The sequence below is a fragment of the Medicago sativa genome, chromosome 2 (assembly GCF_051527215.1).
Source record: "Medicago sativa cultivar Bolivia chromosome 2, Bolivia_mono, whole genome shotgun sequence".
NCBI classification, from domain to species: domain Eukaryota; kingdom Viridiplantae; phylum Streptophyta; class Magnoliopsida; order Fabales; family Fabaceae; genus Medicago; species Medicago sativa.
Genome location: NC_140750.1, coordinates 31,269,673 through 31,341,761, shown reverse-complemented (window position 1 = coordinate 31,341,761; position 72,089 = coordinate 31,269,673). Strand labels below are relative to the sequence as shown.

Sequence of the window (72,089 nt, the reverse complement as noted above, 5' to 3'; positions counted from 1 at the left end):
CCTAACGGGATATTATTGGGATTGAAATTGAGGATCATAACATCGTCGTCTTCTTCTTCGGAAAGGTCAATGACAGCAGAAATTTTTCGCTTACCAGAGAAGTGAAAAGTTTCAAGGTCGATCACCTCTGTCGTCAAAGGGGAAACGCCATTGATGCTTCTTCTTCCCGTTGCTTCAGGATCCATTGTAATTCAAGTTTCTGAAACTTTGGTTGTGATTTCGTCGACTGAGTGGAAAACTAGGTTAAATAGTTCCATCAAGATAGGTTTTGCCATCTCCCCCAATAAGGGTTTGGGCTTAAACCTTCAACCCAATTTTATTTGGAGCTTTTTAACCCAGCCCTAAAAATTCTGCTAAAACAAAAAATTAAAAAATAAAGTAAAAAATATAGTGAATTGATCCTGCCATGTTGTGGCCGACAACTTGAACCTTTGCATAGCGAGTAAAATTCTGATTAACAAGAGTTGCTTACAGCATTGAACTCTATCTCAGACATAGAACCCACACACAAACCTTTTCATAAGGTGTATTCTAAAAGCCCGTGCGTTTATGGCCTTGCACGTGTATCCCGGTTTAACGAACGCTCTAGGTATTCTGCCCCGAATCCCATAGGAACCGGCCCTTAGTTCCACATTCGTATAGGTGAGTCTATCAAGAGTACTCCTGTAGCTATGTACTCCACTCCAAATAGAGTATAGATCTCATTAAGAGTTTCTATTATCTCATCCTTCTATCACTGCAGGAATCATGCTTTCTTACTTTTATCATAGCATGTTCTATCACTTGTGACTTGTTATTACCCATTGAACCTATTTCTTGGGATCTCCAGTCATGTAGGTCGGGTTACCATCACTTGTGACCTTTGGGCATTAGTCCCATCCTATTGGATGTGTTTAGGACTTTCTTTTTAGTAATTCCTTTCGTCAAAGGATTAACTAATTCTTTATCAGTACATACATGATCTACTTTAACCGTTCCTTTTGAGAGTAGCTAGCTCTCTATTTCTCTATGTGTTCGTGCCTTAATAATCGCCTCTTACCATTGTGGTAACGATTCTCAATTTTGTAATAGCTGCAGACTATCACAATGAATTAACACTTATGGAAACGGTTTTATCCACTAAGGGATCTCAATTAGCAAGCATCTTGTCAACTTGCTTCTCCACTAGTTTTCTCTAGTGTTCTCATCTCAGATTCATTCCATAGTGGACTGAGTCAATATCATTTGTTTCAACAAACAACTCTTCTAGTGATGCTCAATATACAAACACTAGTTGCTAAATATTCATCTGAAAGATGTTCTATTTTATATCTTGTACCATTTAAGTACAATAGGTTACTCCTAGTGAAGTAATCTTAGAGTCATATTTTTCTTAAGGCACCTCATGACTCTTTCTATAGCATGGAAATGCTTCTCATCCGTTTACTAGTAAACTTGCACAAGAGTTTCATGACATCGGCAATGTCGGATCTAATACATTCAGTGGCATACCTAAGTACAGCCAATGATGCTCGCATATTCTGTTTTTATAACTCCATCTCAAGTGTTCTTACACTTTGATCATAATATATGATTGCAAGTTTATGGTGAAATAATAATATTTCCTTAAGAACTTCTCAACTTTGTGAGATTTATCAAAAAAGTTCTCTTTTCTGATCTAGTAATCTTGAAACCAAGAATTACTTCAACTTTGTCTAGGTCTTTCTTATCAATGTTGTTGATAAACAATGATTTCACATAATTCATAACATGAATCTTTAAATCAAATATGAGCAAGTCGTCTTCATAGAGACATATGATCATGCAAATATTATTTGTCACTTTCATTCACTTTATACTCATTCGATAACATTAGAATGTCAAATTTTTCATGCCATTCCTCAGGAGTTTATTTTAGACCATACAAAGAATTATCTAACTTACAAACTTTGTTTTCTTGTCCATGAATCGCAAAACGTTTAGGTTGTTTCATATAGATTTCTTCTTCTAATTCACCATAAAAAAGGCAACTTTCACATCCATTTGGAGTACTATCGAGTTATGAACGGCGGCTAAAGGGACTAGTACTCTTATGGATATGATTTTCGTGACTGGTGAATGAATGTCGAAGAAGTCTATCTTTTTCTCTAAAACCTTTGATTACAAGGAGGGCCTTGTATTCATAAACCGTACCATCAGGTTTTAGTTCTTTTTCCCAAAATCCAAATACAACCGATTAGTTTGCAACTATGAGGCAAGTCAACAAAGTGTCATGTTTTGTTAGACTCTAGAAAATCCATTTCATCGTTTATTGCTTCTTGCCAAAATTCAACATCCAATGAGGATATGTCTTATTTAAGGCTTAATGGATCTTCTTCCAATGTATAAACCAAGTTCATACTCTTTAGCAATTCTAGCTTTCTTACCTCCTTGAGGTTCTATAACATCTCATATGATGTTTTCATAACTATTTCTAATTACATGAATGTGGTTAGATATAGTGCCCCCACTAGTTCTTAATTTTTTTAGAAGGGAATTTATTTTTCCCCCACTAATATCGTGCTCCCACTAGCGCCCTCACTAGTGCCCCCACTATTCTTTAGTTAAGGGGTAAATATTTTCATAGAAATTGGCATCTTTTAATTCTATGATCACTTTAACATTTAGGTCCTAAAACCTATATGCTTCGTTATTTATAACATACCTAATGAATACATATTCATAGGCTCTACTAGTGAGTTTAACTCTCTTGGGGTCCTGAAGCCAAATATAGTCCGGACAATCCCAAGTTCAAAAATAAGACGAGTTAGGTTGTCTTTTCTTCAAAAATTTCTTAATTAGAATTTTTGTTCTTAGACTTGGGTACTCTATAAATTTCAATTTTCATTATAAAAATTGAACATTCAAGCATATCAATTTTATTTTCCAAAAATCACAGTCATCAATAAATATGATAAAATATCATTTTATCATTTCTAGTTTATGTGTCATCGAGTTCACACATATCATAATTTATTTAAGTTTTAGAGATTCATATTCTCTAAATTCATTTATATGAACTTTTGGTTCATATATCTTGACTGCAATAAATAAAATTGTTCAATCATATAACTTTAGAATTAATTCCAAGTTACTCAAGTTTAAAATTAAACACTTGTTCGTGATCAATTTTGATATGTCAAATATTAAAATCATACAACTAATAAAATAGAAGGAGAATTTTAATTTTGAACATCCCATCTTTTTCCAACAAGAGTGCATAGCACACAAGTCTCTCTTTAAGTCTGAATCAACTCAGTCTTATTCAATAGAAATCTGAGATTCAGATTCTTTCTTATTTTTAGAGTAACTAACTTCCGAATTTTAGCACTCTCTTAGAACTAAAATCATGTTAGTTCCTTCAACCAATTAACCAAGGACACAAATTTAAGAATATTAAATCTGCGCATTTTTTCAAATGGTTATTCCAGGATGGTATAGAACAATTCACTAATGTTATGGTCAAATCCATCCCAACAAATTATTAGCACAGAAGATGTTCGCTGCATATATTGGTTTTTCAATAGCAGGAATGAATTCATATCCAATATAGGTTCATCATGCTTTTATGTAATTGCATAAAAGTTCTTTAACATCGTCAAAAGTCATATTCTTAATCAATATGAAAGGTAAACAAGCCAGGCAAAATTAAATGGAGCTACCGTGGCTTTTAATATCAAATAAGATCAACATTGATATCTCATGAATTTTAGTGTTATTGTTTGAAACAACAAGCACTTCATCGTTTCAGTCAAAATATATGTAATTCTATAACTTGATTTATCCTTGTTTTATTTAGGGACAACTGAACCTTAATAAGTAACTTCTTCGGTAGGCATGACAGTTCGAAACGTCTTAAAATTGTTGTTTTTGGATTTCCAAACTGTTGTATTTGGATTTCCAAATTCTATTATCTACCGAAGTTGTTACTAGGTTAAGTCACGACCAGGTCGCTCTCTTTAAGACGTTTCGTGGCACTACCCAAAATTGTGCAAGGTAGACTATCAACCACGCCGCCTCCAGGATAAAACAAGCCCAGCTACAACTGTGCGGTTAACTACTGCACCGTAGAAAACCGTTCGAGAATTACACCTTCAAATATGGTACTAAGACCACTCATTAATACTGAAACCAATTTAATATGGTATTATTACCATTCTATATGGTGCTAAGACCACTCAAATATGGTGTTTCCACCATTCTAACTTTTAAGTTCTCCAAACTTTCAATATGGTACTACGACCACTCAAATATGGTGATACCACCATTTCTCCTCAATTAGAAAAATATTTAAATAATTTATATACTGTTAAGATCATTCATAATTCCGACGGGACATTAGTATTACGAAAAGGGACTATGATCTTAATAGTACTCTATATTCCGAAGGGACTATGAACTTAAGACCACTCTTAATTCCGAAGGGACATTAAATCGAAAAAGGGACTATGGTCTTAAGAACATTCTTAAAATATGGTTCAATCGACTGATCGAAGCCACTCGATACGGTACGTAACCGCTCTATTTGAAACCGAAAGGGACAGAAAGGAGTAGAAGCAGAAGAAACTTGTTAACACAAGTCGGAGGGAGAAGAGAAGAAAAGAATTCCCGACAACTCAATGAAATTCTTTTCGGTGTGTCGAATGCACTATGTGAGTTCTCTATTTATAGGGAAAATTCACAACTAATAAGTGAGAAACTTTGGGAACAAGTAATATGAGAAACTTTGGGAACAAGTAACATATTACTTTGCGATTAAGTAATTCACATATTAGATCTAGTACAAAAATATCTTAATTGAATACTAAAATATATTAAATTTAGTACAAAAATATATCATATTATGTACCAAAATATTTTAGCAAAACTTGGGGACTAAGAAAGCACTTTCTAATAATGATTAAATTAATTATTTAATTTATCATTTCCAAATAATAAAATATATATCAATATATATTTTTTCTCTAGTGCTTATGTACCCCCATTAATTAGAGATACACCCCCACTATATAAACACTACTAATGTGTGTGTTCCATCCGATATGGGACTTCCACTTTTTTTTAATTCACACAACACTAGTTCTACCCAACATGGGAATTTGTGTTTAGTCTTTTAACTCAATTTCCACACATGTTCCAACAGCAACCACCGATGTAGAAGGCGTCCTTCATTGTTTTAGTGTCCGTGCAGATTTCACAAACAAATGGCGTGTTGTTTGGATTTGAAGACTCTCCCTTTTCAATCTTGAAACTTCTCTTTCCTTTTCCTAACGGGATATTATTGGGATTGAAATTGAGGATCATAACATCGTCGTCTTCTTCTTCGGAAAGGTCAATGACAGCAGAAATTTTTCGCTTACCAGAGAAGTGAAAAGTTTCAAGGTCGATCACCTCTGTCGTCAAAGGGGAAACGCCATTGATGCTTCTTCTTCCCGTTGCTTCAGGATCCATTGTAATTCAAGTTTCTGAAACTTTGGTTGTGATTTCGTCGACTGAGTGGAAAACTAGGTAAAATAGTTCCATCAAGATAGGTTTTGCCATCTCCCCCAATAAGGGTTTGGGCTTAAACCTTCAACCCAATTTTATTTGGAGCTTTTTAACCCAGCCCTAAAAATTCTGCTAAAACAAAAAATTAAAAAATAAAGTAAAAAATATAGTGAATTGATCCTGCCATGTTGTGGCCGAATTATATGAGTGAGGAAACGAGGGGCATCGTATCTTCATTTTTTATCGTCATGGAAATACCATAATATATTAACAAGATTACAAGAGCTACTGTTTCTTTCTTATCATCATGAAAAATTTATCTATTGTTTTGTTGCCACAATTTTATGTTGATCCACTTTTAATATTTGGAAAAAATGATCCATCGGGCTACAAGTTAAATTGAAAAATGTTTACCCATATTTTGGAACAAATTATAATACACATTTTTTTAATTGATTTTTTTTTCTTTTCAAATTACGCAATAGGGGTAGTCCATTGAAACAACTCTAAGTTTTGCAATATATGACGGCATAATGGGTTTGTTTCTTTATGATTTTTCCAAGAAAAAAATTATTTTTTTCATTTTCGAAGTGTTTGTTTATTTAGGATTATATAATTTTTTTTTTTGATTATATAGTAAAAGCTATTAGGATTAGTTTTTCCTAAATTTATTTTTTTGAATAAATCAAAATGATAAATCAAAAAAAAAATTTATTAAGAAAAAAGTTAACAACAATTAGTTTTTTCCTAAATTTATTAAGAAAAAAGTTAACAGCAATTAGTTTTTTCTTAAAGAAACAAATGAACTAGTTAAAATTCATTTCTTTGAAAAAACTAATTTTTTTTTGGGTATTAAGAAAAAGAAATAGCTCCAAATTTGTTTTAAGTTTTTACAAAAAAAATATATTTAAAAACTTTTTTTATTGTTTTTATAATAATATGAGCACCAATGTCCATATTACAATTGTCATAGGTGGAATTCAAACTTTGTCCTTGAAGGTGAGAAAAACACACAGGGGGGGGGGGGGGGGGGGTTGAATTGTGTTTTGAAAAATTCTTCGTTTCTCCTAAAAACTGAACACACTGATCAGAAGCTAAGTGAGACAGCTTCTGAAGTGATAATCAGAATCTAAATGCAGCGGAATAAAACAGAGAGAGAGAAGAAGAACGACACAAAGCAATTATACTGGTTCCTTCCACAATCCGGAAGTAGTCCAGTCCCCCTTGCACTTCCAAGGAGATTTCACTAAGAGTAATATCTGATTACAATTGCTCAAGCACACAAGCAAGAGACTTCCTTTGCTCAAGCACACAAGCTAGAGACTTCCTTTGCTCAAGAACACAATCAAGAGACTTCCTGCTCAAGCACAACTGCAAGAGACTTCCTAACTAAACAAAATTACACAGAAAATTATTTAAGGTTGAACACTTGATATACAATCAGAGGTGCTCACAATACAAATAAGATACAGACTCAATGGACTTAAGAATTTCTAAGATATGACTTTGAGACACAGAAATTCTAAGTGAATGCAGAACAATTTCAGCAGAGGTTTGGCACTTGTAAAAGTATTGAGAGTCTGTTGTTCAGCATTACCAAAATCTCTAGGTCTTCACTCCTTTATATAGAGGTGTGAAAGAGACGTTGTGAAATTGCCATCACCCAAAGAGTCGTTGCTGAAGCTTGATCTTTCACCTTTGATCTTTTGCCTGATTTGGTTGTTGTCCTATGAAGAACTAATTTGAAATCCATTCCTTATCCAATGGAACATCTATGCAGGCGAAGCCGTATTTTGGAGCTGTTTTCTTGTCTTGTAGCGTGGACACAAAACAGGGTAGTGGAGAACGTGGTTGTACAATTCGTACAAATGTCAACGCTTTCGTCCAAATTGCAAGCACATGCCTTCAAACACCTTTGAAATGACCGTTGGAAAATTCCACTAATCCTCTGTAGCATTTTCGAATCCAATAGACAGCTTTTGCAGTGATAATTCTTCAATTCTTGAATCTTTGCAAATCCAGTTGATATTCAGCTTCGGGTGAAATAGCTTCTGATGAGGCAGCTTCTGATGATGCAGCTTCTGATGATATGACTTCTGCAGCTTCTGATGATGCAGCTTCTGATGATATGACTTCTGGACCTCTTGTCTTCAGGAGCACTATTCTTACTTCAGAAGCGACTTAACTTCAGGAGCACGTTGCCTTCAGGAGCGTCCAAGCTTCAATTATGTTGTTTCCTTTGCTCTTTATTTGCTCATTCAGAACCAATGATGATGTAACTTTTTAATTATGGTCCTGTACACTTGAACAAATATTAGCTAGTCCAATTTACAATTTTTAATACCTTGTTATCATCAAAACTCTTTAAGGTTCATTGTTAAACACATTTTGTTCCAACAATCTCCCCCTTTTTGATGATGACAAACAAAAGTATTTAAAAATTGATCAATTGTTGTTAATCTAATTAACAAGTTGACTTTGGGGTTCTGAGGTTTGTAAGCTCAGAATCTGAGGTTTGTAAGCTCAAACTCCCCCTGAGTCTGATAGTCTTTAAGGTGAGGTTTGTAAGCTCCCCCTAAGTTCTATCCAGGTTAATTAAATTCATTTTTCGCACAATAAAATTATCAGAGCTTTAAAAAATGAATCATTGAATGAATTAATTTAGAGATAAGAAGAATGGTTCAATTAATTTTACTTGAATTTTGATACTCCTTCTTTCGTTCATAGCTTATACCAATAAGGTAAAAAATTATAGAAGTTTTTCAAAAAATTCAAATACCCTTAATGGGGCTCAGAGCCTTTAAATACTTGTCACATATACTCCCCCTTTTGTCATTATCAAAAAGATTAAAAAAATAAGCATAAAAGACAAAAAGATTTGAGAAAAACTCAAACAAGAAGAGAGTATAATAGGAAAATAACTAAGTCAATCAGAGCAATGTAAATGAACAAGAATATCTAGGCATTATACATAAATCAGAAGTAACTAAGCAGTCAGAACCATTAAGCATTCAGAAGCATAGAGAAATAAAACAAGATGGTTTCAGAAGCAAGGACTAAGAATTTAAAACAAACAACAAACAAAGGAAAACACTAAGGTGTGCAACTAAGGGTTGGTTTGTTGTTGTTTCTTCATCTTCTCCATTTCTTCAATTTTCTTCTGCAACTGTTCTTCAAGAAATTGTTGCCTTTGGAGAAGAGCCTGTTCCCTTTCTCTAGCCTCTTGCTGCTGCTGTGCCATCTGTTTCTTCAGAAGCTTACACAACCTTGCTTCTCTGGTCAAGTAGTCCATTTCTAAGAAGAAAGGCTGGTTTGCCAGAAGCAGTGTAGGATTTCTAACTCTGAGACTCTGATTCAGATTTTCCATAAGCCTTCTGACTGAAGCTTGCTTGACTCTGATGCACTTAGCCTTTATGTTTTCAATAAGCTCAGTTGCCCGGTTCTGAAGTGATGCCCAGGAGTCTTCATATGCGTTGGTGAGATCAATTGTCCTCCTTTGATTCACCAGATCATGCATTTGAGAGAGAATAAAGAGTAGTTCAGTATCCATATATCCAGATTCCAGGGTGTTTGTGGGTGGTTGTTCAAGAATTTCAGGATCAGAATCACTAAGTTCAAGGTCTTGAACAGGGCTAGAAATTGGAATGGTGATGTGTTGAGTTGGGGTTGAGGTTGATGGCTGGTCAGAAGCAATGTGTGCGGTAGAGGTTAGGTCTTGGACATTGACTTGAGAGTTGTCAATATCCATGGGAGTTGGTTGGGGTTCAATGTGCTCTGGTTGGGTTTCAGTTTCAGTTGGTGGTTGTTGTGGTGAAGTTGATGTTTGAGTGTTGAGTTGGGGGTCAATGGTAGCTGTTGGTGATTGTGGGGGTGTTGTGGGTTTATGTGGTTCATGTGTTTGTTGATGGGGTTTTTCTGAAACAACATTTTCAGAAGCAGCTGCTTCTGGAGTTGTTTCAGAGGCTTTTTCTGAGGTAGACTCAACATTTTCTGGAGGAATCATGTTGAGAGGTTGAATGTTAAGGGGTTGAGGGTTAAGGCGAAAGATAGTATCAATGACTCTTTCTCTCTGCTCATCCATTTCAGCCAACTTCTCATTAATTATGTGACCAACTGGTTCATAAGTAGTTGACTGAGAGGGCTTTTTGTTGGTTTTGGTTGATGTTGACTGGCTTTTTACTGGTTTTTGAAAAAGTTGAGCTAAGGGTATATCATCATCAGAATCATCAGAATCTGATAATGATGAGGATGCGGAATCTGATGATATATTAATTACCTTCTCTGGTTCAGGATCAGAATCCTCTTTAGCAGACTCACTGGTCATCAGCATCAGTTGCTTGGCTTCTGAAACTACAGACTCTTGTAGCTCAGCAGCAATTTCCAAGACTTTTTCAGCTGCTGCCTTCTTCCCTTGTAAGTCCTTTAACTCCAAATCAGAAGCAGCTTGAGCTGTCATGGTGATATGAGGAAAATCCTTGGTCCTCCTCAAGGCTGGCTTCCTCTTCCTCTTTGGTATAGCTGGTTGTACAGGGGCAATACCAGAACTTAGGACTACACAAGAGTTGTTGTCTTCAGCTACCTCTTCAATTGATGGCATTGCAGTACCACCAATCTTAAGCTTGACAGAAGCAGGTCTTGCCTTCTTAGCAGATTCTTCAACCTTCAGATACTCTTCTTTGGTCACTTTCCTCTTAACACTTCTGCTTTTTGCCAGAGGCACAGTACCACCATACATTTCCTCAGGTACCTCATCCAACCTGATGACTTCTTTGGTTGCCACATAGTGTTCCTTGATGTACCTCATCTGTACTTCAATAGGATCCTGTTTGCAGATGGGTGGAAAATCCCTCATAAGATCAGACACGACATGAGATTCACTTAGATCAGTTCTAAGTTTGGTGACCTTGCTGATCAGCTTCATATTCTTGAGAGTTTGAGCATTTATGAATGCTCCAGTTTTTGTATCCAGCATCTGATCTGTGTAGCCTTGAGCTCTGCTTAAACTGTCCAAGACACCTCCTTGATAGAATATCTCTGATAAGAGTCTTCCATAAGGAACCCAGGGCCTTGGTTTATCCTGCAACTGACTCTGTTTCAGACACTCTACCAAGTACTTGAACATGTATTTGGGCACATTCACCTTTTCCTTCTTGATGAGGTGATGGAGAAAGACCTTCTGAGCCAAATTTGGTTTCTCATTATCACCACATGGAAACAAATCCTCATTCTGAATCTTCAGAAGCATCTTGGTTTCCATGTTTAATTCAACATATTTCTTCTCCTTTTCAGAATTGTATATAACCAAGTTAGCTCTTTCCTTCCAAATGCGTTGTTCAGCAGCATTTGAAAGATCAATTCCAGAGTAATATCCAGACGCTTCAACCTTAAGAACAGCTTCTATCTGCCATTGAGTAATTCTTACTGGAATACCGCAGATACTTGATCTGATTTCATCCTCAACAAACGGCGCAAGACCCATTTCTTCTCTTGTTTTCCCTTCTAATTCAGGATACATTAACACCATCTGACTTTCCTCAGCTAGGGATGCCGCTCTGTTGTAAAATTTTGCTCTTACCCAGAAGTGTCTAACCAGAGCTTCGTATGTTGGTCCATTCAACATTTTGAAGTAATGCATGAGTCCTTGCTCTTCAAAGTAGCTTCTGATCCAACACTTATGAAAACCCAGAGAATCAAAATCCACTGGATTCTCTATCTGAACTTGTAAATCCCATTCTTCCAATTTCATGCTTCTTCCTCTGTAGTCATATTCAGGGACCATTCGTGAAGTAGATACTGAATCTTCTCGTTGCGAACTTGATGATGCCATTTGATGATTGACGAAGATTTGAAGAAGATGAAGATTTTAGGGTTCTAAGGTTGAGAGAATGCGCTTACTTCGCAAGAAGTTTGAGAGCAAATGTGTTTGTTGTGAGTGAGTAGTGTGTGAATTGACAAAGTGTTAAAAGTAAAACGATTGCAATTCAAAAGAGACAAACATAACATTAATGACAAAATTGGGGGCGCGTGAAAAGTACTTTCAAAGCTATTAAATCATCATTGCCCTTTTAGTTATACACCAACACATACAGGCCACGTAAGAAGTTCACAGAGTAACTACCAAGTTAGTGGGCCAGAAGTTACTTTTTTTTAAAAAAAATAACTCCCAACGTTTCCACTAATTCAACTATTCAGAAGCAATAAATCCAGCTTCTGGACTTCAGATGCTGACGTCATCATCAGAAGCGAGTTTTCCTCAGAACCTCAATAAAGAGCTTCTGATGGACTACTGCTTCTGAACTAACTTCAGAACCTAAAATCCTATTCAGGAGCAAGCAAACATCTAATCAGACACGTAGTGCATGTTCAAATTTTTCTTTATAAAATCAAATCTTTCAACAGTTAAAGACTTAGTAAATATATCAGCCCATTGATTTTCAGTATCAATGAATTGTATATCTAAAATTCCTTTTTGAACATAATCTCTGATAAAATGGTGTTTGATTTCAATGTGCTTAGCTCTTGAATGCAAAATTGGATTTTTAGACAAACAAATAGCAGCAGTATTATCACAATAAATGGGAATACTGTTAGCAATTATCTGATAATCTTCCAACTGATGTTTCATCCAAAGTAGTTGTGTACAACAACTTGCAGCTGAAATGTATTCTGCTTCTACTGTAGACATAGAAATAGTTGTTTGTCTTTTGCTAGCCCAGGATATAAGATTATCACCCAGAAATTGACAATTGCCACTGGTTGACTTTCTTTCAATCCTATCACCAGCATAATTAGCATCACAGAATCCAATTAGCTTATAATCTAAGGATTTCCTATAAAGGAGTCCAAGATTAGTTGTTCCTTTCAAATACCTGAAGATTCTCTTGACAGCAGTCATATGAGATTCTCTAGGATCTGATTGGAATCTTGCACACAAGCATACACTGAATAAAATATCTGGCCTAGATGCAGTGAGGTATAACAAAGAACCAATCATACCTCTATACAGCTTCTGATCTACTTTAGCTCCTTCATCTTCTTTGCTTAAGGTGCACGTAGGATGCATTGGAGTGTTCATCACTTTACAATCTTCAAGTTTGAACTTCTTCAGAAGCTCCTTTGTGTACTTTGATTGATGAACATAGACTCCATCTTTGCATTGATTGATTTGAATGCCAAGGAAGAACTTCAGCTCTCCCATCATGCTCATTTCAAATTCATCCTGCATTATCTCAGAAAATTCCTTGCAAAGAGATGCATTAGTAGAACCAAATATTATATCATCAACATATATTTGCACAACAAGAATATCTTTCCCAAGGGTCCTTCTGAAGAGTGTAGTATCAACCTGTCCTCTTTTAAAATCATTCTTGATTAAGAAATTACTTAGTCTATCATACCAAGCTCTGGGAGCTTGTTTCAAGCCATATAGTGATTTCTTCAGTTTAAAAACATGGTCAGGATATTTAATATCCTCAAATCCAGGAGGTTGCTTGACATACACTTCTTCTTCTATGACACCATTTAGAAATGCACTCTTGACATCCATTTGATATAATATTATGCCATGATTAACTGCATAGGAAAGAAGTAACCTGATTGCTTCCAATCTTGCAACTGGAGCAAACGTTTCAGTGTAATCAATGCCTTCTTGTTGACTATACCCTTGTGAAACAAGTCTGGCTTTGTTTCTTGTTACTTCACCTTGCTCATTCAGCTTATTTCTGAATACCCATTTTGTTCCAATAATGTTCTTGTGCTGAGGTTTGGGTACCAGATCCCACACATCATTTCTTTGAAATTGATTCAACTTTTCTTGCATAGCTAGGATCCATCCATCATCTGAAAGTGCTTCATCAACTGTTGTAGGTTCAATCATTGAGATTAGTCCAATCATTGACTCTACTTGTCTGAAATGTGATCTTGTTCTTCTTGGACTATCTTTGTTTCCAATGATTAGCTCCTCAGGATGTGAAGACTTGTGTTTGAATGTGTTTCTGGGAGGATCTTCTTGATGTGAGCCATCTTGTGCTTCATCAGAAGCAGCTTCATCTTGCGCTTCTGATGTGGGTTCAGCTTCTGGACTATCTTCAGACTCAGCTATCTGATCAGGTTCTGGAGTAACTTCAGGAACCTGTATCTCTGCAAAAAATTTATCTTGCTTTGAAGTTTTATCTTCAAGCTCCTTGTCATCAAATTTAACGTGCATAGATTCTTCAACACAGAGTGTTTCTGAATTATACACTCTGTATGCCTTTGACCTTTCAGAGTAACCTAAAAAGATTCCTCTTTGGGCCTTGGCATCAAATTTCTTTAGGTAGAGCTTGTTGTTCAGAATGTAACATGTACATCCAAATTGATGAAAGTAAGAGATATTGGGTTTTCTTCCTTTAAAGAGTTCATATGCTGTTTTCTCCAAAATAGGTCTGATATAGATCCTGTTTTGAACATAGCATGCCGTATTCACTGCTTCTGCCCAAAAATGTTTTGGTAAATTGTTTTCATGAATCATGGTTCTGGCCATTTCTTGTAAAGTTCTATTCTTTCTCTCTACAACCCCATTTTGTTGTGGTGTTTTAGGAGAAGAGAATTCATGGAAAATTCCATGTTTTTCACAAAAAGCTTCAAATGGCTCATTTTCAAATTCTCCACCATGATCACTTCTGACTTTCAAAATTTTTGATTCTTTTTCAGATTGAATTTGAGTGCAGAAGCTACTGAATACATCACACGCAACATCTTTACTCTTTATGAATTTCACCCAAGTCCATCTGCTGTAATCATCAACAATGACTAATCCATATTTACTTCCATATAAGGATGCAGTACTCACTGGTCCAAATAAATCAATATGGAGTAATTCTAAAGGTCTTGAGGTTGAAACGATGTCTTTGGTTTTAAAAGATGATTTCACAATTTTCCCTCTCTGACATGCACCACAGAGTGCATCTGAATGATAGTCAATGTCTGGTAGCCCTTTCACAAGTTGCAACTTACTAAGCTTAGAGATTAACCTCCAGTTAGCATGTCCCAACCTTCTGTGCCACATCCATTTCTTATCATTTACTGATAGTAGGCAAATTACCTTCTGATCAGCCAGTTCAGAAAAATTGATTTTATAGACATTGTCAACTCTCTTTCCTTTGAACACAATGGATTTGTCTTTCTTGTTGATTACTGTACAGTTGGGTTTTTCAAAAAGCACATCATAACCATTATCACAAAATTGACTAATGCTCAAAAGGTTATGTTCAAGACCATCTACCAACCATACATTATTAATTGAGGTAGAGGAATTACCAATAGTTCCTGTACCTATGATCTTGCCTGTCTGGTTGCCTCCAAACTTCACATTTCCTCCCTCTTTCATTGTTAGGCTGAGGAACATGGACTTGTCTCCTGTCATGTGTCTTGAGCAACCACTGTCTAGGTACCATGATCTTTGCTTTGGCACTGCTCTTAGACATACCTGCATCATTGACATTTTTAGATTTAGGTACCCATTGTTCTATGGGTCCTGGAAGGTTAGTACTTAAGGCTTTACTCTTCACTTCTTGTACCTTGTGCTGTGAGTTGGGTTGCTTCTGATTAACCATCACCTTAGGTTTTGGTACTTCAGAAGCAGTAACTGTTTTCTTCTGAAACTTAGACTCCAGAACCCCAGATTTTGGTTTCACTAGACTCTGAGGAATAGGTTCTGATCTTTTCAGGATCCTAACCTTTGAAGTCTTGGAATCAGATTTGATCATAGCCTTTGACTTAGAGTTCTTTGGCTTTGAAGTAATCTTAACCTTAGAACTAGAAGCTTCAGGTACTGATTGAACAACAGTTTCCAACTCAGCCCCTTCTGGTACAAAGAAGGTTTTCAGTCCTTCCTTGATGCATTCACAACAAGATTTTAGATTGGTTTTCTCAAGTTTCACTTCTGGAAAACCAATTCCTCTGCCATTGTTCTTGTAAATGCTATAAATCATAGAAGCTACTCTGCTTCTGTCAATGCCAGATATAATAAAATCTTCAAGAGCAATTTCATGGTTACTTAAAGGTTTTTCATTACACTTTTCTTGTAGCTTCTGACATAAGAACCTGAGCTGATCTTCATATGTTTTACACATGAAGTCAAAGCCCCTAAGTCCTTGTTCAGAAGCTTTCAGATCCAATAGAGTTGATTTTTGCTGTTGTACCAACTCAGCATATTTTTCTTTTAAATCCTTCAACTCATTGGTTCTTACTTCAAAATGTGTAAGAAGTTCTTTAAGTGACTCAACAAGTTCATCTCTGGGAATTTTGGAATATACCTCGTTTTCATCTTCTGAGTCTGAATCTGATCCAGCTTCTGAAGTTGCTGTTGCTACCAACCCAACAGCTACCTTTGCATCTTCATCAGCTTCCTCTTTATCAGATCCAGATTCACTACCCAAATCATCCCAGGTTGCCATTAAACTCTGCTTAATCTGCTTCTTGAATTTTCTTGGTTTGAATGTAGACCTCTTTGACTTGTCCTTTGACTTTTCTCTTTGAAGATCAGGGCATTCAGCAATGAAGTGTCCCGGCTTCTTACAGTTGAAGCATCCCTTCTGATCTTCTTTCTTTGAGCTTCTGGAGTTACCCCTTCTGGAGAGAAACTTTCTGTTCTTCTTGGCCAGATATTGAAGTCTGTTTGAGAGCATGGCCATTTCAGCAGCATCTGGTTCAGAATCTGAACTTGACTGTTCTTCTTCTTCAGATTCAACCACTTTGAGAGCTTTTGATGACTTGCCTTTGGATGGAAGAGCTATTGATTTACTCTTCTTAGTAGACTCATGTTCATTAAGACTTAACTCATGAACTTGCAGAGAACTAACAAGATCTTCGACACTTAAAGTGTTTAAATCTTTAGCTTCCTCAATGGCAGTCACCTTTGGTCTCCATCTGGCAGGTAAGCTTCTGAGTATCTTGCTTACATGATCAGAAGCAACATAGCTCTTCTTTAGAATCTGTAGCCCAGAAACTAAGGTTTGAAACCTTGAGTACATCTCCTCAATAGTTTCATCATCCTTCATCTTGAATAACTCATACTGATGTACAAGCAGGAGAGCCTTTGCTTCTTTGACCTTCTTGCTCCCTTCATAATTTGAACAGAGAGAAGCAAACATAGCTTTAGCAGTGGATTTGTCACTCATCTTCATGTATTCTGCTTTGGGTATGGCAGTGACAAGGGCTCCTCTGATAATATGATGCTTCTTGTAGAGTTTCCTCAGTTCTGGAGTATGTTTCTTTCTATCCACAGCAGCTCATTCTTCATCAAGGACTAAATCACCAACACCATCTTCCAGAATATCCCATAATTCTTCATCTAGGCTCATGATGTAACTGTAAAAGTTGGTCTTCCACCAAGAGAATTCTTCAGCATCTCCATTGAATTTTGGAATCTTTCCAACACTGGATTTCTTACTATCACTATAATCATGTGAGACATGTTTATAACTAGTATGACTAGAACCAGCAGGAGTAGACATGTTTTTCTCAGATCTTTGACTGTTGCAAGGTTAAGTGTTACACAACAAACCAAGGCTCTAGATACCATTTGAAGGTGAGAAAAACACAAGAAGGGGGGGGTTGAATTGTGTTTTGAAAAATTCTTCGTTTCTCCTAAAAACTGAACACACTGATCAGAAGCTAAGTGAGACAGCTTCTGAAGTGATAATCAGAATCTAAATGCAGCGGAATAAAACAGAGAGAGAGAAGAAGAACGACACAAAGCAATTATACTGGTTCCTTCCACAATCCGGAAGTAGTCCAGTCCCCCTTGCACTTCCAAGGAGATTTCACTAAGAGTAATATCTGATTACAATTGCTCAAGCACATAAGCAAGAGACTTCCTTTGCTCAAGCACACAAGCTAGAGACTTCCTTTCTCAAGAACACAATCAAGAGACTTCCTGCTCAAGCACAACTGCAAGAGACTTCCTAACTAAACAAAATTACACAGAAAATTGTTTAAGGTTGTACACTTGATATACAATCAGAGGTGCTCACAATACAAATCAGATACAGACTCAATGGACTTAAGAATTTCTAAGATATGACTTTGAGACACAGAAATTCTAAGTGAATGCAGAACAATTTCAGCAGAGGTTTGGCACTTGTAAAAGTATTGAGAGTCTGTTGTTCAGCATTACCAAAATCTCTAGGTCTTCACTCCTTTATATAGAGGTGTGAAAGAGACATTGTGAAATTGCCAGCACCCAAAGAGTCGTTGCTGAAGCTTGATCTTTCACCTTTGATCTTTTGCCTGATTTGGTTGTTGTCCTATGAAGAACTAATTTGAAATCCATTCCTTATCCAAAGGAACATCTATGCAGGCGAAGCCGTATTCTGGAGCTGTTTTCTTGTCTTGTAGCGTGGACACAAAACAGAGTAGTGGAGAACGTGGTTGTATAATTCGTACAAATGTCAACGCTTTCGTCCAAATTGCAAGCACATGCCTTCAAACACCTTTGAAATGACCGTTGCAAAATTCCACTGATCCTCTGTAGCATTTTCGAATCTAATAGACAGCTTTTGCAGTGATAATTCTTCAATTCTTGAATCTTTGCAAATCCAGTTGATATTCAGCTTCTGGTGAAATAGCTTCTGATGAGGCAGCTTCTGATGATGCAGCTTCTGATGATATGACTTCTGCAGCTTCTGATGATGCAGCTTCTGATGATATGACTTCTGGACCTCTTGTCTTTAGGAGCACTATTCTTACTTCAGAAGCGACTTAACTTCAGGAGCACGTTGCCTTCAGGAGCGTCCAAGCTTCAATTATGTTGTTTCCTTTGCTCTTTATTTGCTCATTCAGAACCAATGATGATGTAACTTTTTAATTATGGTCCTGTACACTTGAACAAATATTAGCTAGTCCAATTTACAATTTTTAATACCTTGTTATCATCAAAACTCTTTAAGGTTCATTGTTAAACACATTTTGTTCCAACAGTCCTTTATGGTTACACAGTCAAACTATAACCATTGAACTGACACCTCTTTGACCACTTTTGTCATTTTTAAGTATTTGTTTAGAATTTTTTAATTCTTTAATTAAAAAAGTCATTTTTGACTCAAAAATGAAAAGCTATTGGATCAGATTTCCTCATAATCTATTTTTATTTAATTTTTCAAAAACAAGGAGGTAATCGACAAAAATAAGTTTAGATTTTTTTTAATAATCAATAGAAATATCTATAGATTTTGTAACACAAACTCTATCTTTTTTTTTTTTTTTTTTTTTGGAAAATGAGGGCCAAAGGCCAAGAGAAAATAAAAGAAACTATAAAACCACACTAACACTTCTAGGCATCCAAGCCCCATATGTTATCAAAGTGGAGATCTGAAACTCCCTAGGTGGAACCTCAAGGGTTCTTACATCATAAGAACTCAGGTTAACACTAAAACCACCTAGCCAATTAACGCATATGTTTCCTTCACTCAAGGTGTGTTTAAGAATAACATGCCACTGTAACTTTGAGAGGTCTTGGATATGCTAAACCAAAATTGATCTATTTCCATTAAGCTTACATCTCCCAGTTACCATATCAATAAAAAACTTAGAGTCATTTTCCACTATCAGATTTATATATCCTTGTCTTCTCGCAATTTGCATTCTTGTATACATTCCCCACATTTCAGCATGAAGGGTGTCACAAGCTCCAATCTTTTGTGTATACTCTTTTAGCCATGGACCATCTGAGTCCCGAAAAAGAAATCCACTTCCCACAATGTACATTGAACTCCTGTAAGCTTCATCACAGAGAGTTTGATTCAATCCCAACGAGGATTCTTCTGACCAATGTAAATGACTTTCTTTTGTCTACGCCTTTCAGTCAACAGAGTATGCCAACAAATTTCAATCTCTCTCACCTTCCTAATAATCACCAAGAGTGGATCATTTGGGCGTTGGAATACCTTTTAAAAAATGGATCATTTATTGCTTTTCACCATGCTATAATTTTTGCTAAATTAAAGTTTAATCAGAATATGTTAAGACGATCATGGAAGTTAATCAACTTAAGAGTAACCAGGCTACAACCAAGCTCTAATAAGAACTTCTTATATAAAAATTGATTTTAATTAACCTGGATAGGACATAGGGGGAGCTTACAAACCTCATACCATGTTGTCAACTTGTTAATAAAAATAACAACAATTGTTCTAAATACTTGTGTTTGTCATCATTAAAAAGGGGGAGATTGTTAAAGAACAATTGGTTACGTGATGGACGTGTTTTATCTTGGTTTTTCGGGTGTCAAAAATTGATTAAGTTTGAACCTTTTTAACCTTTGATATCTCATTTTTTCTTGGGAAGGGAAAAATAAGAAAAAACCGTTGAGAATCGAGGTCCGGGAGTTGTTTTCGCTACGGGAAGGTGTTAGGCACCCATAACGACTATAGTATCCTATAGGAACCGTCTTTACTTTCTACGCGCGCGCTTTATTTTTAAATGCTATTTGAAAAATGATATTTACACCTAAGAGTTTACTAAGTCAAGAATTGGAGGGAGAAGAAGGTGTTTGAATTTTTGTTTTATTGGACTTGGAGAAGTTTTGACTTGTTGCCTACATACCCTTTTAAGGGATCAAACTCCATGTAGTTCTCTTCCAAAAATTGTTTTTGTTGGTTGATTTTAATTTTGAAAATGGAATTTTGAAGAATAAGAGAGAGAGGCCTCAAGGGCATAAGATTTGGAAAATGTGAGGTGGAATTAGTTATTTTGCAAAAAAGTCTAAGTATGATTAAAGTTCATTAAGATTTTTATTTAAGAAAATAAAGGGAAAATTCAATGGGATTTTGATCCCAAGGTTTCTTTGGGAAAAATATTTGAGTGAAGTTGTTCATGTTTTTTGAAAGGAGGATTTTTCTAAGTATCGTGATTCCTAAGCATACATCTAAAGCATACATTCCCTAAACATTCATCTAAAGGATCCATGTGATGTGTGTGCATGTGTCGGTGCTTGTGTCGGTGTACATCATTAGAGTCCATTGTCCTTTACATATGCCCTAGTTTACATGCTATGGTCTTGCAAGAAATTAAAAACATAAAGAAAATTACAAAATTCCTAGGTCTTTACATCCTAATTCTTTGCAAGAAATGTAAATTGCAAGAAAATTAAACCTAGATAGATGGGATGAGAATGCTATGAATGAAGTATGGATGAGAGGGTTAGTAACATAATATGGCATAATAGAATAGAAATTATAAACAACAGGAACATTAAACAAAGTAGCAAAAAACTTAACACAAAAGGTGACAAAACTCTTAGCAAAATATACCTAAAATTTATCATAATATCAAGACAAGTATATGACCTATAATTCTCATATCATGACAATTTTCAAAGGTTTTATCACAATCAATAATATGAGAATTATAAGAACACATTCAAGTCAAGAATCATGATATGTTTTAGACATATTTGGCACTTTACTTTCACAAAAAATATCCACATAACTTGCAACACAAGAAATTAACAAATTGCATTCACAAACAGTAAAAAAAGGACACAAATCAGAGACAAACATATCACAAAATTGCACATCAAGTATCAATATCAATTTGACAAAACATCATAGCAAAACATAGCAAGAATTCACAAGAATTTAACAAAACAAAAAAACAAACAAATCACAAGAGATATCATATACTTTTTATCAATTTTTTAACATGCAAAACATTCACAAAAATATCAAGAAACACATTAAAAACACATAAGAATTTTTTAGGAATTTTTATCAAAGTTTTGAGGCAATCAGCGGTGTAAAAATCAAAACACAGTATTAAAATAGCAAAAATACAGGAAAAACGAAATCCACAACAAACATAAACCCAGGCCCAATGGTTAATGCTGGATTCGGATCATCCAAATGCCTCAGAGGCGTTGGATTGATCCAATCTCCAAAACCCTAGATCTAACGGTGGAAGTGCTTGGTTCAGAGGTGAGCCAGACTGGTTTGAATGAACCGGTCCGGTTCACGCTCCTTTATAAGCACAAGAGGCCGGTCCAGCCTCATTTGCTTTCTTCGTTTCTCTCTCTACACCTAAACGCTCTTCCTTCTCTCTAAGACATCAGTTGTCTTCTCCAGCGGGTTTGACCACCACCGGTGAAGATTCTGGTGCCGGAACCCTAACCGTCACTTTTTAGCTCGAAAACAAAACGATCTAAACATCTTTCTACTCGTTTTTTCACAACGAACACAAATTTCACATTATAAACCACACAAACTCCATGAATCAGTGTAGATCGGACTTAAACCCTCACGATTTCGAAGTCGTTGTGGATCTTGAATCTTTTTGAAGAAAACAGTTTAAAGTGCTTCGATCTACACTGATTTGAACAGATTTGAACATGAAAAACACTTGTAAATTTTAGAGCATAGGATTTTTGAAGAAAGAAGAGGAAGATGAGGGTTTACCTGCTGGAAATTGGAGACTCGAACAAAGAAATGGTGAGAAAATGTTCTGATGTTTCCTTTTTGCCTCTGGTGAACGTTTTGATTCAAACTCCGAAAATAAATTGGAGTTTTCTTCGTCTTCTCACTCTTCGTCTTATGCTTATTCTCTGTGAATTTGTCGAACTAGTTCTCCTCTCTTCGATTCCTCTTCTTCTCCCCTCTTCTATGTGCTCGTATGATTCGTCACTTCGGTGGCGAATCCATGCTGGAATTACAGAGGCTAGGGTTCGATGATGATGATTCTTTGGTGAATCTCTGAGAACCCCTTCAAATTCGTTGAAACTGTTGAATTTTGTTGCGATGGAACGTGAATTGAGTTTGTATTCTGTGGAATTGGTAAATGATTGATGCGAATTCGTGAAGTTATTGATCTGGAATTGAAAGTTTGAAACGGTTAGGGTTTGAGTTCTTGATGAATGTTCTTGAAGTTCTGGGATTTTTGGGCTTTTGATCTTTGATGAGATGAAAGAGAAAATGGTTTCGTGTTTGTGGTGATTTGGCCTTGAATGATTGGGATTGTGATGATTGGGCCTTTATATAGGCTGCCATGTGTACCGTTGGACCAATGTATTGTTGACACCTGTTCTTGGACTTGTTTGGCTCGGATTTGGACTTAAAATGTCTTAAGGACCTTCCTGCAATTTTTGGAACTTAAGGGACTAATCTGCAATTTTGGTAAAAGGACTAAAAAACAAATTTTAGAACAATAAAGGACTGGACTGCAATTAAGAAAAAGGACTAACAAACAATTTTTTAACCAAAGGGACTTAAATGCAATTTTCAAAACTTTGAAGGACTAAAATGAAAATAATAATAAAATTTGAATAAAATTAGTAAAATGGAAAAAACGTAAAGTGAAACAATTAAAAAAAATACAAAAAGGACTAAAATGAACCAACAACACAAATGAGGTACTTTAAAGTAACCTCTCTCTGTCAAAATTTCATGTGAAATGACCAAAATACCCCTGGGGACTAAACTGACTCAAAATGACTCAAATGCAATTTTTGAAATGGATTTTGACATGGAATTAAACAAGAATTTATTCAAACCAATTGAAAGGTCTCAGAGACAGTTTTCAAGGACTAAAATGAGTTTGAATGCAGGAAATGACTAAAATACCCTTTTTCATGAATTTTGCAAATAATATTGAAATAAAATGCAGAGAAATATGCAACTGATCAGAAGCAAACTCAAATGACTTGAAATGCAAGAAAAATATTTTTGGATGACTTGAAATGCAAGAAAACATAGACAAATACACAGTTGAAAAGATTTTTTAGAGCTGAATTGGGAGATAAAGCAGAGTAAAATATCAGTGTAAAATAATAGCAAATTGGCAATATTTCAAGAGTAATAGACACATATCAAAGATGGAAAAACATTTTGAGCAAGTATTTTTAGGTCCAAAATTAGGGTATAACAGGACGAAATTAGCAAGTGCACCAAACCGCAACAAGTAGTAAGTTGTATCGTTCTCCACAAGGATCGTCGTTCAACTCTATAATTAGAAAAACTTATTTTAAAAGTGAAAAGTAATGAAAGAAGAATAGAATTACATGGTTGAATTGCCCTGCCCAAAGGAAGATTAGGTTTTTCTGATTCAGATGATTAACGACGGTATAGAATTACAGGGTCGAATTCCCCTGCCCTTCGTCTTTGACTGGAATTTCCTTTTAAGCAATAAAACAACTTATTTTATGTATCATTGATTTAATGTGTCACGACGGTGCTACTCGTTCTAAGTTCCCCTAGGTAACTTGTTCTAAGCGTACTGCATTATCAGAGGGAAAGTAGCGAGGGAGACAACTCAAACCTTAACTTCCTAACCTCTATTAGAAGTAGTAATTAGAAAAGCCAATGAACTGATAAAATTTTGGGTTGTAAGTGCCTACTTTAATCCTACAGATCAATATACAAGGTTACACTCGTAGTTAACCAATTGTCGAAGCATTAAGAACATGCATAATCTTATTTAAATCTCAACACGATAAAAACAATAAACTGGATGAAAACATTATTAATAAATTCCAACAAATAAGAAGGGGTTCATTGTGGAACCCTAATCAAGAGATTTAGTTACTCATGGAAACAGACATTATAACAAAACAATAGAAAAACATACCCTAGAAAGAATAAAATAACGGGCAAGGGTCTCTATTTATATCATTAGGTTACTTAGGGGTTAAGAGAAGAAAATTGGTCTTTTATCCGCCAGGCGCAGGTGCATATAGAATGGGCGCCTAAGGCAGCAAGGAAAGTTGTCCCAGGTGCAGGAGAGCATGGTGCAGGCGCACGGGTGCCTGAGGCAGCCCCTTAGGTGCGATTTCTTGTGTTTGCTTCCCATTTTCGATCGTTCTTTCATAGTGAAACTCCTGGGAACTTGAAATGAATTTTATTCACTTGTATTGTCAACCTTTCAAACCGGAAACCAAGATATATTAGTTACCGCGGCCGTTCTCCGATAAATCAGTTATTCACGTTGTATAATTTTGCTTAACGTGCCTTAACGCTCCTGATATTATAAGTCCACGATTAGAGAGAAATTTTGCACGAAGGGGACTTGAACCATAATTGGAATAGGTCTTAATTTTATAGTCGTCGTGAGCATAAATCTCAAATAGTACTTGGTGCTCTAAGAACATAATCTACCCAAGAAGCAGATAGAGGGGATACGAAAAATATGAATCAACTTCATAATTCTAATTCATAGTTACTTTTATTTTCATTGCAAAACAACAACTCTTACAAATCTACCCAATTTACTTCTTTTCGTTAGGTTTAGTTTAATTTTCGAGTCAAAAACAACAATCCATATAAAATGTTAGTTAAAAAAAACAATCCATATAATTTGGTTATCATAAATGTCCTCGTGAGCTTGGCTCAGTTGGTAGGGACAATGCATAATATATGTAAGGTCGGGGTTCAAACCCCGGCCACCACAAAAAAAAACGATGTGATGGAATGACTCATAGAGTCCGAGTGATCTAAATGTCTTTGCAAACTAGATATATTTTATAAGTCAGGAGATATATGAATGTGACAAAAAAGGAGGTTTTTAAGGGGAAAATACATTTTTTCTCTCTATTGTTTAATGAAGTATTCTGAATTTTAATTAAGTTTAATGTGCACTCTTATTATATGTTAATTTTTAAAATGTTCGAATATATGACATTTTAAATGCTTTTAGGTTTGCTAAAAAAAATGCTTTTAGGTTAGAGGGTACCACATGGTCAACCTATATTATTATTATTATTATTATTATTATTATTATTATTATTATTATTATTATTATTATTATTATTATTATTATTATTATTATTATTATTATTATTATTATTATTACTCTTTTGTGACTTCCTTTTTTTATCACAAAAGGTTAAAATAAAAAAAAAATTCTTATACTTGATTTTTTTATGTGACCTCCATACTAAGTGTGTTAAAGTTATTACTCTTTTGTGACTTCCCTTTTTTATCACAAAAGGTTAAAATATGAAAATTATTTCTTTGACTTGATTTTTTTTATGTGAAGACCTCCTTATTAAGTGTGTTAAAGAGACACACACAACACTTCAATATAATTAAGAGACATTTTAATAAGTATGCTAAAAAGTATTTAAATGGTCGGATCCTTTCTTAATTTCTACATTCAAAGTGGGGAAATATGGTCAAACTTATGAAGTTCTTTTATGTTATGATCCACTTTATTTCTCTATTACTTATTACAACAAACGTTCACGGTAAACCATTTTTCATTCATTTAAAATTTTATTCTTTACTACTAACATAATATTTTATCCATGTTAAGTAGTAACATGCTTATATTCTCTTTTTCTATTACAGCATATGATGATTGTTATAATCATGCTGAATGTACGAACAAAATTAAGTGTGTTCTTCCTCGGATTGCACAGTGTGTCCAATTCAAATGTGATTGTATTCGTTTGAATAAGGGTCCAAAAACTCCTTGGAGTGCAAGACCAAAGAGAGTGCACATAAGCCCTACAAGGAAGAATGATTTTTAGCACTAGCAAAAATTATTTATGATAATATATTCCGATATGTGATTGAATAAATGTGTTAACAACCAATAATTGTTTTTAATCTTTCCTAATTTCAAATACCATGGTGTTATGGTTTTATAACCTTATATGGTTTTAATGGAAATATATAAAGTATTAAATAATATTATTTAGATTGTCTTTTATCCTATTTATTTCACTATAACACCCTAACTCTTATCTGGATAATACTAATTATAACTCAAACATAGACTCTTATAATTACTTTAGATTAGATGATTGAAGGATACAATGGAATACTTAAAAAATTTAAGTACAATAGTAAATTCGAAAACGCTCTTGGTCCTATTTTTTCTACTTACAAATTTTCTCTACCTTTTTAAAATGAACCTTTTTGTCCCTAAATTAGTTTTTTTTTTCTCTCCCAACCTTGATTTTTGTAATAGTATTTTTCACTTCAAATAAAGGTGAATTTAGGCGTCATCATTATATTATAAAAGTAGTAATGAACTGCAGGTTTGCCCTAATTCCATCCTTTGCAACTCTTCTAATTTGTAATGCAAGTTCAGAAGCGGGAAAAATCTACATTATGAAATGTGATGCAGCATTTACTATATTGCCCTTAAATTTGAATCCCTCATGTTCCATTCATTGGGCCCCATGGTGGACAAATGAAATGAGAAGCCTGCTGCAACACGTTGGGGAGTTGAAACCAGATGCTAGGTGCAACATTGTTTGACATTAGGGGTCATGATTCAGAAAAAATCAGCACATTGTTTGACATTAGGGGTCATGATTCAAAGAAAAAAACTCAGTTCACATGTTTAGTGTCTCCATCATTCCACCGCCCTTAGTCAACAATTCATTGATTGTTGTTCCTGATTTCTCTTAAAGCTCTTTCTTTTACTCTCACTCTCACCCAGTTTCCAAATCTCTTCCTCCCCCAACCCAAAAAAACCCTCTCGTCTGAAGCACCCCACCCTGTCCGCGACCATTCCGAATGTCGCCTTCCTTTCATCCATCTTGACTGGCTCGGATTTGGGAGAGAAGAAAAGAAAAAACAAGATGAAGATGATACATGACTAGAGAACAAGGGCAATTTGAGGATCGTGAATCTGATTTAAGAGGGAAATCGATGGTTCCTTCGCCACCATGACTGGATTTCAAAAATGCTTCATCTCAGGTAATGTGCTCCGCTTAACACTCCATTGGTAACAAAACCATCTCTTTCAATTCTCTTATTAATTCCTGTTATTATATGTTCTTGGTATGTTATGCTCATGAGGGGTTTTGTTTGTAAGATGTTTGATGAAATGCCTCAATGATGACAAACTTTTGATTTGATTCAAATACAATTATGTTGTTGCAGACACACATTGTATTATTATTAATTCTGTTTGGATAAAGAGCAGGATATCAATGCTTATTTATGCAAGAATGTCCGTTGTGTTGATTTATCCAAGTTCATTGTTTGAATGAATGTGTTAACGAGATTATAGTGCACACAGGTCTTGGTTGATGGCGCCAATGATAAGGTACTTATGTCAATCATGTAGACAGATGCAAGTAGTAAAATAACATAGGGTCTGAATGGAGTGACTGCACTTGCATGTGTATACTTCATTTGAGAGTCATGATCACAATCTTTACTCAGCTCAATTGTTGTTGTTTTTTTTCTTGATAGCCTCGGTACGATTACCGCCGAGAGGAACCTGTTGTATAGCTAAACTTACGGAGACAATATTTGTGAATTTTATTAAATAGTAGGACCAAAATACAATTAATTTAATATTATAAAAAGTCATTTAATACAACTTATTTTGTGTATCATTGATTTAATGTGTCACGATGGTGCTACTTGTTCTAAGTTCCCCTAGGTAACTTGTTCTAAGCGTACTGCGTTATCAGAGGGAAAGTAGCGAGGGAGACAACTCAAACCTTAACTTCCTAACCTCTATTAGAAGTAGTAATTAGAAAAGCCAATGAACTGATAAAATTTTGGGTTGTAAGTGCCTACTTTAATCCTACAGATCAATATACAAGGTTACACTCGTAGTTAACCAATTGTCGAAGCATTAAGAACATGCATAATCTTATTTAAATCTCAACACGATAAAAACAATAAACTGGATGAAAACATTATTAATAAATTCCAACAAATAAGAAGGGGTTCATTGTGCAACCCTAATCAAGAGATTTAGTTGCTCATGGAAATAGACATCATAACAAAACAATAGAAAAACATACCCTAGAAAGAATAAAATAGCGGGCAAGGGTCTCTATTTATATCATTAGGTTACTTAGGGGTTAAGAGAAGAAAATTGGTCTTTTATCCGCCAGGCGCAGGTGCATATAGAATGGGCGCCTAGGCAGCAAGGAAAGTTGTCCCAGGCGCAGGAGAGCATGGTGCAGGCGCACGGGGAGGCAGCCCCTCAGGTGCGATTTCTTGTGTTTGCTTCCCATTTTCGATCGTTCTTTCATAGTGAAACTCCTAGGAACTTGAAATGAATTTTATTCACTTGTATTGTCAACCTTTCAAACCGGAAACCAAGATATATTAGTTACTGCGGCCGTTCTCCGATAAATCAGTTATTCAATGATTTTGCTTAACGTGCCTTAACGCTCATGATATTATAAGTCCACGATTAGAGAGAAATTTTGCACGAAGGGGACTTGAACCATAATTGGAATAGGTCTTAATTTTATAGTCGTCGTGAGCATAAATCTCAAATAGTACTTGGTGCTCTAAGAACATAATCTACCCAAGAAGCAGATAGAGGGGATACGAAAAATATGAATCACCTTCATAATTCTAATTCATAGTTACTTTTATTTTCATTGCAAAACAACAACTCTTACAAATCTACCCAATTTACTTCTTTTCGTTAGGTTTAGTTTAATTTCCGAGTCAAAAACAACAATCCATATAAAATGTTAGTTAAAAAAAACAATCCATATAATTTGGTTATCATAAATATCCTCGTGAGCTTAGCTCAGTTGGTAGGGACAATGCATAATATATGTAAGGTCGGGGTTCAAACCCCGGCCACCACAAAAAAAAAACGATGAGATGGAAGGACTCAAAGAGTCCGAGTGATCTAAATGTCTTTGCAAACTAGATATATTTTATAAGTCAGGAGATATATGAATGTGACAAAAAAGGAGGTTTTTAAGGGGAAAATACATTTTTTCTCTCTATTGTTTAATGAAGTATTCTGAATTTTAATTAAGTTTAATGTGCACTCTTATTATATGTTAATTTTTAAAATGTTCGAATATATGACATTTTAAATGCTTTTAGGTTTGCTAAAAAAAATGCTTTTAGGTTAGAGGGTACCACATGGTCAACCTATATTATTATTACTATTATTATTATTATTATTATTATTATTATTATTATTATTATTATTATTATTATTACTCTTTTGTGACTTCCTTTTTTTTATCACAAAAGGTTAAAATAAAAAAAAAATTCTTATACTTGATTTTTTTATGTGACCTCCATACTAAGTGTGTTAAAGTTATTACTCTTTTGTGACTTCCCTTTTTTATCACAAAAGGTTAAAATATGAAAATTATTTCTTTGACTTGATTTTTTTTATGTGTAGACCTCCTTATTAAGTGTGTTAAAGAGACACACACAACACTTCAATATAATTAAGAGACATTTTAATAAGTATGCTAAAAAGTATTTAAATGGTCGGATCCTTTCTTAATTTCTACATTCAAAGTGGGGAAATATGGTCAAACTTATGAAGTTCTTTTATGTTATGATCCACTTTATTTCTCTATTACTTATTACAACAAACGTTCACGGTAAACCATTTTTCATTCATTTAAAATTTTATTCTTTACTACTAACATAATATTTTATCCATGTTAAGTAGTAACATGCTTATATTCTCTTTTTCTATTACAGCATATGATGATTGTTATAATCATGCTGAATGTACGAACAAAATTAAGTGTGTTCTTCCTCGGATTGCACAGTGTGTCCAATTCAAATGTGATTGTATTCGTTTGAATAAGGGTCCAAAAACTCCTTGGAGTGCAAGACCAAAGAGAGTGCACATAAGCCCTACAAGGAAGAATGATTTTTAGCACTAGCAAAAATTATTTATGATAATATATTCCGATATGTGATTGAATAAATGTGTTAACAACCAATAATTGTTTTTAATCTTTCCTAATTTCAAATACCATGGTGTTATGGTTTTATAACCTTATATGGTTTTAATGGAAATATATAAAGTATTAAATAATATTATTTAGATTGTCTTTTATCCTATTTATTTCACTATAACACCCTAACTCTTATCTGGATAATACTAATTATAACTCAAACATAGACTCTTATAATTACTTTAGATTAGATGATTGAAGGATACAATGGAATACTTAAAAAATTTAAGTACAATAGTAAATTCGAAAACGCTCTTGGTCCTATTTTTTCTACTTACAAATTTTCTCTACCTTTTTAAAATGAACCTTTTTGTCCCTAAATTAGTTTTTTTTTTCTCTCCCAACCTTGATTTTTGTAATAGTATTTTTCACTTCAAATAAAGGTGAATTTAGGCGTCATCATTATATTATAAAAGTAGTAATGAACTGCAGGTTTGCCCTAATTCCATCCTTTGCAACTCTTCTAATTTGTAATGCAAGTTCAGAAGCGGGAAAAATCTACATTATGAAATGTGATGCAGCATTTACTATATTGCCCTTAAATTTGAATCCCTCATGTTCCATTCATTGGGCCCCATGGTGGACAAATGAAATGAGAAGCCTGCTGCAACACGTTGGGGAGTTGAAACCAGATGCTAGGTGCAACATTGTTTGACATTAGGGGTCATGATTCAGAAAAAATCAGCACATTGTTTGACATTAGGGGTCATGATTCAAAGAAAAAAACTCAGTTCACATGTTTAGTGTCTCCATCACTCCACCGCCCTTAGTCAACAATTCATTGATTGTTGTTCCTGATTTCTCTTATAGCTCTTTCTTTTACTCTCACTCTCACCCAGTTTCCAAATCTCTTCCTCCCCCAACCCAAAAAAACCCTCTCGTCTGAAGCACCCCACCCTGTCCGCGACCATTCCGAATGTCGCCTTCCTTTCATCCATCTTGACTGGCTCGGATTTGGGAGAGAAGAAAAGAAAAAACAAGATGAAGATGATACATGACTAGAGAACAAGGGCAATTTGAGGATCGTGAATCTGATTTAAGAGGGAAATCGATGGTTCCTTCGCCACCATGACTGGATTTCAAAAATGCTTCATCTCAGGTAATGTGCTCCGCTTAACACTCCATTGGTAACAAAACCATCTCTTTCAATTCTCTTATTAATTCCTGTTATTATATGTTCTTGGTATGTTATGCTCATGAGGGGTTTTGTTTGTAAGATGTTTGATGAAATGCCTCAATGATGACAAACTTTTGATTTGATTCAAATACAATTATGTTGTTGCAGACACACATTGTATTATTATTAATTCTGTTTGGATAAAGAGCAGGATATCAATGCTTATTTATGCAAGAATGTCCGTTGTGTTGATTTATCCAAGTTCATTGTTTGAATGAATGTGTTAACGAGATTATAGTGCACACAGGTCTTGGTTGATGGCGCCAATGATAAGGTACTTATGTCAATCATGTAGACAGATGCAAGTAGTAAAATAACATAGGGTCTGAATGGAGTGACTGCACTTGCATGTGTATACTTCATTTGAGAGTCATGATCACAATCTTTACTCAGCTCAATTGTTGTTGTTTTTTTTCTTGATAGCCTCGGTACGATTACCGCCGAGAGGAACCTGTTGTATAGCTAAACTTACGGAGACAATATTTGTGAATTTTATTAAATAGTAGGACCAAAATACAATTAATTTAATATTATAAAAAGTCATTTAATACAACTTATTTTGTGTATCATTGATTTAATGTGTCACGATGGTGCTACTTGTTCTAAGTTCCCCTAGGTAACTTGTTCTAAGCGTACTGCGTTATCAGAGGGAAAGTAGCGAGGGAGACAACTCAAACCTTAACTTCCTAACCTCTATTAGAAGTAGTAATTAGAAAAGCCAATGAACTGATAAAATTTTGGGTTGTAAGTGCCTACTTTAATCCTACAGATCAATATACAAGGTTACACTCGTAGTTAACCAATTGTCGAAGCATTAAGAACATGCATAATCTTATTTAAATCTCAACACGATAAAAACAATAAACTGGATGAAAACATTATTAATAAATTCCAACAAATAAGAAGGGGTTCATTGTGCAACCCTAATCAAGAGATTTAGTTGCTCATGGAAATAGACATCATAACAAAACAATAGAAAAACATACCCTAGAAAGAATAAAATAGCGGGCAAGGGTCTCTATTTATATCATTAGGTTACTTAGGGGTTAAGAGAAGAAAATTGGTCTTTTATCCGCCAGGCGCAGGTGCATATAGAATGGGCGCCTAAGCAGCAAGGAAAGTTGTCCCAGGCGCAGGAGAGCATGGTGCAGGCGCACGGGGAGGCAGCCCCTCAGGTGCGATTTCTTGTGTTTGCTTCCCATTTTCGATCGTTCTTTCATAGTGAAACTCCTAGGAACTTGAAATGAATTTTATTCACTTGTATTGTCAACCTTTCAAACCGGAAACCAAGATATATTAGTTACTGCGGCCGTTCTCCGATAAATCAGTTATTCAATGATTTTGCTTAACGTGCCTTAACGCTCATGATATTATAAGTCCACGATTAGAGAGAAATTTTGCACGAAGGGGACTTGAACCATAATTGGAATATGTCTTAATTTTATAGTCGTCGTGAGCATAAATCTCAAATAGTACTTGGTGCTCTAAGAACATAATCTACCCAAGAAGCAGATAGAGGGGATACGAAAAATATGAATCACCTTCATAATTCTAATTCATAGTTACTTTTATTTTCATTGCAAAACAACAACTCTTACAAATCTACCCAATTTACTTCTTTTCGTTAGGTTTAGTTTAATTTCCGAGTCAAAAACAACAATCCATATAAAATGTTAGTTAAAAAAAACAATCCACATAATTTGGTTATCATAAATATCCTCGTGAGCTTAGCTCAGTTGGTAGGGACAATGCATAATATATGTAAGGTCGGGGTTCAAACCCCGGCCACCACAAAAAAAAACGATGAGATGGAAGGACTCAAAGAGTCCGAGTGATCTAAATGTCTTTGCAAACTAGATATATTTTATAAGTCAGGAGATATATGAATGTGACAAAAAAGGAGGTTTTTAAGGGGAAAATACATTTTTTCTCTCTATTGTTTAATGAAGTATTCTGAATTTTAATTAAGTTTAATGTGCACTCTTATTATATGTTAATTTTTAAAATGTTCGAATATATGACATTTTAAATGCTTTTAGGTTTGCTAAAAAAAATGCTTTTAGGTTAGAGGGTACCACATGGTCAACCTATATTATTATTACTATTATTATTATTATTATTATTATTATTATTATTATTATTATTATTATTATTATTATTATTACTCTTTTGTGACTTCCTTTTTTTTATCACAAAAGGTTAAAATAAAAAAAAAATTCTTATACTTGATTTTTTTATGTGACCTCCATACTAAGTGTGTTAAAGTTATTACTCTTTTGTGACTTCCCTTTTTTATCACAAAAGGTTAAAATATGAAAATTATTTCTTTGACTTGATTTTTTTTATGTGTAGACCTCCTTATTAAGTGTGTTAAAGAGACACACACAACACTTCAATATAATTAAGAGACATTTTAATAAGTATGCTAAAAAGTATTTAAATGGTCGGATCCTTTCTTAATTTCTACATTCAAAGTGGGGAAATATGGTCAAACTTATGAAGTTCTTTTATGTTATGATCCACTTTATTTCTCTATTACTTATTACAACAAACGTTCACGGTAAACCATTTTTCATTCATTTAAAATTTTATTCTTTACTACTAACATAATATTTTATCCATGTTAAGTAGTAACATGCTTATATTCTCTTTTTCTATTACAGCATATGATGATTGTTATAATCATGTTGAATGTACGAACAAAATTAAGTGTGTTCTTCCTCGGATTGCACAGTGTGTCCAATTCAAATGTGATTGTATTCGTTTGAATAAGGGTCCAAAAACTCCTTGGAGTGCAAGACCAAAGAGAGTGCACATAAGCCCTACAAGGAAGAATGATTTTTAGCACTAGCAAAAATTATTTATGATAATATATTCCGATATGTGATTGAATAAATGTGTTAACAACCAATAATTGTTTTTAATCTTTCCTAATTTCAAATACCATGGTGTTATGGTTTTATAACCTTATATGGTTTTAATAGAAATATATAAAGTATTAAATAATATTATTTAGATTGTCTTTTATCCTATTTATTTCACTATAACACCCTAACTCTTATCTGGATAATACTAATTATAACTCAAACATAGACTCTTATAATTACTTTAGATTAGATGATTGAAGGATACAATGGAATACTTAAAAAATTTAAGTACAATAGTAAATTCGAAAACGCTCTTGGTCCTATTTTTTCTACTTACAAATTTTCTCTGCCTTTTTAAAATGAACCTTTTTGTCCCTAAATTAGTTTTTTTTTTCTCTCCCAACCTTGATTTTTGTAATAGTATTTTTCACTTCAAATAAAGGTGAATTTAGGCGTCATCATTATATTATAAAAGTAGTAATGAACTGCAGGTTTGCCCTAATTCCATCCTTTGCAACTCTTCTAATTTGTAATGCAAGTTCAGAAGCGGGAAAAATCTACATTATGAAATGTGATGCAGCATTTACTATATTGCCCTTAAATTTGAATCCCTCATGTTCCATTCATTGGGCCCCATGGTGGACAAATGAAATGAGAAGCCTGCTGCAACACGTTGGGGAGTTGAAACCAGATGCTAGGTGCAACATTGTTTGACATTAGGGGTCATGATTCAGAAAAAATCAGCACATTGTTTGACATTAGGGGTCATGATTCAAAGAAAAAAACTCAGTTCACATGTTTAGTGTCTCCATCACTCCACCGCCCTTAGTCAACAATTCATTGATTGTTGTTCCTGATTTCTCTTAAAGCTCTTTCTTTTACTCTCACTCTCACCCAGTTTCCAAATCTCTTCCTCCCCCAACCCAAAAAAACCCTCTCGTCTGAAGCACCCCACCCTGTCCGCGACCATTCCGAATGTCGCCTTCCTTTCATCCATCTTGACTGGCTCGGATTTGGGAGAGAAGAAAAGAAAAAACAAGATGAAGATGATACATGACTAGAGAACAAGGGCAATTTGAGGATCGTGAATCTGATTTAAGAGGGAAATCGATGGTTCCTTCGCCACCATGACTGGATTTCAAAAATGCTTCATCTCAGGTAATGTGCTCCGCTTAACACTCCATTGGTAACAAAACCATCTCTTTCAATTCTCTTATTAATTCCTGTTATTATATGTTCTTGGTATGTTATGCTCATGAGGGGTTTTGTTTGTAAGATGTTTGATGAAATGCCTCAATGATGACAAACTTTTGATTTGATTCAAATACAATTATGTTGTTGCAGACACACATTGTATTATTATTAATTCTGTTTGGATAAAGAGCAGGATATCAATGCTTATTTATGCAAGAATGTCCGTTGTGTTGATTTATCCAAGTTCATTGTTTGAATGAATGTGTTAACGAGATTATAGTGCACACAGGTCTTGGTTGATGGCGCCAATGATAAGGTACTTATGTCAATCATGTAGACAGATGCAAGTAGTAAAATAACATAGGGTCTGAATGGAGTGACTGCACTTGCATGTGTATACTTCATTTGAGAGTCATGATCACAATCTTTACTCAGCTCAATTGTTGTTGTTTTTTTTCTTGATAGCCTCGGTACGATTACCGCCGAGAGGAACCTGTTGTATAGCTAAACTTACGGAGACAATATTTGTGAATTTTATTAAATAGTAGGACCAAAATACAATTAATTTAATATTATAAAAAGTCATTTAATACAACTTATTTTGTGTATCATTGATTTAATGTGTCACGATGGTGCTACTTGTTCTAAGTTCCCCTAGGTAACTTGTTCTAAGCGTACTGCGTTATCAGAGGGAAAGTAGCGAGGGAGACAACTCAAACCTTAACTTCCTAACCTCTATTAGAAGTAGTAATTAGAAAAGCCAATGAACTGATAAAATTTTGGGTTGTAAGTGCCTACTTTAATCCTACAGATCAATATACAAGGTTACACTCGTAGTTAACCAATTGTCGAAGCATTAAGAACATGCATAATCTTATTTAAATCTCAACACGATAAAAACAATAAACTGGATGAAAACATTATTAATAAATTCCAACAAATAAGAAGGGGTTCATTGTGCAACCCTAATCAAGAGATTTAGTTGCTCATGGAAATAGACATCATAACAAAACAATAGAAAAACATACCCTAGAAAGAATAAAATAGCGGGCAAGGGTCTCTATTTATATCATTAGGTTACTTAGGGGTTAAGAGAAGAAAATTGGTCTTTTATCCGCCAGGCGCAGGTGCATATAGACTGGGCGCCTAGGCAGCAAGGAAAGTTGTCCCAGGCGCAGGAGAGCATGGTGCAGGCGCACGGGGAGGCAGCCCCTCAGGTGCGATTTCTTGTGTTTGCTTCCCATTTTCGATCGTTCTTTCATAGTGAAACTCCTAGGAACTTGAAATGAATTTTATTCACTTGTATTGTCAACCTTTCAAACCAGAAACCAAGATATATTAGTTACTGCGGCCGTTCTCCGATAAATCAGTTATTCAATGATTTTGCTTAACGTGCCTTAACGCTCATGATATTATAAGTCCACGATTAGAGAGAAATTTTGCACGAAGGGGACTTGAACCATAATTGGAATAGGTCTTAATTTTATAGTCGTCGTGAGCATAAATCTCAAATAGTACTTGGTGCTCTAAGAACATAATCTACCCAAGAAGCAGATAGAGGGGATACGAAAAATATGAATCACCTTCATAATTCTAATTCATAGTTACTTTTATTTTCATTGCAAAACAACAACTCTTACAAATCTACCCAATTTACTTCTTTTCGTTAGGTTTAGTTTAATTTCCGAGTCAAAAACAACAATCCATATAAAATGTTAGTTAAAAAAAACAATCCATATAATTTGGTTATCATAAATATCCTCGTGAGCTTAGCTCAGTTGGTAGGGACAATGCATAATATATGTAAGGTCGGGGTTCAAACCCCGGCCACCACAAAAAAAAAACGATGAGATGGAAGGACTCAAAGAGTCCGAGTGATCTAAATGTCTTTGCAAACTAGATATATTTTATAAGTCAGGAGATATATGAATGTGACAAAAAAGGAGGTTTTTAAGGGGAAAATACATTTTTTCTCTCTATTGTTTAATGAAGTATTCTGAATTTTAATTAAGTTTAATGTGCACTCTTATTATATGTTAATTTTTAAAATGTTCGAATATATGACATTTTAAATGCTTTTAGGTTTCCTAAAAAAAATGCTTTTAGGTTAGAGGGTACCACATGGTCAACCTATATTATTATTACTATTATTATTATTATTATTATTATTATTATTATTATTATTATTATTATTATTATTATTATTATTATTATTATTATTATTACTCTTTTGTGACTTCCTTTTTTTTATCACAAAAGGTTAAAATAAAAAAAAAATTCTTATACTTGATTTTTTTATGTGACCTCCATACTAAGTGTGTTAAAGTTATTACTCTTTTGTGACTTCCCTTTTTTATCACAAAAGGTTAAAATATGAAAATTATTTCTTTGACTTGATTTTTTTTATGTGTAGACCTCCTTATTAAGTGTGTTAAAGAGACACACACAACACTTCAATATAATTAAGAGACATTTTAATAAGTATGCTAAAAAGTATTTAAATGGTCGGATCCTTTCTTAATTTCTACATTCAAAGTGGGGAAATATGGTCAAACTTATGAAGTTCTTTTATGTTATGATCCACTTTATTTCTCTATTACTTATTACAACAAACGTTCACGGTAAACCATTTTTCATTCATTTAAAATTTTATTCTTTACTACTAACATAATATTTTATCCATGTTAAGTAGTAACATGCTTATATTCTCTTTTTCTATTACAGCATATGATGATTGTTATAATCATGCTGAATGTACGAACAAAATTAAGTGTGTTCTTCCTCGGATTGCACAGTGTGTCCAATTCAAATGTGATTGTATTCGTTTGAATAAGGGTCCAAAAACTCCTTGGAGTGCAAGACCAAAGAGAGTGCACATAAGCCCTATAAGGAAGAATGATTTTTAGCACTAGCAAAAATTATTTATGATAATATATTCCGATATGTGATTGAATAAATGTGTTAACAACCAATAATTGTTTTTAATCTTTCCTAATTTCAAATACCATGGTGTTATGGTTTTATAACCTTATATGGTTTTAATGGAAATATATAAAGTATTAAATAATATTATTTAGATTGTCTTTTATCCTATTTATTTCACTATAACACCCTAACTCTTATCTGGATAATACTAATTATAACTCAAACATAGACTCTTATAATTACTTTAGATTAGATGATTGAAGGATACAATGGAATACTTAAAAAATTTAAGTACAATAGTAAATTCGAAAACGCTCTTGGTCCTATTTTTTCTACTTACAAATTTTCTCTACCTTTTTAAAATGAACCTTTTTGTCCCTAAATTAGTTTTTTTTTCTCTCCCAACCTTGATTTTTGTAATAGTATTTTTCACTTCAAATAAAGGTGAATTTAGGCGTCATCATTATATTATAAAAGTAGTAATGAACTGCAGGTTTGCCCTAATTCCATCCTTTGCAACTCTTCTAATTTGTAATGCAAGTTCAGAAGCGGGAAAAATCTACATTATGAAATGTGATGCAGCATTTACTATATTGCCCTTAAATTTGAATCCCTCATGTTCCATTCATTGGGCCCCATGGTGGACAAATGAAATGAGAAGCCTGCTGCAACACGTTGGGGAGTTGAAACCAGATGCTAGGTGCAACATTGTTTGACATTAGGGGTCATGATTCAGAAAAAATCAGCACATTGTTTGACATTAGGGGTCATGATTCAAAGAAAAAAACTCAGTTCACATGTTTAGTGTCTCCATCACTCCACCGCCCTTAGTCAACAATTCATTGATTGTTGTTCCTGATTTCTCTTAAAGCTCTTTCTTTTACTCTCACTCTCACCCAGTTTCCAAATCTCTTCCTCCCCCAACCCAAAAAAACCCTCTCGTCTGAAGCACCCCACCCTGTCCGCGACCATTCCGAATGTCGCCTTCCTTTCATCCATCTTGACTGGCTCGGATTTGGGAGAGAAGAAAAGAAAAAACAAGATGAAGATGATACATGACTAGAGAACAAGGGCAATTTGAGGATCGTGAATCTGATTTAAGAGGGAAATCGATGGTTCCTTCGCCACCATGACTGGATTTCAAAAATGCTTCATCTCAGGTAATGTGCTCCGCTTAACACTCCATTGGTAACAAAACCATCTCTTTCAATTCTCTTATTAATTCCTGTTATTATATGTTCTTGGTATGTTATGCTCATGAGGGGTTTTGTTTGTAAGATGTTTGATGAAATGCCTCAATGATGACAAACTTTTGATTTGATTCAAATACAATTATGTTGTTGCAGACACACATTGTATTATTATTAATTCTGTTTGGATAAAGAGCAGGATATCAATGCTTATTTATGCAAGAATGTCCGTTGTGTTGATTTATCCAAGTTCATTGTTTGAATGAATGTGTTAACGAGATTATAGTGCACACAGGTCTTGGTTGATGGCGCCAATGATAAGGTACTTATGTCAATCATGTAGACAGATGCAAGTAGTAAAATAACATAGGGTCTGAATGGAGTGACTGCACTTGCATGTGTATACTTCATTTGAGAGTCATGATCACAATCTTTACTCAGCTCAATTGTTGTTGTTTTTTTTCTTGATAGCCTCGGTACGATTACCGCCGAGAGGAACCTGTTGTATAGCTAAACTTACGGAGACAATATTTGTGAAAAAGTCATTTAATACAACTTATTTTGTGTATCATTGATTTAATGTGTCACGATGGTGCTACTTGTTCTAAGTTCCCCTAGGTAACTTGTTCTAAGCGTACTGCGTTATCAGAGGGAAAGTAGCGAGGGAGACAACTCAAACCTTAACTTCCTAACCTCTATTAGAAGTAGTAATTAGAAAAGCCAATGAACTGATAAAATTTTGGGTTGTAAGTGCCTACTTTAATCCTACAGATCAATATACAAGGTTACACTCGTAGTTAACCAATTGTCGAAGCATTAAGAACATGCATAATCTTATTTAAATCTCAACACGATAAAAACAATAAACTGGATGAAAACATTATTAATAAATTCCAACAAATAAGAAGGGGTTCATTGTGCAACCCTAATCAAGAGATTTAGTTGCTCATGGAAATAGACATCATAACAAAACAATAGAAAAACATACCCTAGAAAGAATAAAATAGCGGGCAAGGGTCTCTATTTATATCATTAGGTTACTTAGGGGTTAAGAGAAGAAAATTCGTCGTTTATCCGCCAGGCGCAGGTGCATATAGAATGGGCGCCTAGGCAGCAAGGAAAGTTGTCCCAGGCGCAGGAGAGCATGGTGCAGGCGCACGGGGAGGCAGCCCCTCAGGTGCGATTTCTTGTGTTTGCTTCCCATTTTCGATCGTTCTTTCATAGTGAAACTCCTAGGAACTTGAAATGAATTTTATTCACTTGTATTGTCAACCTTTCAAACCGGAAACCAAGATATATTAGTTACTGCGGCCGTTCTCCGATAAATCAGTTATTCAATGATTTTGCTTAACGTGCCTTAACGCTCATGATATTATAAGTCCACGATTAGAGAGAAATTTTGCACGAAGGGGACTTGAACCATAATTGGAATAGGTCTTAATTTTATAGTCGTCGTGAGCATAAATCTCAAATAGTACTTGGTGCTCTAAGAACATAATCTACCCAAGAAGCAGATAGAGGGGATACGAAAAATATGAATCACCTTCATAATTCTAATTCATAGTTACTTTTATTTTCATTGCAAAACAACAACTCTTACAAATCTACCCAATTTACTTCTTTTCGTTAGGTTTAGTTTAATTTCCGAGTCAAAAACAACAATCCATATAAAATGTTAGTTAAAAAAAACAATCCATATAATTTGGTTATCATAAATATCCTCGTGAGCTTAGCTCAGTTGGTAGGGACAATGCATAATATATGTAAGGTCGGGGTTCAAACCCCGGCCACCACAAAAAAAAAACGATGAGATGGAAGGACTCAAAGAGTCCGAGTGATCTAAATGTCTTTGCAAACTAGATATATTTTATAAGTCAGGAGATATATGAATGTGACAAAAAAGGAGGTTTTTAAGGGGAAAATACATTTTTTCTCTCTATTGTTTAATGAAGTATTCTGAATTTTAATTAAGTTTAATGTGCACTCTTATTATATGTTAATTTTTAAAATGTTCGAATATATGACATTTTAAATGCTTTTAGGTTTGCTAAAAAAAATGCTTTTAGGTTAGAGGGTACCACATGGTCAACCTATATTATTATTACTATTATTATTATTATTATTATTATTATTATTATTATTATTATTATTATTATTATTATTATTATTATTATTATTATTATTATTATTATTATTATTATTATTATTACTCTTTTGTGACTTCCTTTTTTTTTTATCACAAAAGGTTAAAATAAAAAAAAAATTCTTATACTTGATTTTTTTATGTGACCTCCATACTAAGTGTGTTAAAGTTATTACTCTTTTGTGACTTCCCTTTTTTATCACAAAAGGTTAAAATATGAAAATTATTTCTTTGACTTGATTTTTTTTATGTGTAGACCTCCTTATTAAGTGTGTTAAAGAGACACACACAACACTTCAATATAATTAAGAGACATTTTAATAAGTATGCTAAAAAGTATTTAAATGGTCGGATCCTTTCTTAATTTCTACATTCAAAGTGGGTAAATATGGTCAAACTTATGAAGTTCTTTTATGTTATGATCCACTTTATTTCTCTATTACTTATTACAACAAACGTTCACGGTAAACCATTTTTCATTCATTTAAAATTTTATTCTTTACTACTAACATAATATTTTATCCATGTTAAGTAGTAACATGCTTATATTCTCTTTTTCTATTACAGCATATGATGATTGTTATAATCATGCTAAATGTACGAACAAAATTAAGTGTGTTCTTCCTCGGATTGCACAGTGTGTCCAATTCAAATGTGATTGTATTCGTTTGAATAAGGGTCCAAAAACTCCTTGGAGTGCAAGACCAAAGAGAGTGCACATAAGCCCTATAAGGAAGAATGATTTTTAGCACTAGCAAAAATTATTTATGATAATATATTCCGATATGTGATTGAATAAATGTGTTAACAACCAATAATTGTTTTTAATCTTTCCTAATTTCAAATACCATGGTGTTATGGTTTTATAACCTTATATGGTTTTAATGGAAATATATAAAGTATTAAATAATATTATTTAGATTGTCTTTTATCCTATTTATTTCACTATAACACCCTAACTCTTATCTGGATAATACTAATTATAACTCAAACATAGACTCTTATAATTACTTTAGATTAGATGATTGAAGGATACAATGGAATACTTAAAAAATTTAAGTACAATAGTAAATTCGAAAACGCTCTTGGTCCTATTTTTTCTACTTACAAATTTTCTCTACCTTTTTAAAATGAACCTTTTTGTCCCTAAATTAGTTTTTTTTTCTCTCCCAACCTTGATTTTTGTAATAGTATTTTTCACTTCAAATAAAGGTGAATTTAGGCGTCATCATTATATTATAAAAGTAGTAATGAACTGCAGGTTTGCCCTAATTCCATCCTTTGCAACTCTTCTAATTTGTAATGCAAGTTCAGAAGCGGGAAAAATCTACATTATGAAATGTGATGCAGCATTTACTATATTGCCCTTAAATTTGAATCCCTCATGTTCCATTCATTGGGCCCCATGGTGGACAAATGAAATGAGAAGCCTGCTGCAACACGTTGGGGAGTTGAAACCAGATGCTAGGTGCAACATTGTTTGACATTAGGGGTCATGATTCAGAAAAAATCAGCACATTGTTTGACATTAGGGGTCATGATTCAAAGAAAAAAACTCAGTTCACATGTTTAGTGTCTCCATCACTCCACCGCCCTTAGTCAACAATTCATTGATTGTTGTTCCTGATTTCTCTTAAAGCTCTTTCTTTTACTCTCACTCTCACCCAGTTTCCAAATCTCTTCCTCCCCCAACCCAAAAAAACCCTCTCGTCTGAAGCACCCCACCCTGTCCGCGACCATTCCGAATGTCGCCTTCCTTTCATCCATCTTGACTGGCTCGGATTTGGGAGAGAAGAAAAGAAAAAACAAGATGAAGATGATACATGACTAGAGAACAAGGGCAATTTGAGGATCGTGAATCTGATTTAAGAGGGAAATCGATGGTTCCTTCGCCACCATGACTGGATTTCAAAAATGCTTCATCTCAGGTAATGTGCTCCGCTTAACACTCCATTGGTAACAAAACCATCTCTTTCAATTCTCTTATTAATTCCTGTTATTATATGTTCTTGGTATGTTATGCTCATGAGGGGTTTTGTTTGTAAGATGTTTGATGAAATGCCTCAATGATGACAAACTTTTGATTTGATTCAAATACAATTATGTTGTTGCAGACACACATTGTATTATTATTAATTCTGTTTGGATAAAGAGCAGGATATCAATGCTTATTTATGCAAGAATGTCCGTTGTGTTGATTTATCCAAGTTCATTGTTTGAATGAATGTGTTAACGAGATTATAGTGCACACAGGTCTTGGTTGATGGCGCCAATGATAAGGTACTTATGTCAATCATGTAGACAGATGCAAGTAGTAAAATAACATAGGGTCTGAATGGAGTGACTGCACTTGCATGTGTATACTTCATTTGAGAGTCATGATCACAATCTTTACTCAGCTCAATTGTTGTTGTTTTTTTTCTTGATAGCCTCGGTACGATTACCGCCGAGAGGAACCTGTTGTATAGCTAAACTTACGGAGACAATATTTGTGAATTTTATTAAATAGTAGGACCAAAATACAATTAATTTAATATTATAAAAAGTCATTTAATACAACTTATTTTGTGTATCATTGATTTAATGTGTCACGATGGTGCTACTTGTTCTAAGTTCCCCTAGGTAACTTGTTCTAAGCGTACTGCGTTATCAGAGGGAAAGTAGCGAGGGAGACAACTCAAACCTTAACTTCCTAACCTCTATTAGAAGTAGTAATTAGAAAAGCCAATCAACTGATAAAATTTTGGGTTGTAAGTGCCTACTTTAATCCTACAGATCAATATACAAGGTTACACTCGTAGTTAACCAATTGTCGAAGCATTAAGAACATGCATAATCTTATTTAAATCTCAACACGATAAAAACAATAAACTGGATGAAAACATTATTAATAAATTCCAACAAATAAGAAGGGGTTCATTGTGCAACCCTAATCAAGAGATTTAGTTGCTCATGGAAATAGACATCATAACAAAACAATAGAAAAACATACCCTAGAAAGAATAAAATAGCGGGCAAGGGTCTCTATTTATATCATTAGGTTACTTAGGGGTTAAGAGAAGAAAATTGGTCTTTTATCCGCCAGGCGCAGGTGCATATAGAATGGGCGCCTAGGCAGCAAGGAAAGTTGTCCCAGGCGCAGGAGAGCATGGTGCAGGCGCACGGGGAGGCAGCCCCTCAGGTGCGATTTCTTGTGTTTGCTTCCCATTTTCGATCGTTCTTTCATAGTGAAACTCCTAGGAACTTGAAATGAATTTTATTCACTTGTATTGTCAACCTTTCAAACCAGAAACCAAGATATATTAGTTACTGCGGCCGTTCTCCGATAAATCAGTTATTCAATGATTTTGCTTAACGTGCCTTAACGCTCATGATATTATAAGTCCACGATTAGAGAGAAATTTTGCACGAAGGGGACTTGAACCATAATTGGAATAGGTCTTAATTTTATAGTCGTCGTGAGCATAAATCTCAAATAGTACTTGGTGCTCTAAGAACATAATCTACCCAAGAAGCAGATAGAGGGGATACGAAAAATATGAATCACCTTCATAATTCTAATTCATAGTTACTTTTATTTTCATTGCAAAACAACAACTCTTACAAATCTACCCAATTTACTTCTTTTCGTTAGGTTTAGTTTAATTTCCGAGTCAAAAACAACAATCCATATAAAATGTTAGTTAAAAAAAACAATCCATATAATTTGGTTATCATAAATATCCTCGTGAGCTTAGCTCAGTTGGTAGGGACAATGCATAATATATGTAAGGTCGGGGTTCAAACCCCGGCCACCACAAAAAAAAAAACGATGAGATGGAAGGACTCAAAGAGTCCGAGTGATCTAAATGTCTTTGCAAACTAGATATATTTTATAAGTCAGGAGATATATGAATGTGACAAAAAAGGAGGTTTTTAAGGGGAAAATACATTTTTTCTCTCTATTGTTTAATGAAGTATTCTGAATTTTAATTAAGTTTAATGTGCACTCTTATTATATGTTAATTTTTAAAATGTTCGAATATATGACATTTTAAATGCTTTTAGGTTTGCTAAAAAAAATGCTTTTAGGTTAGAGGGTACCACATGGTCAACCTATATTATTATTACTATTATTATTATTATTATTATTATTATTATTATTATTATTATTATTATTATTATTATTATTATTATTATTATTATTATTATTATTATTATTATTATTATTATTATTATTATTACTCTTTTGTGACTTCCTTTTTTTTATCACAAAAGGTTAAAATAAAAAAAAAATTCTTATACTTGATTTTTTTATGTGACCTCCATACTAAGTGTGTTAAAGTTATTACTCTTTTGTGACTTCCCTTTTTTATCACAAAAGGTTAAAATATGAAAATTATTTCTTTGACTTGATTTTTTTTATGTGTAGACCTCCTTATTAAGTGTGTTAAAGAGACACACACAACACTTCAATATAATTAAGAGACATTTTAATAAGTATGCTAAAAAGTATTTAAATGGTCGGATCCTTTCTTAATTTCTACATTCAAAGTGGGGAAATATGGTCAAACTTATGAAGTTCTTTTATGTTATGATCCACTTTATTTCTCTATTACTTATTACAACAAACGTTCACGGTAAACCATTTTTCATTCATTTAAAATTTTATTCTTTACTACTAACATAATATTTTATCCATGTTAAGTAGTAACATGCTTATATTCTCTTTTTCTATTACAGCATATGATGATTGTTATAATCATGCTGAATGTACGAACAAAATTAAGTGTGTTCTTCCTCGGATTGCACAGTGTGTCCAATTCAAATGTGATTGTATTCGTTTGAATAAGGGTCCAAAAACTCCTTGGAGTGCAAGACCAAAGAGAGTGCACATAAGCCCTATAAGGAAGAATGATTTTTAGCACTAGCAAAAATTATTTATGATAATATATTCCGATATGTGATTGAATAAATGTGTTAACAACCAATAATTGTTTTTAATCTTTCCTAATTTCAAATACCATGGTGTTATGGTTTTATAACCTTATATGGTTTTAATGGAAATATATAAAGTATTAAATAATATTATTTAGATTGTCTTTTATCCTATTTATTTCACTATAACACCCTAACTCTTATCTGGATAATACTAATTATAACTCAAACATAGACTCTTATAATTACTTTAGATTAGATGATTGAAGGATACAATGGAATACTTAAAAAATTTAAGTACAATAGTAAATTCGAAAACGCTCTTGGTCCTATTTTTTCTACTTACAAATTTTCTCTACCTTTTTAAAATGAACCTTTTTGTCCCTAAATTAGTTTTTTTTTCTCTCCCAACCTTGATTTTTGTAATAGTATTTTTCACTTCAAATAAAGGTGAATTTAGGCGTCATCATTATATTATAAAAGTAGTAATGAACTGCAGGTTTGCCCTAATTCCATCCTTTGCAACTCTTCTAATTTGTAATGCAAGTTCAGAAGCGGGAAAAATCTACATTATGAAATGTGATGCAGCATTTACTATATTGCCCTTAAATTTGAATCCCTCATGTTCCATTCATTGGGCCCCATGGTGGACAAATGAAATGAGAAGCCTGCTGCAACACGTTGGGGAGTTGAAACCAGATGCTAGGTGCAACATTGTTTGACATTAGGGGTCATGATTCAGAAAAAATCAGCACATTGTTTGACATTAGGGGTCATGATTCAAAGAAAAAAACTCAGTTCACATGTTTAGTGTCTCCATCACTCCACCGCCCTTAGTCAACAATTCATTGATTGTTGTTCCTGATTTCTCTTAAAGCTCTTTCTTTTACTCTCACTCTCACCCAGTTTCCAAATCTCTTCCTCCCCCAACCCAAAAAAACCCTCTCGTCTGAAGCACCCCACCCTGTCCGCGACCATTCCGAATGTCGCCTTCCTTTCATCCATCTTGACTGGCTCGGATTTGGGAGAGAAGAAAAGAAAAAACAAGATGAAGATGATACATGACTAGAGAACAAGGGCAATTTGAGGATCGTGAATCTGATTTAAGAGGGAAATCGATGGTTCCTTCGCCACCATGACTGGATTTCAAAAATGCTTCATCTCAGGTAATGTGCTCCGCTTAACACTCCATTGGTAACAAAACCATCTCTTTCAATTCTCTTATTAATTCCTGTTATTATATGTTCTTGGTATGTTATGCTCATGAGGGGTTTTGTTTGTAAGATGTTTGATGAAATGCCTCAATGATGACAAACTTTTGATTTGATTCAAATACAATTATGTTGTTGCAGACACACATTGTATTATTATTAATTCTGTTTGGATAAAGAGCAGGATATCAATGCTTATTTATGCAAGAATGTCCGTTGTGTTGATTTATCCAAGTTCATTGTTTGAATGAATGTGTTAACGAGATTATAGTGCACACAGGTCTTGGTTGATGGCGCCAATGATAAGGTACTTATGTCAATCATGTAGACAGATGCAAGTAGTAAAATAACATAGGGTCTGAATGGAGTGACTGCACTTGCATGTGTATACTTCATTTGAGAGTCATGATCACAATCTTTACTCAGCTCAATTGTTGTTGTTTTTTTTCTTTGGTTGTAATTCTTTGTGCAGCATGATTCATTGAAATGTACAGCCATTTGAAATTCAGTTTATCTTTCATTGTATGAAGTGGATTCAAGCAATATTGTCGCCTTGTCGGTATAAATAGCCTGAATTAATATCAGAAACATAACGTGAATTCCACCTGTGTTTGGGATTCACACAAAAGCTTACTATTATGATACAAATACATGTTTGTTGTTAGTGTTTTCTTTATTGTTATAACTCAGACTGTGAACAGTTGTAGAGCATACGTTTAGCAAGGGTTTCTCTAAATTGTGATTAGAGGTTTATTATAGATGATAGACATAATTATATGCATCAAAGATGGAAGTATCAAAACTAAATCATTTTAATTGGCTATCCACTATGCATTTGCAATACTGGCCCTCACTTATTAACTTCTTCTATAACTATTCATGGAGTAATTGTTGTGGGAATGGTTTAGAGAAATTATGGAGGTTTGAATGATGGGTTGTTTCTACTTGGTTTGTGTTTATATTGATATGTACGGTGGAGATCTATGGTAGAAAGCTATGGCATGTTAATTGGCAATTAATAGGGTAGTTGCAATTTACGTCAGATTCATGGTCTTCCATATCTAGATGAAAGATTTTGCTGTCACATGTGCATCATTGTTTTGTGATAATTTTCAAGAGTTCCTGAAGAAATCCATGGTTAGAGTGTGTAGAGGGAGAAGCTTATGCAAACCATCCAAAAAGTAACATTTTGGTCATATTACCCCAATTTCAAAAGAGATTTCTCGTGATTGGACCTTTGCTTCTGCACACATGATATATTTTTCAAATTGATTGAGTTGATTGTAATCAAAACATATTGATCAATAGTCTACAACAAACCCGCGCGATAGCGCGGGTCAAGCGTCTAGTAAGTGATACTTCTTTTAAGTTAAGAGTCAGGATTAGGGTTGTAAATTGCCACATTTGGGCCCAAAGATCACCTTTTTTGGAGTCTACAGATACATATTGGCACGCAAATAGAACAATTGTAATATATGAGGGGCAAAAAAAAATCTATTATTTTTTTTTTTAGTATCTGGGGTTCGAACCTCAGACCTTTCATATATTATGTATTGTCCAATATGAATTTGACTTGACATTGGCATATGTGTGATTCTGATTTCCTTAAAAGAGTAACCAAATCTGCTCCATCTTAAAAACAATTTCATTACTTATTATTAATATATAATAATTTCCTTTAATGGGGGAGAAACGGTTATTCAACGGGAAAATATATTCTTTCTATATTAATAAACTCAGAAACGTGCTTTCACTGACACGCTGAGAAAATATTTCGTTCTTCCCTTCGTTCTTTGATTTTTTCAAAAATACTAGGTGTCTGAGTTACTATCTATGTAAAATTCTCGTGTCTTGATAGCCTCGGTACGATTACCGCCGAGAGGAACCTGTTGTATAGCTAAACTTACGGAGACAATATTTGTGAATTTTATTAAATAGTAGGACCAAAATACAATTAATTTAATATTATAAAAAGTCATTTAATACAACTTATTTTGTGTATCATTGATTTAAGGTGTCACGACGGTGCTACTCGTTCTAAGTTCCCCTAGGTAACTTGTTCTAAGCGTACTGCGTTATCAGAGGGAAAGTAGCGAGGGAGACAACTCAAACCTTAACTTCCTAACCTCTATTAGAAGTAGTAATTAGAAAAGCCAATGAACTGATAAAATTTTGGGTTGTAAGTGCCTACTTTAATCCTACAGATCAATATACAAGGTTACACTCGTAGTTAACCAATTGTCGAAGCATTAAGAACATGCATAATCTTATTTAAATCTCAACACGATAAAAACAATAAACTGGATGAAAACATTATTAATAAATTCCAACAAATAAGAAGGGGTTCATTGTGGAACCCTAATCAAGAGATTTAGTTGCTCATGGAAATAGACATCATAACAAAACAATAGAAAAACATACTCTAGAAAGAATAAAATAGCGGGCAAGGGTCTCTATTTATATCATTAGGTTACTTAGGGGTTAAGAGAAGAAAATTGGTCTTTTATCCGCCAGGTGCAGGTGCATATAGAATGGGCGCCTAAGGCAGCAAGGAAAGTTGTCCCAGGCGCAGGAGAGCATGGTGCAGGCGCACGGGTGCCTGAGGCAGCCCCTCAGGTGCGATTTCTTGTGTTTGCTTCCCATTTTCGATCGTTCTTTCATAGTGAAACTCTAGGAACTTGAAATGAATTTTATTCACTTGTATTGTCAACCTTTCAAACCGGAAACCAAGATATATTAGTTACTGCGGCCGTTCTCCGATAAATCAGTTATTCAATGATTTTGCTTAACGTGCCTTAACGCTCATGATATTATAAGTCCACGATTAGAGAGAAATTTTGCACGAAGGGGACTTGAACCATAATTGGAATAGGAATTTTATAGTCGTCGTGAGCATAAATCTCAAATAGTACTTGGTGCTCTAAGAACATAATCTACCCAAGAAGCAGATAGAGGGGATACGAAAAATATGAATCACCTTCATAATTCTAATTCATAGTTACTTTTATTTTCATTGCAAAAAAACAACTCTTACAAATCTACCCAATTTACTTCTTTTCGTTAGGTTTAGTTTAATTTCCGAGTCAAAAACAACAATCCATATAAAATGTTAGTTAAAAAAAACAATCCATATAATTTGGTTATCATAAATGTCCTCGTGAGCTTAGCTCAGTTGGTAGGGACAATGCATAATATATGTAAGGTCGGGGTTCAAACCCCGGCCACCACAAAAAAAAAAACGATGAGATGGAAGGACTCAAAGAGTCCGAGTGATCTAAATGTCTTTGCAAACTAGATATATTTTATAAGTCAGGAGATATATGAATGTGACAAAAAAGGAGGTTTTTAAGGGGAAAATACATTTTTTCTCTCTATTGTTTAATGAAGTATTCTGAATTTTAATTAAGTTTAATGTGCACTCTTATTATATGTTAATTTTTAAAATGTTCGAATATATGACATTTTAAATGCTTTTAGGTTTGCTAAAAAAAATGCTTTTAGGTTAGAGGGTACCACATGGTCAACCTATATTATTATTATTATTATTATTATTATTATTATTATTATTATTATTATTATTATTATTATTATTATTATTATTATTATTATTATTATTATTATTATTATTATTATTATTATTATTATTATTATTATTATTATTATTATTATTATTATTATTATTATTATTATTACTCTTTTGTGACTTCCCTTTTTTTATCACAAAAGGTTAAAATATAAAAAAATATTTCTTATACTTGATTTTTTTATGTGACCTCCATACTAAGTGTGTTAAAGTTATTACTCTTTTGTGACTTCCCTTTTTTATCACAAAAGGTTAAAATATGAAAATTATTTCTTTGACTTGATTTTTTTATGTGAAGACCTCCTTATTAAGTGTGTTAAAGAGACACACACAACACTTCAATATAATTAAGAGACATTTTAATAAGTATGCTAAAAAGTATTTAAATGGTCGGATCCTTTCTTAATTTCTACATTCAAAGTGGGGAAATATGGTCAAACTTATGAAGTTCTTTTATGTTATGATCCACTTTATTTCTCTATTACTTATTACAACAAACGTTCACGGTAAACCATTTTTCATTCATTTAAAATTTTATTCTTTACTACTAACATAATATTGTTAGAATTTCTTCTAATATTTTGTGGGCTACAATCAATTGTTGGTTTTGGTTTTAATAAAAACGGACTGATGTTGTGATCCATTTGATGATGCTTAGGCCCTAATAAAAGTGATCAATAAATATTGGGCTTTTGGGCACTTGATCTGATTTGTGTAGAAACATAGTGTAGGCCCAAACACTAGGCCCATGATGGGTGGTGCCTAGGGTTGCACGGTTATAAATAGAGAGGCTAGGTCCCTTTGCCATCACTATGACTATTCTGCTCATTAGTGGTTTGCCCCATCGAAAACCCTAAGTTTGGAGCATCTGAAAGGCAAAGGAAGACTCTTGTCTCAAATCTCGGCGAATCCGATAGTTTCCAAGTAAGTGTGTTCTAATTTCATATAATAATTCGATCTTTATGATTAAATTGCTTACATGTGGTATCAGAGCCTCTATTATATGATTTAGAACCCTAATTTCAATTGTGAATTAACAAAGCCAGTTTGATTTGACATCGAGGAAATAAGGGTTTTTGTGCCGTAATTGTTTTCCTCGGTTTGTAATTGTTTTTATTTGGCTTTTATGTATTATCCATCAATTACGACATATACATCTTCATATTGTTTCGGTTTCTAGTTTGTATTTTTGAAAACGGTTTCAATTATCTATTGATTCTTTCAATTCTTTTTCTGGGTGATATATATGGCGTTTCCCTCTTGTGACCTTAAGTGCCTTTCCATTTTTTCCGGTTCTTTTTCTGGGTGATATATATGGCGTTTCCCTCTTGTGACCTTAAGTGCCTTTCCATTTTTTCCGGTTGGTATATATTTTATATACATCCTTATGGCTTCGTGAATCCTGAACCGAGATGGTTTCAAATTGTTTTTAATTTTATTTTTTGGGGGAAAATTCTTTTGCATATATGCAGTAAATAAAATGTCACTCATATTCATGTTCAATTCTGCATGAATGAATCTAGATTGTAGTTTACTAATTGGTACTATACTATCTTATGTGAATTGTTAAATTCTTAATTTTGAAAGGTATATTTTCCTTACACCTTTTCCATCCAAATGTGTCATACGTCATGGAGTGTGGTTCTTTTGGGACAAATTAATTGAATTGGTGTGACACTAATTTTCTTTCATATCATGATTAAATGGCAAATAATTTTGGATCTAATAAATAGCTTATGCGTGTGTAATAAATTTGAGGTTTACTTATTTGCAATTTTAACTACCTTGGAGCTTTTATGCTTTTACACGAATTAAGTTTTATGCGATTTATGTGAACCACTAAGTGATATTGATTTTCACTTTCGTGTTTTGATTTTATATTAATATGGACTGGAACATATATGTTTTTCATCATGCAATTGAATTCAAGTTCTTAACGTGGATATGGATATCGATTAATTTTTGAGTGATTTATTTCTAAATATTTAGAATTAAATCTGTTTACTTTGGCTCATTTTCTTTAATATCGTTGCCATATCTTGGAATTTGATATTCTTTTCACCTTGGTATGTTTCGGACTTGTATATTTATATATATGGTCTGTACTTCATGGTGAATTTGCATATTAATTAAAGGGTTCAATTTTGTTTCAGAGATTTGTTCTTATTTTAAGCTTACATTTTGAAGCTTTGAATTAAAAGATTTTTTTTTTCTCTTTTAATATTCAATTTGAATTATTGAAATTGTTTCAATTTTCAAAATCATATGGCTGACAATGAAATTAAATATTTCCTATTGATTATTAGGCAAACAAATTTCAATCAAAATAAAGTTACTTGAACAAGAATTTTGATTGTTTTCTTCGTTGGATTTTTATTAAATTTCCTCAATCTATATGAAAGATTGTTTGAGCCTAATAATTGTCTGCTTAATTATGATTTCTTTTTTATGTGACATACATGTATTAATACTTGTGAAATTGGCAAATTGATCCAATTTCGTGTGACTCCTTCTATTGAGTTTATGGATAGTTTCTTGTATATATGGCTATCGTTTCTACTCTATTATTTTTGTGAATTTGAGATTTGGCTTATCTATAGATTGAATTTGCTTTAAAAAAAAATGTTAGTCATGATTGAATTACAATTGTATGTGTGAATCCAGAGACAATTTTGAGTAGTCATGTTCAAATTAAAATTATGTATGCTACTCTTTTGATGTTGTTTTTTGTCATTGGAAATTGATTTTACATTTGTTTCTGTTGCCAAAAGGTTTGCAGTCTTTTGAAACAAATTTTACATGTTGTGATTCATTGGGTATGTGCATTTATGTGTATAAACATTGGCATGATTACCATATGAATATTCCATCAAGCTTTATTTTATTTTATCTCAAATCCGGAAGGAAACACCATGATTAATATTTTATGGATCAAATTTTGTTTTGTGAAATGTGTAAATATTTGGTGTTAATTAAATATGAGAATCTTATAAAAGTTGAACTCATATATTTTCAAGGATGTGAGTCTAAAATTATGTGAAAATCTCTTTTATAGAAGTGAATTATTCTATCAAAGTGTTGTAATTGTGAGATTACTTTAGACTCAATTTTGTCAATAACACCAAATATTTTTGTATATGAATTTATAGTTATTGTATAAATTCTATATTGCCTTGTTCTTATTTGTATGCTCTTGTGGAATATCATAAAAGATAATTCTTGAGCAATACTGAAGGCAATTGAAAACCATTATCCTTGTATTGTATTGATCTATTATTATAAACTATATTTTGCTTCATTGGTTGTTGTTGAATTATGAACCAATTGAGATGACAATATGCCAAATTGTGCAGAACTTTCTTTGAGTCATCGAAGCTTAATGACTCTACATACAAGGAGAATTGATTACACTTTTCGAGGTTAGTCATGATTTAATTGAATTTGATTACACGTGTTCCATTATTATTTATGGGATGGACATATTGGTGTAATATTAATTGACATGACCATTGTGTGATAGAGAATATAGTTGAATATTTGTTGAAATATTTTAAAAGTCTTGGATTGATAATCCAACTGTCATTCTCTATCAAGTGGGAGAATCTTACATGTCAATTATCTATAAATGAGAAACAAATATCCTTTGTTGATGAATACTCTTTTGTTTATTATGGAGACTTACATTGAGAATATTAGTCTTTTCTTAAATATATTTTTGTGACTATTTTGTCTTTTACCCTCAATTGTATTGAAATTGAAGTCTCGTGTATTTCCGCTGCATAAATAAATAATTACTACATGTTAGTGAGATTATGACTTTAGCGGTAATAGTTACTCTTCCAAAAGGTAGCACATAATTATATGTTAGATTTTCTTTTATGTGCTTTAAAGTACTATTCTACCGCGTTGTATGAAACAAAATGTATGATGAATGCAAATTGAAACGATATTGACCAGATTAGATGTATTTAAATAATGCATATTTTTTCTGTGTCCTATTTTGACAAGAGTTGTTGATTCCTATGCAAAAAGAATTTCTTGCGTTGATATAGGTCGTTACCACCAAAGTGGGACCGCCTCTATTGATTGATTGATGAAATTTCCTTTTGTAGTTTGAGGAATGTTTTTAATTGTAACATGTAGTTTCCTGCCCAAAGGTGGTTATTGCATTTTACAATTAAAAAAAAATAATATTTGGGATAAGTTATTGGAGAATGTTTTGAACTAAGGAATTTGCCTGCCCAAAGGTGACAAATTTCTGAATTCAAAACATGCTCATTGATTAACTTACCTGAGGTTTTGACTAGGGTTATAACCTTAGTTTGTGCATTCTGCCCAAAGGTGATTGTACAATTATATTGGCCTCATTGTGATAGCTTGTTTATTTTGAGCTATATCTTGTCAACTGATATATTTTGATGCATTCAAATTTTGTCTCATATATTTCCTCAATGGATAATTGTTATGCTTTTATTATGCATGCTCATTGATTAACTTATATAAGATGGAGTTATTGGAGTATATGTTGAACCAAAGAATTTGTCTGCCCAAAGGTGACAATTTCCCAAGTTCAATGTATCCTCATTATTAACTCATTTGAGGTTTTGGCTTGGGTTTCGACCTTAGTTTGTGCATTCTGCCCAAAGGTGATTGTACAATTATATTGGCCTCGTTATAATAGCTTATTTATTTTGAGCTGAATCTTGTCTCATGACATATTTTAATGAATTCATGTTTTGTATAAACAATGCGTTTCTCTGTAAATAATTGTTCTACTTCCATCGAGATGTTAAACAAGTCAAATTTTAACAAATGGAAGTAAGTTATGAGTTGTCTCTAGGAGAACATGCATGAACTGTAAGAATCTTTTGGTAAGTGGGAGATGACTCACAAATTAAAGTACCTGACCATATTGGTGTCCATGTGTCTAATGAAAGTTATTGGACATGAAAATATGACAATGTTGTAATTTAGGAGTAACTGTGAAGTCAGTGGGAGATGTCAACTTAATTTCAAATTAATATGATCTAGGAGTAATTGTGAAGTCAGTGGGAGTTGTCACCATGATTTAACATTCTAGTTTTGAACTTGTTTTGAAAAATATTTTTCCCTTACCTTCATTTAGGATGAATCTTGTTTGTGTTTCTTTGTTGGAGCAACTTTGTTTTAGTTTTACTCTTGGAGGTAGAAAACTAAGTTTGAGATTAAACTCACATAACCTTACTTCATCCTTTGTTCATCTATATAAATGGTCTCTAGTAGATAGTTCATGACTCCCTGGATCTTTTGTTGATGGTTTATATAAGTTGTCTTTGACTTCACATAACATTGTTTCGTCTTTCGTTGTCAAAACTTTTGTTGCTATAAGGTCTAATGTTGAGGAAGACATCCTTTACTTCATGACATAAGCACTTGGATCATATTTATTGGGGAAAGGGTTGAGAAATTAATCAAAGTAAATCTTCTACCTTTCTTAATGTTTGATGATCCAGGTACTTGTGTAGATTGCATTAGAAGCAAATTTGCTAAAACCAAAAGGTTACAACTAGCATTTCTGAACCTTTTGAAATTGTCGAAAATGAAATTAGTGGCTCCCAACTCCTATAATTTATGGTAATGAATTGTTTATTACATTCATTGGCTTCCTAACCTTGACATTAATTGTTCTTTTAACCAAATAACTTAGGTTCATTGTTTTCAAGAGTCGTTTTGAATAACATGAATACTGTGAATTCTTTTGATGCATTTGGTTAGTGGGAGTTTGAATTTTATATTATTAATTTTTTTGATGATGAATTTTTCTTTCACTTATTTTCTTTGATATATTGATGTGAATTTTCATTCAATTTAATTATTGTTGATGAGATGAATTCTTGAATATATCAAATATCAAATGTGAAAAATTATAGCTCAGTGTTGAAGGGATCACTATGCCGGTGATCGACACTATTTTGGAGCTGAAGCATTACATGTAAAAAATTTGAGCTCAATGTTGACAGGATCTTTATGCCGGCTGTTAACATTATTTTGGAGCTGATGTATTATGTGTGAAAATTAGAGCTCAGTGTCGTTGGGATCACTATGCCGGTGATTGACACTATTTTGGAGCTGAGGCAATGTGGTTTTCCGTGGACCACATAATTTCTCTGGCTTTAAGGCATTTGAGAGAGATCACATAATTTCTTTGGCTTTAGGGCATTTGAGAGAAATCACATAATTTCTCTGGCTTTAAGGCATTTGAGAGAAATCACATAATTTCTTTGGCTTTAAGGCATTGAGAGAAATTGAGGACCGACAATGAAAATGATAGTATGGTCGATGATCACGTTGACATATCATTTCTTGCTACACTCTACACAGATGACTAGTCGACAGAATTGGTGATATTTGTAACCATGGAAGGTGTTGTATCAATTAAGGATATAACTACCGCCATGATTCGATATCATTCAGTTCTTAGTTGGACAGAGTCTTTATTAAGTGTTGCATCATGGGATCATGTAGTGGCCACGTTAGGAAGTTTGTTATCAATCCGAGAGTCGTTTTTAAAAATTATTTTTAAAATTTTTATTTTTTATTTTATTTTTGAAATACACAATTGATTTTGCCCAAGTGGGAGAATGTTAGAATTTCTTCTAATATTTTGTGGGCTACAATCAATTGTTGGTTTTGGTTTTAATAAAAACGGACTGATGTTGTGATCCATTTGATGATGCTTAGGCCCTAATAAAAGTGATCAATAAATATTGGGCTTTTGGGCACTTGATCTGATTTGTGTAGAAACATAGTGTAGGCCCAAACACTAGGCCCATGATGGGTGGTGCCTAGGGTTGCACGGTTATAAATAGAGAGGCTAGGTCCCCTTTGCCATCACTATGACTATTCTGCTCATTAGTGGTTTGCCCCATCGAAAACCCTAAGTTTGGAGCATGTGAAAGGCAAAGGAAGACTCTTGTCTCAAATCTCGGCGAATCCGATAGTTTCCAAGTAAGTGTGTTCTAATTTCATATAATAATTCGATCTTTATGATTAAATTGCTTACAAATATTTTATCCATGTTAAGTAGTAACATGATTATATTCTCATTTTCTATTACAGCATATGATGATTGTTATAATCATGCTGAATGTACGAACAAAATTAAGTGTGTTCTTCCTCGGATTGCACAGTGTGTCCAATTCAAATGTGATTGTATTCGTTTGAATAAGGGTCCAAAAACTCCTTGGAGTGCAAGACCAAAGAGAGTGCACATAAGCCCTACAAGGAAGAATGATTTTTAGCACTAGCAAAAATTATTTATGATAATATATTCCGATATGTGATTGAATAAATGTGTTAACAACCAATAATTGTTTTTAATCTTTACGCCCAATAAACTGGGTCACCTGGCGATCAAAAAGAACAAAAGTAGTGGACCCTGTGTCGTCCATCATGATGACATGCAGCTTGAACCTATCAAATAATCAACTATATCAATACAATTCCACGCATGATAAAAACAAAAATTATATTCGGATAAAATTTGTGTACCTTGGGACTGCACCCTTGCAAGTTTTACACTTGCGACAACAGAGCACACCGTTGTCAACGGTGGCCAATGAAGCACACTGGGTGCATGATCGAAAGTACCAATCAACCCCAGTTTCGATCTCACATATAGTGGCAAACACCAAACCTTGACAGATCTGTAAATATTTCGCAGCCTTTTGCATAAAAATATTGAACAAAAATTACAAAGATGAGTCCAAAAATACATCTAAAAATTTCATTAAACAGATAGCCACCTCAGTTGACTCAATCATGCTTTCAATTGTCATTCGGTTGGTGTTGAGCAAGTCATCTGATAAAGACGTGGAGCTGTTCGTTGAAATCTGGCTGACACTTCGGGTTAACTGTATTGATGCATTTTTCATTCTAAGAAAAGTGCACCAATTTCAATAGAAGAGTAGCGAGACTCAAGTAGCAAGGTAAGGGACGACAACAATAATATTTGACAGTGTTACTATTAATATTGTGCAGCCCTTTTCTGTGTGCACATCTTCTCAAACTTTCTTACTTATTACAAATTCTAACATGCCATCTGAAAACTATTGTTAGTGGATATCTTTAGGGTCGTATGCCAAATAAGCTACCCATAAACGATGGGAGGACCTCCAAACAACTTAATTACGACCAAAAAAACTTGCCTTTACTCTATAACATATAAAAATGTAAATGGTTACCCTGTCATGTACGCAGCGACTTCAGCCAAATCGCCATTAAATATCAGCTTAGTCCCATTAAAGGCATTAGCAACTCCCATAACACCTAATTTTTCAAAAATTCAACAGCAAGTGAACATAATTTCACATTTCATTCTTGATATCAGCAGAAAGCACAAACTTAAAACATGACATACCTAAATACATGCGTGTCTTGTATAACTGCAATATCAATATAGTAGGTGTGTGGTTGTCATGGTTGCCAAAAAAGGTCACAATTTTGTCAGCATGTTCACCCCTAAGAGAGCAATGCAAGTGGTTGTTTTTGTAATAAAATATTACCAAAATATCAATTCAGGAACATAAGGTATATTAAAATTATATTACATGAACCAGATACAAAGAAACAGACAAAGCTTACTCAAGATCCTCTAAAGTGAGATCAATAACCTTGCTTTTCCTTCCATCCTTTTCAGTTTCCCTTATATCACCTCTTTCAATTACATGACCAATAACATCTGAAATTACGTATACAAAAGCAAAATCAAATAACAAATGTATGAAATTCCTAAAGGAATGCTTATAGGTAGTAATAATGTACAACGCACATTCGGAATTGAAGTCTTTGAAGTCTTACCCGTAGACACTTCCTCGACAGTTGAAGAGAGAATTTCATTGAATGGCTTGAACTCAAAAACGTTCATAGGGATAGCAGGGGAGTGTACTTTGGTAAAAGTTGAATTATGCATCATACTAAGATTATGTTTGTGTGAAGTTACATTATAAGGACCTTCATTAAAACCTACAATTGCATTTTCAAGCTGATATTTACCCCTTTCTTCAACCATGGACCTGAACCTTGCCACCAAATCATTTCTAGCTGTAGCGTGAATACGTCCACCCTATTGACGACAACAACATCAGTAAACAGCTGGTTAAATTACATAACTAAAAAACAACGATGACATTAGTTTAATTTTAAAGCCAAGAGTGCAAACATGTAAAAACCTTTTCATCGACCAGTAACATGTTCATGAAAATGATGCTGGTGGGGGACCTTCTTCTCTCGAATCAACCAAATGTGAGCAACTCGCACACACATTTTGAGGTTCTTTCTTCCTCCAGAAATAGTTGAGATTGGAGTGTATTTGGCAGACATCATTGGCCGGTTTTTTCCTTTCCAAGAAAGAGAATGCTTGCTTAGATTGAGAAGGTCTGGCTAATAGGTTATGATGTATTTATAGAAAAAGGTGCAATACGTGTGAGTAGGATATGATGGTTGAGCAATAAAGAGTATTACTTATCACGTTAAGCACAAAATAGTGGAACAAAATTAGGAAATGGCCAACATTTTAGGATAAGGATTAATATGAATCAACCTGAAATTAATATAGACATAGTGTGTTTACTAAGGATTGACATCTTGATAAGCATGAAAGATTGAAATACTCGCTATTTTTAGGAAATAGCATAATTTGTTATGCACATTGTGTTGACTTCTCTGCATAAAAAATAGGCGATTTTGTTTACTAAAGATTGACATACTAATAAGCATGGAAAAATAGGACATTCTGTTAACTAAAGATTGACACATTGATAAGGATGAAACACATGACACAAATTAATATGAAAGAGTTTTTGCGTAAAACAGAAGAGATAATAGGGCCAATTTGTTTCGGAAGTAGAGATAAATATGAAATAGTTGTTTCGGAAAACAGAAGAGATAAATATGAAACAGTTGTTTCAGAAAAATAGGGCTATAGATAAATATGAAATAGTTGTTTCGGAAAACAGAAGAGATAAATATGAAATAGTTGTTTCGGAAAAATAGGGCTATAGATAAATATTAAATAGTTGTAGGGCCAATTTGTTTCGGAAGTAGAGATAAATATGAAATAGTTGTTTCGGAAAATAGAAGAGATAAATATGAAATAGTTGTTTCGGAAAATAGAAGAGATAAATATGAAATATGATCAATGGCTAAAATTGAATGGCGCCTAAATGTGCAAGATCCAATGGCTTAGAAAAGTGGGGGGAAAAATGGGGGGAAAATATTAGGGTCAGGGTTAGCTTGGGGGGATAAGCTGAAGTGGAGATAAATATGAAATAGTTGTTTTGGAAAGGAGAAGAGATAAATATGAAATAGTTGTTTCGGAAAAATAGGGCAATAGATAAATATGAAATAGTTGTTTCGGAAAACAGAAGAGATAAATATGAAATAGTTGTTTCGGAAAAATAGGGCTATAAATAAATATGAAATAGTTGTAGGGCCAATTTGTTTCGGAAGTAGAGATAAATATGAAATTGTTGTTTCGGAAAATATAAGATATAAATATGAAATAGTTGTTTCGGAAAATAGAAGAGATAAATATGAAATAGTTGTTTCGGAAAATAGAAGAGATAAATATGAAATATGATCAATGGCTAAAATTGAATGGCGCCTAAATGTGCAAGATCCAATGGCTTAGAAAAGTGGAGGGAAAAATGGGGGGGAAATATTAGGGTTAGGGTTAGCTTGGGGGGATAAGCTGAAGTGGAGATAAATATGAAATAGTTGTTTTGGAAAAGAGAAGAGATAAATATGAAATAGTTGTTTCGGAAAAATAGGGCAATAGATAAATATGAAATAGTTGTTTCGGAAAACAAAAGAGATAAATATGAAATAGTTGTTTCGGAAAATAGAAGAGATAAATATAAAATAGTTGTTTCGGAAAATAGAAGAGATAAATATGAAATAGTTGTTTCGGAAAATAAAAGAGAAAAATATGAAATACGATCAATGGCTAAAATTGAATGGCGCCTAAATGTGCAAGATCCAATGGCTCAGAAAAGTGGAGGGAAAAATGGGGGGAAAATATTAGGGTTAGGGTTAGCTTCAGGGGTTAAGCTTTAGTAAATAAGATAAATATGAAATAATTGTTTCGGAAAACAGAAGAGATAAATATGAAATAGTTGTTTCGGAAAAATAGGGCTATAAATAAATATGAAATAGTTGTAGGGCCAATTTGTTTCGGAAGTAGAGATAAATATGAAATTGTTGTTTCGGAAAATATAAGATATAATATGAAATAGTTGTTTCGGAAAATAGAAGAGATAAATATGAAATAGTTGTTTCGGAAAATAGAAGAGATAAATATGAAATATGATCAATGGCTAAAATTGAATGGCGCCTAAATGTGCAAGATCCAATGGCTTAGAAAAGTGGAGGGAAAAATGGGGGGAAAATATTAGGGTTAGGGTTAGCTTGGGGGGATAAGCTGAAGTGGAGATAAATATGAAATAGTTGTTTTGGAAAAGAGAAGAGATAAATATGAAATAGTTGTTTCGGAAAAATAGGGCAATAGATAAATATGAAATATTTTTTTCGGAAAACAAAAGAGATAAATATGAAATAGTTGTTTTGGAAAAGAGAAGAGATAAATATAAAATAGTTGTTTCGGAAAATAGAAGAGATAAATATGAAATAGTTGTTTCGGAAAATAGAAGAGAAAAATATGAAATATGATCAATGGCTAAAATGGAATGGCGCCTAAATGTGCAAGATCCAATGGCTCAGAAAAGTGGAGGGAAAAATGGGGGGAAAATATTAGGGTTAGGGTTAGCTTCAGGGGTTAAGCTTTAGTAAATAAGATTTAACTATACTAGACTCTTGACCCGTGCTACCGCACGAGTCCTACCGCTTAGAAGTTAATCGAATAAGTCGCAACAATGTAACCATATATAGTTAATAGAAGTTTTATAAACATTTAAAAGACCCGTGCTCAAATAGACCCGTACATTATAATTGGCAACGCAACATCACTTTTTGAAATTCAGGTGAATATCGAGAAAAAAAAAGGATAACACCTTGAAATATATTACAACTTTTGTTATTGCGGTTGCATTCTCACTATATTAAGGAAACCTTTCTTAGAATTTTTTTTAAAAAAAATTGTAGGCATAAACTTTGTGTTAAAAAAAAGGTAGAATAATAAGATGCATCAATAAAGTAGCAATATTATGACTTTTCTTATTGCGGATGTATTGTCACTATATTAAGGACACCATTCTATGAAGCTTAAAAAAAACATTATGTAGGCATGTTGTTTGTGTTAAAAAAAGGAAAAATAATGGCTTGCATTATTAAGATAGAAGTTTAGTCACAATAGTCTAAACTATAATAGTTGACTTAAGATCTAACATGATTGATTTACAGGATCTTCTGGCTGTTTAGTATTTTGATTTGAAAATCTGCAACTAAATTATAAGGAGACGACACCAATTATATATAGAAAGTATTACATGTGAATGACCATTCAATTATTGCAGTAATAATTCCTATTCATTGCAGCCATAAAAGCAAATACTGTCAAATGCTTTGTAATGCATTATGACGTTTTCAATTCCAAAAGTTGTTAGTGTCAATCATAAATACCAATAGTTGACATTTGGCGTGGCCATTGGATATCATTAATGATCTATCTATTGATTGCAATAATTTGAAATCTGCAATAATAAGTATTAATTTATCTTTTATTCACAATTGCATATCATTAAAGTCCATAAATATTTGAAATTCGAATTGTAGGTCTTTAAATGTGTTTTCAAATTCGACTGGTGTCGCATATAAGCTATAACTAATATCATTAAGTTCCATTAAGTTCCACATGAATGACGTGATTGAAGGTTTAGTTCTTGCAAATGATATTTGAAAATCTGCAACTAAATTATAAGGAAACGACACCAATATATAGAAAGTATTACATGTGAATGACCATTCACTTCTTGCAGTAATAATTCCTATTCATTGCAGCCATAAAAGCAATTATTGTCAAATGCTTTGTAATGCATTATGACGTTTCCAATTCCAAAAGATGTTACTGTCGATCATAAATACCAATAGTTGACATTTGGCATGGCCATTGGATAGCATTAATGAACTATCTATTGATTGAAATAATTTGACCTCTGCAATAATAAGTATTAATTTATCTTTTATTCACAATTGCATATCTTTAAGTTCCATAAATATTTGAAATTCGAATTGTAGGTCTTTAAATGTGTTTTCAAATTCGACTGGTGTTGCCTATAAGCTATAACTAATATCATTAAGTTCCATTAAGTTCTATATGAATGACGTGATTGAAGAAGATTTAGTACTTGCAAATGATATTTGAAAAATGTTAGACTTGATAAACAACATATGTATGGAAATAAACTAATTATCCTTTCCTAACCATACTTAATTGTTATATGCTATTTCAAACTGTTTTATGTTGACATAAAAATTTTGACATGCTAGTACGTTGCAGTATATTTAAATTAAAAATGTTAGACTTCAGGCACATCTAAGAAGTGAAAGTATATACAAAGCCTTAGTTGTTGAGTCGAAATAACCATTGAAATAAGTTTTGAATAATATTGTTTTCCAGAGTTTTAGCCTAATTGTAAATAAACATGTGATTAGCCATCGTTGACTTCAAAACAGATCACACATATTACTCGAAAAAAATTATGAAATAGAACTTGAAACAGAAGTGCAGAATTATAAATTTTATCCATAGATGTTGTTTGGATTACAAAATCATCAACACAAAAGATAAATACTCAAACTAAATAGAAAAACGCATAAAAGAAAGCAATTAAAAATGAGTCGTTGATGAATATCACATCTGCATCATACATGCCAATACCCCTTGATCACGTTTACGACAAATTCATTGAATGCAAAAAACCAAACAAAGAACAAAATGAATAACAATGAATTATTCAATATTAAAAATGAGGAATACAAAAGCTGAAATTAACAATTAACCTTGCAAAGTAAAAGAAGCTTCCGAGAGCGACCCTGGCGCAATGAAGAGCGAATTCGGACGTGGTGTACAACGGCAGTGGTGGAAAGCGAGTGGGTTTTGTAGATGATGAAGAGATGAAGACATTGATGCTTTTAGCTTAGTGGGAGAAGGACGAAAAATGATCAAAATGAAGGTAGAAGATGAAGGGTTGGTATGTGTTTTTGAAGAAGGAGAAGAGAAGGGTTTGTGTTGTTACGTGTGAGAGAGAAAATGGGTTGTTAATCGAATTGACATTAATTACGTTTTCAATTGCCATTAAAAGTGTGTTATTCGTTTTCAATTGCATTAAAAGTGTGTTATTCGTTTTCAATTAGCATTACTAAGTTATATGAGAGAAAATGAGGAGTTTGATAATAGAGATCGAATCAACGGGTGAGATTAGATTAGCATGTTTAGGAGGGAAAAATGCTAGGGATTAGGGCAAATTAGAGCAACATGTTTGCTAAGCAAGTCTACCTTTTATTTATAATAAAGGATTAGCCCTATTTAATTTAAACCAAAATGTTAATTGTTATGGAAATCTCTTATTGTTATGCAAAGCAAAATAAACAGATCGTCCTATTGTTATGCAAAGCAAAATATCTCTTACTCTTAAACGTAATCACTCATGCTTATCAAAACAGTTGCTATTCTCATGGCAATTTACGTGCTTTTTTCCTGAAAATCGTTTCCATCGTTTTCATCTCTTCCGTTGCCTTTTATTTCCCCTAAACTGTTTTTCTCGAACTCTTAATCTCCATGAACTCTGAATCTCTCTAGAAAAAGTTTTGGCTTTCTCTCAATCTCTCCAGAAACAGGTGATCACCCTCAATCTTTCTCTTAATCCTTTTCGTTTAACTTGAAATCTCTAAATCAAATTTTTCTCTAAATCTCACTGCTCACTCAATCATTGAACTCGAATCTCTGAAACAGGTTTCCCTAATCGTCGTGGACTGCCGGCAACGACCATCCCTAATGTCGCCTTCCTTTCATCCGTCGTGACTGGTTTGAAATTGAGTTTTTGTATGTATCGTATATATATTTTTTTTGTTTTTGAAGTGTTTGATAGTTTGAATAGATGAATCAAACTTCTGGCTTAAAGCTTTTGAATAGATGAATATTTGATTTTAAATTTCCATTTTCGAATTTTTTGTTGTTATAATGAAATAAAATTTTCAATTTCTTCTCTTTGACTCTCTCTCTCTCTCTCTCTCTCTCTCTCTCTCTCTCTCTCTCTCTCTCTCTCTCTCTCTCTCACATTGCGAATAGCTCTAGCCCACGGGAGCGTTTTTCCCTCATATTCCAGTGCAATCGATGTACGCATTGTCTTGCTTATGATATCATTCGAGAGAGTTCTCCAGAAATAGAAGAACAAAGGTTCGTATATCCATCTCTTTTAATTTGATTATTGTATACTTATTAGTCTTTGCCCTTCCTATTTTTCATTGACATTTATTGTCGGTTTGCTGCTATTGTTATTGTCATTTTGCTGCATTGAAAGGCATGGGTATGTAAAATCTCATTGGTAATTATGCTGCTATTGATTTTTATTGTCCATTAAGCAAAGGTTTTACACGGATGCAATGTGTTCACAATTAACATTAAGATTTAAGCTTTTGATTTCTGAATTTTGGTCACACTTTTTGATTTAACAATGGTATGCATTCTTGCATTTTTGTTTTTAGTTTTCTATGACAAATTAAGGTAACTGTTCATATAAATAATTGTCGGGTTTCATTTGGTTTGTTTTCTAAGTCATAATTAAATGTTGTGCAGATGAAACCTAAGGATATAACATTAATTAGTTAGACGATGAACAATGAGTCTTGACTTCATGCCTGTAAGTTTGTAACCTTTCTCATTTTGACGTGTGCGTGCAATACAACTATCGGGCCTGATTGATAAGATGAAGATATACAGGACAATATTTTTTGTATAAATTCAATTCTATCATATTAGCTAACTGATGCTCCTTTGTAAGTTCAATTAGTAACTAAATTAGTCTCCAAGGTGTTGTATTTTACTATTTTTCTATTGCTATATGCAGAAAATTAAAGATATTATGAGTACATTTTCAATTGTCAATTTGTTGTTTTAATTTCAAAACTATTTGAGGTACCGCGACAACTAAATATATCTTCTGTTTATATTATTTTTAGAGCAATGGTGTTTTGTTGAAGGGGCTGGAATTATAATATTTTTTTCTGCATCTTTTTAGAAGTTGTAATGTATTTTTTGCAGAATTAATGAAAAAGTTTGGTGAACATCATGCCATGTGTTATTTTCTATATACTTGCTTTCGTTGTGAAATATACGATAATTGACGAATGACACTTACGCATCTCTTTCTATTTCTTTTGGCAACATATACTTTGGTTCTTTTTATATTCTAAAAATTTGGTCCACTGATTCATGGTTTTATTTTGGCAGTTGATTGTCAACTGAAGTAGTAGTTGCCTTTTACTAAAATTCAGGTTGATGTTTAGTTATTGTATTTGAATGCTATGTAATTTAAATTTCTAATTTGATTTTAAATTGTTATATTTGTGTGACAACTATGTTTGATTTATGTGTAAAAAAACTATGTTTGATTTCATCACACTTATGTAGCACCAATAAAAAAAATTAAAAGCTAACAAGCATTTAAGATGAATTCCATTTTGTTTCGTTAACAATGTTAGTTATTTTATTTGTTTGTTGAAATGGATTTTCCTAAAAGCTATAATGGTATGAATGCTTAGTAGTTTCATTTGTAATGAGTAATGACTCTCAATGAGAGTCAAGGTCAATCATTATAGGCAATTTTGTCCCTCTATTTTTACTCAAACGCGAAATTGTTCCCCCATTTCAAAAACACTCAGTTTTAGTTGTTCTTTTAGATTTTTAAACTTAAAAAAATGGTACGACTTATATGTGAACTATCTTTTATTTTGGAATAATACGTTTTTCTTGGCAAGTATTATAGACAGACGAATTGGTGTCTTTTTAGTCAATAAGACCCGTGCGGAGCACGAGTTAATGGTCTAGTATCACTAACAATCATTATGTGAGTTACAAAATAATATCACTAACTATTATTCTGTGTAATAGTATCATAGCAGCCGTTTTATTTTTATAATGTTATTAGTTTATTAAATTTCAAATCCATGCACATAAATCTTTATGTACGTTACAAACAAAATATGTTGTGTTTTTATCATTAATAATATCACTATTATTACCCCAGACACCCCACTTCTTCATATTTAATTGTGTGAGCTCTAGCCACCAGGGTACTAGACAAAAAAAATATCACTATTATTAGGAGCTCTCCAAACAATTTTCAAAATTATTTTATACGGTAGAAGAAATATTTTAATTAATTTTCAAATAAACATGGTCAACCTATTTAATTAATTTTCTCTTTTGCAATTTTCTTCAAAAATTTTATTAGTTATATTTTATCTAACTTGATTAATCTTACAATTTGATGATAGTAGTAAGAATGTCAAATTTTTTAAAACTTCACTTTGAAGCCAATCAAATTTCTGGAAACAATTATTATTCATGATCATGAATGCGTCTCTCATGACTTTGTATTATCAAATTCAATTTTGCAATCCTTTTATTCAAGGGGAGAGATATTTTGACTGCAAGAGTAACTCAAAAGAGTTACTCCAAATCTTGACCCTTCATCCTAATATTAATTAATGGCTATAATTGATTCTTAATCATCCCTATAGTATGATCTTTCTACGCCTTCTTCCTAATTCCGACGGCAAAACACTTGGAAAATGGCTTTTGATACATACTGATACATGTGTTGCCTTGAATTCAATCCAAAAGAATTATTAGAGGTACGGTTTCACAATTTTGTTATGTTGTTTTACTGCTACAAATCATTGTGCACAAGGAATCGGTTTCATCAAAATTCCATGTTTAATCGGAAGCCACTCATCAAACTAGGACCTTTTAATTTGCAATCAACGGGTTTTGAAACACAATATTTTCAATAATTTGGTGCAGTTTTGTTAAAAGGTTTGATTCATATATTAAATTGATGGACGATGGTGCTTCATCAATACAGAAATGGATCAAAAGAAAATCTAGAAAGAATGAATCAATTTTCTAATGAAGAATAAAATGATATTGAAAATTGAATTCTAAAATTGAAAAACAGAAGTCTTAGAAATCCGAAATTGAAAATCAAAGGCATGGCATTTGTAGACAAAGGCGTTTGCCATTGCCACTGAACACTGCTAGGTTGAAAGGGATGAATAAGCCACACATATGCATTGCTCCTGATTTAGCCCCACCTAGGGATTATTAGGAGTTAATCCTAGCTATTAATTATTATTAAGATGAAGGGTTTAGATTTGGAGTAACTCTTATGAGTTACTCTTGGAGTCAAAATATCCCCCCCCCCCATTTATTCAATTCAAGAAAGTTGGCATTACTATAATGATATAATTTAATTTTTTGGAACTTTTGAAAGACAAGATCGAAATTAATTTCTCTACTAGGCCAATTTTTAACTAAAATATAATTTGTTTTGTTATAAAATTATCTCAATTTCTTAGATAATAAATATCACAAATATTTTTAATATTAGGCGCATTATTAGGAGCAAATGGCCCAAAAGAATATCACCAATTACTTCGATAATAAAAGTTTTAGCATATTATTAAGAACAACCAATTTATTTTTATAAGGAGGGTGTATATAGAAATCTTTGTGATATATGGGGTATATATAGAAAGTCATGCCAAAAACGTTAACAGGCTTCACCCCAACCTTTCATCAGGTCAATGTTTGGGGCCTTTCAGTGAACTTTGCTATATACATCCCTCCCCAAAAACCAAATATTTCTATATGCATCTCTAGCATAAAAAAATTTTAGGGCCCCCTACCGACATGGGCCGTAGGCCGTCGCACCCCCGGCCTATGCCTACGGTCGGCCCTGTCCATAATTAGAAAGCAATATTGCACGAAGGGGACTCGAACCATAATTGGAATAGGTCTTAATTTTATAGTCGTCGTGAGCATAAATCTCAAATAGTACTTGTTGATCTAAGAACATAATCTACCCAAGAAGCAAATACAGGGGATAAGAAAAATATATATCACCTTCATAATTCTAATTCATAGTTACTTTTATTTTCATTGCAAAACAACAAATCTTACAAATCTCCCCAATTTACTTCTTTTCATTAGGTTTAGTATAATTGCCAAATCAAAAACAACAATCCATATAAAATGTTAGTAAAAAAAAAATCCATATAATTTGGTTATCATAAATGATGAGATGGAAGGACTCAAAGAGTCCGAGTGATCTAAATGTCTTTGCACACTAGATATATTTTATAAGTTAGGAGATATATGAATGGTTTTTTTAAGGGGAAAATAGGTTTTTTCTCTCTATTGTTTAACGAAGTATTTCGAATTTTAATTAAGTTTAATGTGCACTCTTATTATATGATAATTTTTAAAATTTTCGAATATATGACAATTTAAATGCTTTTAGGTTTGCTAAAAAAGAAATGTGATCGTACATGATCAGAAGGTGACTGTCAATGCTTTAAATGTGGTGGTTTAAGTGGTGGTAGGATGCGTCAAGTGCTTCTTGGAACGGCGTGTGGTGTGTACCTGCAGGCGCTCCGACGCTCAAGTCGGTAGAGATAAGAGAATTAGGGTTTAGAGGGAGAGTAGATTCTACCTTGGGGACAGTTAAGAGTCCCCTGTATATAGAGTTGGAGGGCTGCAGAGCCGTTGTAATGGCACACCTGTGTCTGACGGTTACGAAATCGTGGGAAGTGTAACCGCCAAAGAGATAAATGCAGGAACGTGCGAAGAGACGTTGTAGTTCGTTTGAACTGGTCTCGCTTGCTCCGTGCACCCCCCACCCTCCCCCCCCCCCCCCCCCACGGAGATGGGGTGAGTCGTCGCAAGTAATATTGCCAAACATGGTGTTTGGACTTGGATCGTATTGGGCCTAAGTAAATGGGACTAAGATCCTTTTAACCGGTCCAGAACAGTAGCCCCCCAAGTTGTTGCTCTTGATGAAGAGTGATGACTTAAGGACGGGCAAGATTTACCGCTCGTAGGTGGCAAAAGGGGGAGATTACTTTTGTATTCAGCAAGTGAATAAGGGAAGAATTGTGCTCGTCTATATGTTTCGAAGCTTCCTCGGCGTTCCGTGATAGAGATCGTCAGTTCCAACAGACTTGCTTCGCAAGTTCTCCAATAAAGAATGGGTCGAGCTGATGAGGCGTATGAGAACGCCCTGAATCTTCCCTGGACGGGCGCGTGCTGGGACGTGCTCGCCATATTCTTGACTTATTTTTATAGCCAGACAGGTTCGGCAGTTGACTGATTTGTGTTCGGCAGTTGAAAGATTCCCTCGTCAGGAAGTTGGTCGATTGTCATTCTGCAATTAATGCCCACGCCTCGAGGGAAAGATTGAGGAGACATGACCTTTGGTTCCTGAGTGACAAGTGTAAAGTCTATTATGGTACTCGAGTACCTGGTGCCCGAAGAGTGCTCTTGGTTTGTGTTTCCAAGGTGTCATCAGAACCGTTGATTTAATCCTGACGTTTGAAGAATTGCTACCATTAATCAAAACCCTTGGATGGGTGGTTAGATTTGTTCTGGACCGTGGGTTTTCCATTGGAGTAGAAAGTCCTTGAGGATGCTCTCTGTGATGCCTCCCTT

General features: G+C 33.6%; 1 protein-coding gene, 6 long non-coding RNA genes and 1 pseudogene across 7 annotated transcripts; 6 read left to right on the top strand and 2 right to left on the bottom strand.

Annotated features, from left to right (window-relative positions):
• Positions 1-5,469, bottom strand: part of LOC146946228 (E3 ubiquitin-protein ligase RSL1-like) — a 7,501-nt pseudogene extending 2,032 nt beyond the window's left edge.
• Positions 5,470-25,553: 20,084 nt separating this feature from the next.
• Positions 25,554-26,082, top strand: LOC146946227 (uncharacterized). Its single transcript, XR_015026670.1, has 2 exons — positions 25,554-25,714; positions 25,818-26,082. It is a non-coding gene; the product is annotated as an uncharacterized LOC146946227 (long non-coding RNA).
• Positions 26,083-29,651: 3,569 nt separating this feature from the next.
• Positions 29,652-30,180, top strand: LOC146946226 (uncharacterized). The gene is made up of 2 exons (XR_015026669.1): positions 29,652-29,812; positions 29,916-30,180. It is a non-coding gene; the product is annotated as an uncharacterized LOC146946226 (long non-coding RNA).
• A 3,532-nt stretch (positions 30,181-33,712) lies between these two features.
• On the top strand, positions 33,713-34,283 carry LOC146946225 (uncharacterized). The gene is made up of 2 exons (XR_015028232.1): positions 33,713-33,915; positions 34,019-34,283. It is a non-coding gene; the product is annotated as an uncharacterized LOC146946225 (long non-coding RNA).
• Positions 34,284-37,834: 3,551 nt separating this feature from the next.
• On the top strand, positions 37,835-38,504 carry LOC146946224 (uncharacterized). The gene is made up of 2 exons (XR_015026668.1): positions 37,835-38,037; positions 38,141-38,504. It is a non-coding gene; the product is annotated as an uncharacterized LOC146946224 (long non-coding RNA).
• Positions 38,505-41,943: 3,439 nt separating this feature from the next.
• LOC146946223 (uncharacterized) lies at positions 41,944-42,605 on the top strand. Its single transcript, XR_015026667.1, has 2 exons — positions 41,944-42,138; positions 42,242-42,605. It is a non-coding gene; the product is annotated as an uncharacterized LOC146946223 (long non-coding RNA).
• Positions 42,606-46,090: 3,485 nt separating this feature from the next.
• LOC146946222 (uncharacterized) lies at positions 46,091-46,760 on the top strand. Its single transcript, XR_015026666.1, has 2 exons — positions 46,091-46,293; positions 46,397-46,760. It is a non-coding gene; the product is annotated as an uncharacterized LOC146946222 (long non-coding RNA).
• An 11,980-nt stretch (positions 46,761-58,740) lies between these two features.
• Positions 58,741-60,615, bottom strand: LOC146946221 (uncharacterized). Its single transcript, XM_085748174.1, has 8 exons — positions 60,595-60,615; positions 60,224-60,488; positions 60,008-60,104; positions 59,784-59,884; positions 59,608-59,692; positions 59,170-59,299; positions 58,916-59,088; positions 58,741-58,837 (listed from the first exon to the last, which is right to left on the bottom strand). Exons 1-8 carry the CDS (start codon positions 60,613-60,615, stop codon positions 58,741-58,743), a joined length of 969 nt encoding a protein of 322 aa, XP_085604300.1.
• Between the last annotated feature and the right edge of the window lie 11,474 nt (positions 60,616-72,089).

What these genes read in the sequence shown, in the direction of transcription:
- LOC146946221 (XM_085748174.1), bottom strand. Translation starts at nt 60,615, where the DNA reads ATGTTACTGGTCGATGAAAAG. An exon ending in TGTCGAGGAAGTGTCTACGG is followed by an intron (nt 60,105 to 60,223) that starts GTAAGACTTCAA and finishes ACGTAATTTCAG; the next exon opens with ATGTTATTGGTCATGTAATT. An exon ending in GTCGCTGCGTACATGACAGG is followed by an intron (nt 59,300 to 59,607) that starts GTAACCATTTAC and finishes CACTTTTCTTAG; the next exon opens with AATGAAAAATGCATCAATAC.